We start from the raw sequence: 72,089 nt of genomic DNA on the forward strand, positions 1-72,089 counted from the left end.
CTAATGCAAGTTCGGGAAAGGTTCTGGAGTATAATCCCTGTCTTCAATAGCTCTTTCTAATATGCATTCGTCTCTTTTCAAGCTCCCACAATGTGAAGCTCCACACATCCATAGCTCTTTTTTCCGCCCTAACCATGCTGAGAGTTCGGACCCTGTCAACGTAGCCGAATCAAACTCTTCCACTGGTGTCTGGTTCACATCTTTGTAACTATGGTCTTTTAGGTATATTTTGGTTGTAGTCCCCCCATGCCTGAGGTATATGTGGTCATAACCCCAATCCTGTACCATCTTTAATTGTTTCATGAACGGTCTTCCCAAGATGATCTCGTAATTGTTCTTTTTGCCACAATCAACTATTGCAAATGTATGCTCATACTCGATTCCGCAAGAGGTGACAATTACTTTTTCTAAAAGTCCTAGAGGCTTTTCCATGAACCCATCTGCCAGTTGTAATTTCATTCTGGTTGCTCTCAAAGCCGGTTTTCCCCATTTTTTTCAGATTTCTTTTGTGCGATAGTGACTCCCGCTCCACTGTCGAGAATAGCCTTGGATACTACTCCCTGGAATTCTACTGGTAGTGTGATATTTCCATCTTCTCCCTCACAATATTCTCCAACCTTGTTTAAAGGTACAGACCTAGTGTTCAGTTGAGGCTTGTCTAGTTCTTTGATCCTTTCTTGAATCCTCAAGGTAGAGTCGTTTTTAAGCATTTGCCTACGGTGGTCCACTTTTTTCGTTGTAATCTCAAGAGCCTTTGGCTAATGTGATTGTGCATGCCACCGGGGTGGACAGTAACTCAATCAACCCTTGTGAATCCATTACTCTGTTGGGAGAAAGTCTTTGAGATGGAATTGCTCTCACTTCAGACTTAGCTTCATACTCCCCTAGGTAAGAGGGTAGAGTTTTTAGCGAGTCAGGTTGGCTATGCCCCAAGCTAATTGACCACCGGTCCCCCCCTTGTGAATGCATATCAAAGTTCATTTGTGATCTTGCCTCCCATTCTTCAATGGGAGGTAAGATCTCATTTTTCTCCTTCCCAGCGCGATTTAGTTGGTGGTTCACCCTGTTAGCTTCAGTTGCTTCCCGGATTTTCTTCCACAGGTTATCTAGACTGTCACACTCTTTATCCATCCCTGCTGATGTTTTAGGTTGGAAACCATCAAATGTCTCATCAGTTGTATTTGGCACTATGATAGGTTCCCGCTTAGACTCTGAGGCAGTCATGAGTCCCTCCATTGTGTCCGCTTGTTTCTCTAGATTTGGTGTGATAGGGGTTGGAGCTGTCACCTCATGCCAACTTGCAGGTTCACTAAGTGGGTTTTCTATCAAAGATTGGGTGTTCAATCATCTTCCTACACATTTCCAACCTCTGTTTTCTAGTTTCTCATATGGATAAGTCATCCATCGTTGCTCTTGGTTTTGGTTGTTTTTGAGTCTGGCTTTGTATGCTTTTAAAAGTGCATCAATCTACTCATTTACTTTTTCTACCAGTACTGATCCTTCTGATCCTGCACTTTTGGGTTCCACTATTCCTTGGGTCCTATGGTTGCAGCATTATGTGAACTAAAACTAGTTAGATCCTCTAATCGCTCCAATCTATCCTTTGTGTGTTTTAGCTCCTCGGATAGAGCCGTTTTCTCTCATTCCTTCCTGACTTTCATACGAGCCTTTCTAGCTTTCCAAGTGCTTCGTTGATTTTTCATTTCTGCACTAGGGGCATTGGTCTTTGGCTCTTCAATTATGGGTTCATTTGTTCTTCTTTGAGCTTGTGCCCGTGTGACTACTTGAATAGGTATTACTGTTTTATTTTCTGACCCCCCATTGGATGGCACTGCTTCCAGCATGTTTAAAGTAGTTTTTGCTCCTTTGCTCGGGTTCTTAGGGCAATCAGTAACGGTGCAATACGCATTGACTCTAACGATTTCATCGTGAGGACAGTCCCTTAGCCAGTAATCTCCACCTCACTTGTAGCAGGATCCCTTAGGCTGTTGAGGTGCTCCTTGAGATCCTCTCTGTTGGTAAGCATGCCTCTGTCTGCCCATGCCTCCGTTGGCTATGAACAACAATGTTCGTTCATCCAAGCTGTATCTTCCTTCTCCTACATCTTGGGCAGCTGTTGGTGGTCCCGTACTTCCAATCATGATCCAAGGTTATTGCATCTGAGGTTCTTCATGTGGATAATAGACAGGATTTGCTACATATCCATTGGGATCTTTGTAATATGCATGCATGGGCACCAAAGCCTTCTCTTCTCGTTCGTTTACCATTGGTGTATACCTTATGCCGACCGGTATTGCTCTTGGTAGGGATGGTTGTTGCCCCAATACTGGTTGAGGTATTTCAACTCCTACAGGTCCTGGTAGATTACCCGTTGGATATCTAGGCATCAATGGGATTTGAGAAGATGCTACTCGAGCTTGGGGAGCATAAGGTCGCTCTCTCACATATCCCTTGTTATAATAACATTCCTCCGTTACATGGTTTGTCCATTTTTGTTCAATTGCACAACACTTCGGCTACTTAACCTTGGCATACATATTAATTTATTTTAGCACTTCTTACACCAACTGCTCCTGGCTTACAACTACTTTTCCTTTCCATTAGGGCCAAAAACGACTCAAGAAGGGTTGTGTAAGGAATTGGTTAAATTACTAATTAGCAGAGCCGTTTGTGGTCAAAACGGCTCCAAATTTGTCCGTTTTGGTCATTTAAAGCATATCTACGCAATCTAAAGCATATTTAGGTACATATCTCTAAATATTCAAAAAGATATTGTTTTCTTCACATTCCTTTGTGGCTCACCTCGAAATTTGTTTTCATTTACTTCACTTGACGGAAAATAGTTGTTTCCACTTTTGAATCTCTCTTTTTTCTCTCACCTTTCGCGAGATTTTTCTCTTCTTCTCTAATGCACCTTGTTCTGCTGCTACGTTATTTTCATTATACTTTCTGCTCCTTCATTACTTACAATGACTAATACATCTTCCATTAGTGATAACCGCAAGTTTCACTTGAACATTAAGCTAAGCCAGGAATATGCTACTACGCGGAGTGTCTATCAAAGACCAGTTACAACTGCAAATGAAGCACAACAACTTCGCAATGAGGGAAAGAAACACATTGATATATGGACATATGGGAGCTTGTATCCACCGGATCCTAGCACTGGAAGGTATCCATCTTTTAACACACCTCATGATTTGATGAGATTTGTTGGTGATGGGGTTGATGGCTTACTAGGATATAGTTCTAGGTTATCTCATTTACACATTGATCATACACATTACATTCAATATCTCAAAACTGTTTTGTCTTCAAATGCAGTAAGAATTTTAGAACTTGAAAACCAAATAGCATCTCTAATATAAGAAAATCACCAACTTCTAACTTTAAAAGAAACTCCAATAGGATTAAGAGCTCGAGTAAAACGAATGAGAGATGTAGTAAACTTAACAGAAGGTTCTGGACAAAGAAAAAAAATATTAAAGATTACTAGAGAACATGTGACTAGTCTTTTAGGATTTGATATGTCCAATGGTCAAGAAAGGGTGAGATTTTTTAATGAGGTAATGAACAAAAGTGATATTCTTAAACTTTTGAAACTTCCTGAAAATCAAACTTAAAAAAAAATTGGTATTTCAAAGTTTACTGAAAGATATGGGTTTATTGGTCCAACCTTCTCAAATGCAAGAAGTTTGTGACACAGTGGGGGTGAGTAGAAGGGGTTATAGGGCCATCTCTAAAACCTGGTTTTAGGTTTTAAAGTATTACAAGATTAAAGCTTTTGGGTTGCTTAGGCCTCATAATGTTGGGAAAGTTAGGACTCTATTAAATGAAGAAATACCCGAACATTTTGGAGAGTACTATCATATAGAAGGAACGATGCCATATAAAAAACAGAAAAAAAAATCTTCTTTTGAGTATAATGTTTTTAATAACATTTGGATGAGTATAAAAAATGTTCAATCTGCTATGGTGAGATACTATAATATGCAAGAAGTAGATTGTGAAGGAAAACTTATATTTGTTCTAAAATTGGATGAAGCTCAAATTCAAAAATGTCAAAAAATAGAAAGAGTATCCATATCCCTTATGAATAGAGCATTGGACTATAGCCAGGGTAAGCTTGATTCCCCGTACCACAAAACTCAATCAGAAATGGAACTTTGGTGGATCGGAGCAGCTCAAATACCAGTAGAAAATCACGATACATTGAAATGGTTGTTTTTGCAGACCGATATCCCTTCTGTTATACAGGACCAAAATGCAGGTGAAAAACTCTATGTAGATGGCATGGGTGACTTTTTTGTAGAATGGCACTTGAGTGCCGACCTAAAAGCATTAAAGTGCATGTTTGGTGTATGTGGAGGTGCCAATACCAAGTATCCATGTCTATATTGCATGGCAAGCACTGGAACAAAAGGATGGCTTGTAGAACACGAGGTTGGAAAAGCACCATCGAGTAATAGTGTTAACGTCATCGACTACCCATCGTCTTCTATGATTTGGGATCCAATTCTAACAATAGATTTAAAAAATGTACATATATGCACAATGCATGCAGAGATTAGAATCTTGGACAAATTGCTTCGACTCCATCTTGACTATGCATATTCTATTAAGCCAACTAAACTTGCAGACAAGTGCATAGAAAAATGTGAGGCTTTGCTCTCTGAAATGGGTTTTCATGGTGGTCAAGTGTATCTAAAAAAAGATCCCACTCTTTCAAAAGGAACCGGTGATGTTTTGCAAGATGTTTCAATGGGTGGAGCAAAAGCCAGAAGATTTTTGAGTAACCATGACAACAAACAAGTTGATGCTATGTGGAATTGCTGAAAGGATCTTTGTGTTATAACAACCAATGTCAAAAGTAGACCAGATGTAGCCAACAACGCATGGAAGTGTGGAAGAAGCTCGACAATTTTTTGAAAGTTTTGAGACAACAATTTAGCTCTGCTACTTATGCAAGTGACTTTAAAAAGACAATAAAGCTTTTAATAACTGCTATTACAGATGCTTGGGGAGCAAAAGACATCACATATTACTTGGTGAGTATTCAATTACTTTCTAAAGTCTGGATAGTATTTTACTTTGCATCCTATTGAGTTCAACTAACTTTTTTTATATTTTTAGCATATTCTGTACCTGCATGGACCATATTTTGCAAAACAAGGACCCCTTGCAACATGGAATACTCGGAGAATGGAAAAATCTCACTATCAAGCGAGGACATTTTTTCAAATGTACGAGAAAGGGAGGTGGACAAAGAAGGAGCAATGCACTAAAGGAATTATTCAATTGGTTCTATAGGAGGAAATTACAACGGATGAGATCAAACAACCATGCTGCTCAACCACAGATCTGAGATTAATGCTTCACTTTGAAACTTTGTACTGAATCTTTCTAAAGAGATCCAAATTCAAAAAAGATATTTTGGTGCAAAAAATTGTCAAATTTACATCAGTTTTTGATTATTTTTTTATCTCCAGGCATGTCACCCCTATATCTCAAAAACTTTCTTCTTTTATAGCCCCCAAGAAGGTTGACATTTGTCTCCTCAGCTGCTGCTGCATAGCTAGAGTAGCAAAGAAAGTATCCTGCTCTTGAGGCATTGAATCCTGCAGCATATCCAAACATTCGAAGTGCTGCTGATCTCTCAAGTAGCATAATCTTGTTTGCATTGATTTGAAGGGGAGTGTACCCTAAAAACCGTGACAATATCTTCAGTGCAAACATTGGCAACTCAAGATCTTCAGAATACTGCATGTGGAAAGCACAAAAGGTGGCACTATCCAATGTAGGCATGTAGTGCATGAGAGAGGAGGCATCCCTTCTTGAAGAGCCCTCTATTGCTTTCCCTCTCGAGCCTTTAGCTCTCCCAAGAAAATTGTCTTTGTCAAGGAGTTCAATCTGCAAAACAAGACAATGAGTAATTAAAACTAACTTGAAAAAAAAGAAAGATTTCAGTAGGGAGATCACCTTTTGTAATTCATCTTCGGCAATGACTTTTTCTTGAAGGAGATTGCATGATCCGGTCATCTCTCTTATGTCAACTTCCTTTCCAATTTTTTTCAGCTTAAAGTCTCTGCCAAAAGATTGGATGCCAAGCTCAACAAGCCTCTTCTCAAAATCCTCATCTTTGAGGGAAGGTTTTTCCTCTTCCACTCGTCTCATGCATAGAGCAAGTGCATCAAGAGCAGCTTTATTGGATGTATGAAGATCAAGTGCCAAAAACTCCTCTTTTGACTCTTCTTCTGTTTCAATAGAATCTTTGGCCACCTCAGATGCTTCAGAAATGGTTGCAATACAGTAGTCCTCCCTCATATTAAGCAAACACTGGATATGATGGAGAGGAATATACTCTTTCCCATTATAAAGAAGTAGGGAAGGTTTGGAATAGTAAGGGAAGCTTCAGATACCTCTACCTCATCTGTTGGCTCATCAATGACAGTACTAGCTCTAAATTGAGCAACATCAAAATTTGCACTCTCCTGCTCCTCAGCTGCAACATCAACTTCCTCCTCTTCTAGAATTTCACTTTTCTCAAGCTGCAAAATTGTGGAAACATTTTTATTTGTTGCCTCATCTGTATCTTTCACTTCATCAACTTTGCCTTGCATGTCAACTTTAAGGAACAAAAAGAAAAGAAAAGCAACTTCTTTTGGAACAAGGTTACACGGTTTCAAATGTAATTGACAAGAAATGGTAGGTGGACAAACAAAGGAAGTCTTCTTAGAAAATCTTCCAAACCTGCTTGTTACTTTGCTCTTCTCAAATGAGTTTGTAGTATATTCGGTTAGATGACAATAAGCCTTCCCATCTAAAACCAAACACTTGCCTTCAAGTGCTTCTTCAAACTCTTCTGCCAAGAAGTCTTTCAAATGGTCTAACAAAGCTACAAGATCAAATACAGGATTGAATATTTCATATGCTTTGGTGTACACCTCAATGTCACCACCATCCATCACAGCCACCAATAGTTTCTCACTTGGACTCTCCTCCAAAATCTCCTCCCGGCCTTCAATCATGGTAGAGGAAAAGTCGACAGGTGAAGCTAGGTACAGGGTACGGGAATACGTCCAACGTTTGCAAATGTACTAGTGCCAATGTACCACAACAAAACGAACTTGGACCACGTGATATGCGCTTGACCCAAGCTTTAGAAATGCCTCCTTGCGTGTCGTGCGAGACAAAGCCACACAAACACCAAACGGACCAAACTACGCGATAGACGCTGGACCTAGCATTTGGAATTGCTTCCCTGCGCGTCGTGCGGGACAAAGCCACACAAAACCGTAAAACAACACCAAACGACGCGATAGGCGTTGGACCCAACCTTTGGAACTTCTTCCCTGCGCGTTGTACAAGACAACGCAAACAAGAAGCGATAGGGTCCACCAATGTGCAATTTGCAAAGATGAGATTGTGCGAGGCGAAAGGATTACACAAAAATAGACGATATCTCACGTCGTATGCGACAAGTGAACGTGCAACATTTTTAAAATTTGAGACCAAGATTTATATATATCCGATATATGACCGTTAGTGACATGTGTCAGCCATGCACACATGCCACGTGGCCTACGTACAATGGTCGTCGTATGGACGGCCTTATGTATATAAACCCTTGTCACGTGCTCATTTTGTGCTTTCTTCTATACTCGACATTTGCGTCGTGTCGTCCTCAACTACCCGTACTTCGAGTCATCCTTCCACTAAGCCAAGCTAAGTTTTTTCTCAACGACGCGACCGGAACTGTTGGACATGTGGGCGCACCTTCTACTTTCTACCGCTTCTTATACTCTAAGCGTCCCTTACGACGCGATAGGCGCAAGTTCTAGAGTCTCGGTGAACCTCTCATTGCGTCATGCGGGGGATCGACTCGGCATAAAGATTTGACCTCGTATACGAGGCTCTATACCATGTCCTAAGGTGCTTGTGTGCCTTCTACCGCGTTGTGGAAGTCTCTTTCTTGAAATACTCATGGATTCTCATACGACGCGATAAGCGTATGTTGCAACTGTTAGGTGGGGCTCTCATCGCGTTGTGCGGGGGATTTTCTCGGCTTTAAGATTTCACCTCGCATACGGCGCGATACTGCTATGATCTAAGGTGTGGTTGCGCCCTCTATTGTGTCGTACAGGGAGTTTTTTGAGATTCTTTTTGCATGTTCCGGTGGTCACATACGACGCGATACAGACCTATTCCACAGCTTGGGTCACCCTTCTATCGCGTCGTGTTACCCTTCTCCTCACACACGACGCGATAGAAACATCTTGAAGGTTGTGGCCTACCCCTCTGTCGCTTGGTGTGTTCTTTTACCCAAATGGCCAGGACTAAGCAAACTGCAAGGAAGGTCTACCAAGCCCCAACTGATCCAGAAATAGGTGATGCTGAGAAAGATGCTAAGAAAGCACCCCCTCCACTACCTCGTCAGAGGCCTAATGCCAGAAAAAGATTGAATTATCAGGTGAAGTCCCTAAGAGAAATAAGAAAAGCACAAAAGTCTACTTGTCTACTAATTCCAAAGCTCTCTTTCATGAGGGTTGTGAAAGAGATATCTGATAGACTTGCAAGCATGATGAATATCAAAACTTTTGTCTCGGTAAGGTGGCAGTCTCAAGCTGTGATGTGCCTTCAGGAAGCTGCTGAGGATTTTCTCATAGAATTTATGAATGATAGCTACATTGCAGCTGCATTTTCTCACAGGGTCACACTTATGAGCAAAGATTTTGTGCTTGTGTCAAGGATAAGGTACAAGTTTGATAAGGCTCTTGAGCTCATTCCTAGTGAGGATCTTAGAGCCTTCCAAATTTTAAACATCCCTCCTTCCAGGCAGCAAAAAGATTATGGGGTTGTCATTGAGGATGTTACACATGAGTACGAGACAAGAAAGTCCCAGGATATTAAAGCAGGAAAGGAAGTTGAGAGGGAGCAAGACATGATATCCGAGGATGCTATCCTTAAAGAGCAAGCTGAAATTTTAAGAGCATCCAACTCTCTTCTTTATGAAAAAGTCACAAGCCAAATGGTGGTGGATGTCTCCTTGTTTGGAGATACTGAGGCATATTTGGACATATTCCCTCAAGACACAAGTATGCTTGTAAATCCCAACATTGAGCTTGGTGACACTGTGCTCTATATCTCTCTCAGGTGTGTTGCTTTGCTAATTATTATAATGTGCATGTGCATGGCAGACAGGCACAAGGGGCTCATTGTGGCTTGTGTTTCCTTTTCCAGGTGTCTTATGAGGGATCTTCCAGAGGCTCTAGCTATGCAAATTGCCATACTTGACCCTCTAGTGACACAGTGCCTTTTCAACAAGCAAGGAACCCTTTCAAGTTTTTTTGATGATTTTAACATGCTGACCTGCAATTACATATTATACCCCTATGTTGAAGGGTAATTCTTAACTCCTTACATGTTATTTTTAACATTTTGTGGTATTCTTAGCTAATTTGTTTTTTATTTTGTAGAGGACATTGGAGTCTTATTACCTTCAATCTTTTGGAGAAAGATATTATATTTATGAATTCATTGTCAAGTATCCATGGGAAAAGTAAACTGTAAGTATGACGCATAATCTATGCTTGATGATGGCCCATTGTTTTCTATTAGTAGCTTTTTGATTCAATGTCTTCTTGCAGTGCTGCCAAACTTATTGTTGGTCACCTGAGTACCACAAACAAGGATTACAATATAGAAGATTTCAAGTACTACAATAAAAAAGTGCCTTTACAGACAGACTCAACATCTCGTGGATGGAAGGTGCTTGCAAATGCATGGAGATATCTTGAGTCAAGGTGCCGGATGACTACACTCACTGTAAGTGTGGTTCATGTATTTATTTTGATGTTTTATGTATGTATGTCATGTCCTTTAGTTCCTTTTTCTATTTTTTTCAGTTGCATGACTATCCAGAGTCTTGGGTCACGTGTGTGAGAGAGAAGGTTGTTTCTATGGTTTTGGAAAGATCAATAAATCCAAATGATCCAGATTCTCCTTTGCCACCAAAGAACGGTAGAGCCACCAAAGGTTTGGATGCAAAGAAAATGGATCAAAAGAAGAAAAGTCCTGCAAAGATCCATACAAAGAAAAAGGATCACAAGAAGAGTCCTACCAAGGTGAAGAGTCCTGCCAAGGGGAAGAGTCCCAAGAAGAAGATCCCTGCCAAGGGGAAGAGTCCTACCAAAAAGAAGATCCCTGCCAAGGGGAAGAGTCCCACTAAGAAGATTGCCAAAGGAAAGAGTCCCACTAAGAGCCCTGCAAAAAAAAGAGCAGATACAAAGGGCCATCCATTCCACTCACCATTGAAATTCAAGGTTCAAAAGCGTCGTACACTTAAGAACAATAAGGGGGAGAAACCTAGCTCACCTTTCAAGCTACCATTTATGTTGTCAAAGAAAGCTGCCAAATCACCCAAGACAACCAGTCCTAAGGAGCCCGAAGCACCAACCCCTGCCAAGTTACCACCACCACCCACTCCTGAACTTTCACCCCCTTCTGAACACAAAAGGAAAAGGGTCTCTGAGGATGCAGAATCCTCTCAAGCAAAAAGAAAAGTGGAATTTCATGATTGAATAGTCCACAAAAGCTATGTACACTTTTGTTCATTTTGTCCATATGAACATATATATATACCCTTTGGTGATTCATAATTTTGTACTTCAAATACTTAATGAAACTGTCGATTCTTAAATGTGTATCATGATGTCATGTAAGTTTAAAACAACATAAGTAGAGAAAAGATAAATATATTTGCAAAATGATTATAATATTGAACTTGTTTTTTCAAGTCCTTGCAGTGGCTCAAATACAACTCTTTTTGGGGGAAGGCATGTGATGCAAGAGGTTGAATTCTCCATCCTTGTGCCCCCACAATTTCATCCACTTTGAATCTTTACTCGAGAGATGTTTCATCAATAAACTCAAGAGATTCTCTAACATCATTTAGTCTCCAATTTTTTGTTACTATCAGGCTTCTATACTCGGTGTGTGGATGTACTGTGACCTTTAGTTCAAACTCTGGACAATTTTCCTCAGAGTCGAGAGGAACCCAGCTACCTAATTTTCTTCTCCATCTCCTATAGTCGTAGCCCAGAACTAATGATTGACGACATAGTTGATATGAGATAGACATAGAATTTGGGCTTACTCTACAACTAATATTGTCACCAATATGGAAAGTTTCTTTGGTGCTCCATCCGTCTCCAAGAACATTATCAAGTTCAGTCATAGAAAGTCTTCTATTAAGCCACATCGTCTTTGTCCTCTGCAAATCCATTGTTTTGAAACATGCCACAAAGACATGTATAGGCAAGAACCATTGAACTTTAATCCTTCTTGATATCCTGCCCGGAGACATAGCTTTAAGGATTTCTTCTTTGATCTTGGATTTGAAGCTTGATATAGTACATGCATCAGGAGCTTCCCAATCAAGTGAACTTATGGTGGGAACGGGTAATTGATGTAGTTCTCCATATGCACCTTCTCGTGATGGAACTTTGTATTCTGCAAAATAGACAAACAAATCAATTGTTTTGTAAAAGGAAGGTGGCTTGTCAGCATACATAGCATGTGCAATCCCTTTATGCATTGCTTTGAACGTCCCAATCAGACTCTCCACAAGCTGCCATTCCACAACTGTTGAAGGAAATATATCTGAAATGGAATCAAAAAATGAGAAAAACAATGGGATAATGAAAAAAATTCACTGTATCAAATAGTTTTTTTTTTGTACTTACACTAAGAATGCAGTGTGGGATGTTCTTCCCAGTCTAACACCATATCCTTGGCCATGTACACATGTTGAACCTTAGCTAGCCAGCCATTGTCGGTCACTTTGAAAGCAAGAACACGACCTTTCCAATGACTTTTTACTTTATCGCGTTTAGTTCTCTTCACTCTGTGTACACCTTTGCATGAAGGAAGCATTGTTACCCAGTCATTCACACAAAAAGATATGGACTTCCAAAGACCATCCTCTCTAACGTTATGAAAGTCACAAGAAGTTATGTTATGTGAAGGGCGACGTGCAAAAGACGCCATGGAAACTCAGAGATTAGAGAAGAAAGAAAGTATAGACGGAAACTAGAGAAACTAAAACCTCTCACAAACTAGAGAGCGAGAAAGGTATACGTTTGAAAAAAGTAGGTGATTTGTCATTAATGCTCTTGTTTTGAGAGCCTTCTGACATAGATTTCGTATCTTTTGACAACGCTTTTGTGAAATATAAAATAGAATAAAAGACGAGACTTCATTGCTTTGAGCCGCAAATTTAATGAGCTCTCTCGCCGAAAGCACCTATATATAGTAGTTTCAGCCTTGTGATCAAGACATTTAGCGGTTCTCCGTCAAAATAGGACCACCAAAACCCACAATAGAGGAGACAAGAGTACCATACTTTTGTATACGTGTCAAATAACTATTGGACTATTCCTTAATCCTTAGATTAACAAACAGCCCTTTTGAGTCGTTTTTGGCCCTAATGCTGTGCTGACTTAGTGGACTTGCTTCCACTTTGTTGTGAGGATAAATTGTCATCAAGATCCTTGAATTCACCCTCCTTGTAGACCGCACAATTTTCTATAAGGTAAAGAGCTTCCTTAGTTAACTCATTTGAGGTTATGCTCCTCTTTATATGTAAGTCCTTCTGGAGAACTGCGTTTCTTAGTCCTTGAATAAATATAAGCATAAGTCTGGACTAGTTTGGTAGTTCTTCCACAGGGCCGAAATTCACATATCTCTTTAGTCGTAGGGCTACCTTTCGCACAGATTCTCCTTCCTTCTGTTTGAATTTATGGATTTGTGAGACTGTATTATGAGCTATCCCCCTTTGTGATAATTCCTTAATAAACTCGTCAAAAACCTCCTCCATAGACTCAAAATCTCTACGCTCCACAGAATCAAACCAAGTGGCTGCATCCTCTTCTAGGGTAAGTCCAAATCTCGCAAATTGAGTAGAAAAATCCAAAACTTCTTCAGCTCTAATTACACGCACGAAGGATGCTACATGATCCCTAGGGTCTCTGTTTCCCGAGTATTTCTTGTTTACCCATTTTTGCACCTAAGAAGGTCTAATTCTACGATGGTCTACAAATCTCATCATTGGTTCTCCTTGTCCTCCTCGATATGACTCTTATGGCCTTAGGTAGTGGGAGGGTTCCTCTCCCAGAGGTGCTCCTAAACCATAATTTCTACCAGTTCTTGCAAGAGGTAGTTCATCTATCCAAACTCGTTCTCTTTGTTCTCGTTCTATGGGTTGTCTTCCGGACTCTGCCGACTCTTGAGTTTTTGGCTTACTCTCGCCTTGGTAATGTGAATGGAGTGGTGGTTCTTGTAAATCTCTTAGCCCAAGTGCGGCTGGATAACCACCTCTGTTTAGGTCTTGTTCGGATGTTGCATTTTGTTGAAGCCATGCCTGCAATGATGGTTGGGTTGCCTACTGGTTCTGATAGTTGAAAGTTTGCTGCCAGTTGGAATGTGATGTTGCGTCGTACTCTTCTGAAAATGGATTTGTAGACTTGCTAGGGATATAGGTGGAACTTGGTACCTCTTCGGGGGCATATGTTGATGTTTCTCGAATTGTTGCCTTATCTACCTCCTTTGGTAGAATTCGTTTGTATTCTCGCCTGTACCTGTTAACAAAAGTGATATCCTTCCCCATAGCAATTTCATAGGAGAACAAGTAAAGAACCTTATCATCGCTCAATTCATTTGGGTAGGGTTCTTTGCATTGAAAATAAGAGACTACTCCCTCGCTCTCATGCTTGTAAATTCCCACATTCTCATTATAGGTAGAGACTCTGATTGTTTTTTAATCATACATAAAATGAGCTCCAGGTCGATCAATTTGAGGAGGTGGCTCTTGAGTTTCTGAGACCATTTTTCCTTTTGCCACATTATCTCCATACCTGTTGTAATCCTCAGGGTTTCTAACTATCAGATAGTGGTTCCCCTTTTCATCTCGGAATCTATCTCCATCATCATAGACTTGAATTATCTCCAGTCTATGAGAAGTTCCTCTATACAAATACACTTGCGTCCCCAATAGTCAGAATAAACTAGGGCTCCACGAGAGTTTGTTCCTTCTAAGAAGATTATAGTGAACTTGGTCTTGTTCAAAGGGTTTTGGGAGGTACTTCCTCCTAGCATTGGTCCTTTGCCGATGAAGCCTCCTGGCTTTTGACTACCCATCATGAACAAGGACTTGTCTAATGAAGTGTCAGTATCACTACCTCAATGATTGGGGATAATGGATCTAGCCTTTCCTGAGTTACACTCCCCTCAGTGGATACTAAGCTACCTTGATCATATGCCACTTTTTGGTCTCTTGAAATGTATCTTCCCGATCTTAAATTCATCAAACTGCAATTTATCACAAATCCAACCACTCACCTGGGCAAAGGATCAGTTTCTGCACAACCTCTTGCTTTGCTGCCGAATATACATGTACACAAGCGTTTAATTTCAGCAAAATTGAATAAAAGAATTTAACCGGTAGAGGTGGTCTTATTAATGATTGGTATAACTGGAGTGTTAGTCCCAACCACTAATGTACTCTATACACTTTTGATGTTCTTGATTAGGTCCACTAATCTTGAACTATACACCACCTACATGTTTGTCAGTTTAGAGGTAACGTCTTAATTCTTGTCTTTGCTCCGTAAATAAGTCAAACAAAGTCCAATTTCACTTCTGAAAGAAGTTCTGGAACCCTTAAGTTAATTAGAACCTCCTTGTATGTCCACAGTTTAATATTGCCCTAAAAATGACCCTGTAGTAGACATCCTACACATAGGATGTCTTTTTTGCTCTGTTTCAGATAAAATTTGCAAGGTAGATTTCGCTTGATGTGCTGAGCTCATTGCTGTTCTCACTTTTTGGTTTAGACACTTATAAGTTGGTCAACTGATCAGAAATCTTTTCCAAAAGCCTAATGTCCGTTCTGATGAATGCACCAGTCAAATTAACTCCAAATTGGACCAAACTTGACTAGGAGGTTTGTCCAAGGCTATATCAGAGCTTGGTATGTCTCAAAGATAATTTTGGGTCTTGTAATCATGCATTAGACATACTACGCGTAGTATGTCTTTTGCATCAAAATTTAACCCAACTTGGCCCACAACTTTTCCTTGATGTGCTGAGCTCACAGATGTGTTTAGATTTGTGTTTGAATGTCAAAAGACCCCAAACTTAGCTATTCTCGCCTTTTTTTTTCAAAAATGCTAAAGTCTGCTTAAACCCCAATTTTCTCACCCAATTGAGATGAAACCTTTCACATGCACGTAGATCATGCACATGAAGACATCCTATTGTCTTGGTCTCAAAATTATGCCTTGGCACAATTTGGGTAGGATGTCTGGCAATTCCTATCTTTTGGCCACAATCTGTCAAGATATGGTCAATCTTCCACTTTCTAGGTGAAAATAGGGTAAAACCTACCTTCTAAACACTCTGGTCAACTCAGATTCTCAAAATTCTGCCAGATCACCCTGTAGACATACTACGCGTAGGATGTATACTGTCTTAGAATTCAATTTTTCTCTGCTTGTGGGCTTCCCTATGCTCTATAGATCTCACATCAATAATCACAGAAACTTTTGGACTTTAATTCAGCTTCTAAACACAATTCATTGTCTTTTATAGTTCTTCGATGAGACTAACAACAAATATAACATGCATGAAGTGCTGCAGATCATAAATCATGACGTCCTACTTACCCTACTCCTACTCATCATGTGAGATGGTGATTTTGGTGTCTCGGTTGCTTCCTAGCCTCCCACAGACTCTCAAGCTATCTTCTCACCGCATCTACCACTCCAACTCCTACTCTCCACTCCACAACCTAACTCCTATCTAACACTACCTAAGACGGACAATCCAGGCCAGCCATACGTTCCCTAGACTCCTCCTAAGACCTAGAAAGTCCACCACCCTCTGATCCTATCTAGATGTAAAATAAGACTAGCCAGCCAGAGAATACCTATCGTGAAGGATTAGTCCGGTCACCTACCTAGGGTTTTTGTCCCCAGCAACGGTGCCAATGTTGGTGGATACGCCGCGACGGACGTCAGCACAACCAGAACTCACCTAACAAGAATTATCAACTAAGGACGAAGCTCGACCCGCAGGCGCATGGAAGCAAGCATAGGGTGTCAACCTACACTCGACCGACTATTGACTACTTCCTACAGAGGTCTCTACTCAATGTCTAAGTTACCGTCTATTATAGTGCATAGGAGGAGATTTCTTACAACGCTTCTATGAGCCAAATACCCATTAGACGCTCTCAAAATGCTACGAAACTTGAGGGATATCCTACTAACACCAATAGACCACTCTCCCTAAGGTCCGTGACCCAAAACCCTACCCAAAAACACCTGGTGCAGAATCACGTAGGATGTTTGACAGGTTTTTGCAGGTCGACGTTTCTAAAAACTACGGTGCCTAATGTGTAGCTCTACTCAATATGAACGCGTGGATATGCTGAAATGGGAAAACAGACACCGTTTGCTTACTGAATCCTTAGAAATAGCTCGTAGGTCGATCTCGCGAAACCGGGTCGTACACGTGCAATATTGGTATTGGCACGTAGATCTCTCCGGAGGCAGCACGCGGCACTTCTCCATACTCGATTCTGACCACCAGTGTGCGCGTAGTGTCAAGATAAGATATCTCTCTCTCTCTCTCTCTCTCTCATACACATAATACGCTTCTCAGAGACACTTCATAGAATGAACAAGGTTTTTTTAATTTAGGTTAAAATTTGGTATATATACCTTCCAAATACAAAACCTCATGTTTCAAAGTGAAATCCTACTCAATCTAATGGAAAAAAATAATATACAAAATTGAAAACTTCTGCAAGCCCCAAGTATTTATAAGTAAAATTACAGGTTTTCTTAATCAAAAAATGACTACATAGGATTTCCTTCTTTTCTCATTTCATCAGTCTTCAATTGAGTATGGCTGCCAGTCTTCAGCTAACACGCACACACGTCCTTCCATTTTGGTACTATTCAAAACTGGTGTAACGTGTTAAATAAAAACTGGAGTTTAATATATTTTTAATAGTCTAAAAGTACAAAACCCTAGCTATATTCTAAGTTTGTCTTGAAGTAAACCGTTAAAATTTTTCTAGTGTACATATAAACAATCTCTTAAATCTTTAATTTTAATGGCCATTGGCCTTTGAAAAGAAAAGTTCAACCAAATAAGGAAAAGTAAAGTATCCTTAAAAGAAAAAGTACAATCAATCTTTTTTTTTTTTTTTGAACTTGTGATATTGGAAGGTCTAAAGTTCAAATGGTTCACATGTTTCAAGGTTCACATAAATAAAACATTTTGAAAAGGTTTCTTTGAAGTGAACCTAAGAGTGACACTAGGAGGTCCTCTCCTTCCTCTAAAATTCTAAGCTCCATTATATAAATTGAAAAAAAAATTGAGTTTTAATGATATATTTGGTTTTGTTTTATAAGGGGCTTTTTTTAAGACCAATACTAATATCTTTTATAAATTTGTGTAAGTTTTTATTTTTAAAAACGATTGAGAAAAAAGAGAAGGTTCGCATGTCCGTGCATCAATTTAGGTCAGTCTCGCTTTGAGGGCATGCATTCAAATCAAAGGGTTGTTATCTACATTAGAGAGAGAGAGAGAGACCATGCATTGATTTAGGTCGGTTTCGCTTTGAGGGCATGCATTCAAATGAAGGGATTGTTATCTACATTATTGAGAGAGAGAGAGAGAGAGAGAGAGAGAAATTTTACGATTGAGTTCATGGGGACTCCTACTCACCAGCGACACCCTTGTCCTTCAAATTTCCAAGACTATTATTTTCTTAATATTATCATGTATTTTCAAAAGAATAGCTAATATTTTTTCCATACAAAACAAGAAAAATGATTTGAAATGGGTAATATGTTTGACAAAAAACCAACCCTAACATTGGGATCTCAAATGGGGAGAGAGTTTTCCCAATTGGCAGGCCTTTTATCAATTCAAAGTTTGTAAATCCTTTTTATTCTTCAAAGTTAAACCATGTGCCACCCTAAAAATTATATAAATTTTCTAAATTATGATGGACACACACACACACACACACACTAACTAATGTCAAACATCTATCCCTAGAAAAAAAGGAGAAGGTTTGTCTGTCTGTGAGTCAACTTCATTATGTATCGCTTTGGCGACATGCATGCAAATGATGGGGTTGTTATGCATGTCATTGGCGATATGAGAGAGAGAGAGAGAGAGAGAGAGAGAGAGAGAGAGAGAGAGAGAGAGAGAGATTTTACGATTGATCTCATGGGAAATCCTACTCACCAGGGACACTCTTGCCTTTCAAATTTCCAAGACATTGTTATTCTCTTAATATTATCATCAATTTTCAAAAAGCAGCTAGCATTTTTTCCCATACAAAAGAAGAAAAAAGCTTTGAAATCGATAAAACGTTTTGACAAAAAACCAACCCTAACAGTGGCATCTCAAATGGGGAGAGAGATTCCCTTGATGGGTCAAACATCTATCCCTAGAAAAAAAAGAAGAAGATTGGTCTGTCTGTGAGTCGACTTCATTCTGTATCTCTTTGGGGACATGCATGCAAATGATGGGGTTGTTATACATGTCATTGGCCATGACACACACACACACACACACACACACACACACACACAGAGAGACTCACTACTCGATGCCAGCTTCTAAAGTTTTGAGTTATTATGTGTGTGTGTGTGTGTGTGTGTGTGTGTGAGAGAGAGAGAGAGAGAGAGAGAGAGAGAGAGATCTACAAAAATTGACGCGGGCAAGATCGTGTGTGCGTGTGTTTTCATCCTTCGAGCCAGCAGTGGTGTTTACGAGAGAGAGAGAGAGAGAGAGAGAGAGAGAGAGAGAGGTTGATTCCAAGACGAAGGGTGGAGGAAAGCGTTGAAGGCAAGAAAAATCAAAGTGAAAGACGAGAAAACCCAAGGTGGTGTGTGCCAATCTGAAGAATCCAAAGCAAAGGAACAGGTGGGAAAATGGCAAGCAAACCCACGTCGGTGTGCACAAATCCAAAGTGGAACAAGCAAATCCGAGGTGAAAAGACGGAACGAGGAGAAAAATCTTGACAATATTTGAAGGTTTTTACCGTGAATTTCTCTAGGATTTGTGCTAAGCTTGGGTTTTTTCCTCGCCTTCAAGTTATAAATTATGGCTAAGTTCCAAAATTGATAGGTAGGATTACACTAAACCTAAGTTTACTTCGAGCATTCGCATTGCTTTTTTCACGAAAGTTTAAAAACTGACATATAAGAAAATTTGCGACAAATCATGCGAGCAAAATCGACGTGGAAGACAAGTGTTTTTGCTAGCGAACCCAAGGCGGCATGCACAAATATGACGTGATGAGAAAATTTGAGATGTCAAAAAAGGGGAGAAAAACCAAGGCATCATGCACGAATCTGAAGTGGCACAAGCAAAATTGAGGTGGCAAAGGCTAGAGGCAGATAAAATCTACACTAAATTTCTTTAGGCTTTGTGCTAAACTTGGTTTTTTTTCTTGCCTTCAAGTTAGAATTTTGTTGCTAAATCTATATTAACTTCAAAAGAATACAGCCCCGTCAAGTTAACATAAATTCTCTCACTCACAATTGTGAGTATAGCAAAAAAAAAGAGAATTTACAGTTAAATCTCAAAATTTTTAGGTAAACCTCAGTTTACTTTGAGCATTCGCACACCTTACCAAGCTTTTTTAAAAAACGTTTAAAAACTGACATATTGAAAAATTAAAGGCAATTTGGCTATGTTTCATCAATGATTTTTCCCTAAAGTTTGTAGGTTTCATCTTCAAAACTAGAATTTAGAGGTGGATTTCAAATTTTCATATGTGGGAATACACAAAACTTGTGTTTTCTTTTCAAGCAATCGGATAGCCACTCATATACACAATGCTTCTGCTGAGACACTTGGAAAACATGCATATGAAAAATTTTAGACGCAATCTACTTCTACTATATGAGCATTGGAAGCTTTGTATTTGAAAACAAATCCGAGGTTAACGTTGAGCACAAGCAAAACTAAGGCAAAAGGTGAATAATCCCAAGGCGGCGTGATCGAATCCAAAGCAGCACGCGGAATTCGAGGTGGTAGGGCAGATTTAGATGTGAATTGCAAAATTTGTATATGGAATGCTAGTAAAATCGGGGTTTCTTCTTGCCTTCAATTAGCATTTAGAGGTAAATCTCAAAATTTGTACATAGGATTACACTAAATCTAGATTTTCTTTGAGCATTCACACACAACTTCTATACTATAGTGGAGCTTAAAATTTTGGAGGAAGGCCCAGAGAATCCACATAAACTATTGGGTGACATTATTTTGCTTTCATTTCTATCACCTTTTAAGGTGCCAATGGTGCATAAGTGTACACGAATAAATAGTGTACACATACTAACTTGCTTATGCATCGCTATGATTTGGTGAACACTATTACCATACATGTATACAAAACATAAATAGAGATGGAAGCAAGTGTGGCATCTGTAGAGCAACGTAAACGGAAGGGCCAATCACATTCTTGATATTAAAATCAATTCATCTCTTTGAAACTTGAAGCTCTCTTGCTACATTGGAAACTATGAGCCGTAACAATTTTTTCACAACTCCACTCTTCAACATGAAAAGTTTTATGATTACACAATGTACCAGTTATAGGAACTCATATTTAAAAACTTGCTTACTTACCTAGTTTGTACTTTTGCACTTGGTAGCACTTCTATCAACCCTAGGTAGACCAAGGGAAAAACGTCCTTCCTACTATATAGTAGGTTATGATGTGCACTATTGCCATACCTTGCTCTCACAAGAAGTAAGAGAGTGGAATCAAGACATTGAATCCAATTGTGTTCCCATTGTTGAAACCAATTCTATAGAACCCACTCCATTTTCAAACAAAGTTTTATGATCACATTAAATTCTCTTAGCTTTCAAATCTTTCACACCATGCTAACTTATCTAAGCTATATAATCAAGCTTGGTAGCATTGCTAGACCAAGACACACAAAAAGGAGGACTCTCTCTCTCTCTCTCTCTCTCTCTCCAACCTAATAGAAGTTTATTGAACAAGGGCTAACAACTCACAAAACATAAGTTCTCTGAGCCTAGCTCCCAAGCTTGGTAAAAAAAATGATTTGCAACTACTTACATATATTCAAATATGTTAGAATCTGTCAAGAGGTTGTGTCATGCATCACTTTTAAAAATACAACAGACTATATATGTAGAAAGACAGTAATAATGATGTTCCACTGGGAGGAAAATATAGCCCTATGAGAATAGTGGCCATGTTTCTTTGGTCAAGCAGCAACACGCGGATCACATACTAGTTTACTAGAATCTATGATCTGAGCAATTTTTGTGACTCAAGTCCGTTTCGTAGCTCATTATAAGTTTTTGATCCTAGAGAGAGAAGGGGGGCGGGGGGGGGGCTGTTGAAGTTTAATTTTGTGATGAATTGATATCCAAATCTCAATATATTAAAAAAATAGCATTATGCAACGAACAACGGGATATTATTTTTGCAATAAAGCTTTGCAACTAGTCCCTCTTGCTTTCATGAATGCTAACAAATGCATCACATCCTTCTTGTGTAAATCAGTGTTAGGATTTTACGCCCTTCTTCCCTTCTTTGACTCTCGAGCCCTTCGTATGAAGACCACTTTGAGGCAACACCGGTGTTTTGAAGGGAGAAGGAAAAATATGCCCATCCTCATGGAAGGATGCTAATCCAACTTTCCTGTCATTAGAAGGGCAACCCTTAGGAAAGCCCTTCCTGGACTTGAACTGAGGTCAAGGCCCACCAAAGGTAGGAGTGGAGACATTTGCTTTCACATTCGCATTTTACATATTGACAGGAATTAAAAGTAGATGAGGGGAATGAGGGTGTGTGGTTAAGCCATTCATAATTTGGTAATTTCCTAAATTCTACTGGAAAATGGGCCAGTGGTGGCCACTGCTAAGTTCTAACTTAACCTAATGGGAAATGGGCGACTTAGTGCTCACCCAAAATTTTGAACGAGCCAGACTCCAAAGCTGTGGTGCGAGCACCACGAGTGTAACTCTTGCTCTGAGCCTCTCTGTGTAGGTTCCCATAGGGATTTGGAGAGATATCAAGTGTCGATGGCCACAAGAAACTATAAGAAAAGAGGGGAAAGAAATGTGGGATTTGCTACGTCAACGTATGAGAGAGTTGGAAGGTCTTGTGACAACACGAAGACTCATGAGCGGAGACTTGCGAGCGACCTTCGGACTCTTCTCAGGCTCTCAGTCTGCCCCTGTTAAGCTTCAGTCTCAGATAGTGTAAGAATTGATTAGTTTCTCCAATAGAGTCTACTTGTTTCTTGTATGGAAAATGGATGTCTTGACGCTCAATTTGCATTTGTACAAATGAATGTTGCTACGACTCTTTGTTGGCTCTTTGTTGGCCTTTGTCATGAACAAATATTTGGTAGTGCTGAATAATGCTTGTTCTTTAAGTTTTCTATGCTAAGTAAGGGGACATTTTTTACTCTTTTGTCATTGGAAGGGAAATGTTAAATTTTTCCCTTCTATCCAAAAGAGCATACTTCTTACATACCTCTCTTTCGACATTTTGAGTTGCATGTCAAATCCTAAGAGTGGTGTAAATGTTTGCCTCGTACAAACATAAATGATGGGGTAGACTTTAATCTCCTCTTGGATTCCAATCCCATTTATTTAAGATGGGTTTTAACGAGCATTTGTTTAATTGAAATTTTGGATGCTTTGTCTAAATTTCTGGCCACCCTTTGTACAACCATAAAAACCACCCTTTGTACAACCATAAAAACCAGTACGATTGGTGGTCCTTCCTATATTTAAACCTTAGTAAAGACAACGTGAGTTTACCATTCCCAAAGAATAGTACTTTCACTATGAATCAAGAGACTCTACCGTTCCCAAGAAATAACACTTTCACTTTCAATCAAGAGGCTCTAGCTCATACACATATGTCAACCCCATAAATACTCCACCTAACCATTTTTTCCTCCAAAAGTGCTTCTAAAAGCATAAACCTCAAGAGATATTTTATACATCTATGGAGTACCCGGATGAGACTTTGTAAGTCAAAACTAGTTGCCAAATGCCATGTCTAAATAAATCTCTCTTTGTTTGTCTTTTGTAGCTGCCTTCCCTCAGGACTAAGTGACACGGATCGTTTAAGAAGGGGGGGTGAGGGGATCAATGGACGAGAACTCCACGGGCGATCGTCGAGGTAGTCTGGGCCATAGATGACTTATTAAAATTAAACCCGACCAAAAACTAAATCCGGCCAAGGGGTCCGTTCGGGTTTAGTTCTAGGCCGTCCAAGTTTATCGTTTATATCATTATGTAAAACGGCTTTGGTTTCAAATGTACGCGGGCGGGCGTAGTGGTTAGCCCATGCTTCAAAAAGCATTGAGGGGCGACGTCTCGGGTTCAAACCCTCGCCCCCCAACGGCGGTGCCATTTTTTGGGTGGACTTGCCCGCCTCAAGATCCCCGCCATAGTCCTTCACCGTCGATCCCCTTACCCGTCCCCACGTCCCATCCTGTGTCACTTACTGTCATGGGCTGACTTCCCTTCCATTTGTCTTATGTGAAGTACTCGCTCGCTTTGCTTGTGTAATTAATACAATTTTTCTATGAATACATAAGCATTGCTACTTGCACACCCTTGATCCACTCTTGTATTAGGCCCCTGTCACATATGACTGACGATCATGTGTGAGATGTCACACGTTGTCCACAACGCCCAATTGGATTGCACACTGAGTGTCCGTAGCTTCCTTCACACAAGGTGGCACAAAAGAAGCCATGCGCATGGAGCTACTCCAGTTAGCTTCAAGAGAACATTAGCTGGGCAGAAGGGGGCAAGGGTAATCCCTTGAACGCGAGCGAAGAGGCATCAGCCATGACTTGGGCATCCATGTCTGCACGTCATCAAAGTGACCACTACTCCATGTGACAGTGTCAAAACAACGCAATCAAAGTAATTGGACCGGCTCAGCTTGCATCACGTCCGTCCGGTCTAGTTTGACAGGGGCCTTAATAGCTTTCCATAGCCAAGCGAGAAACCTTTAGGCTAGCTATAGTGCTGCACATTCCTTGATTGTTTCCCTCTCATTCTCCTCTTGCGATTAAATTTTCTCTTTTTAACCTTGATAACCTTCCTAGTCATTCGGGCGGCCGCCCCTCTATTTAGCTTATGAATTTTGTCTCTGGACGTCTAGGCTCAAGTAATCAAGGCCTCTCTCTCTCTCTCTCTCTCTCTCTCTCTCTCTCTCTCTCTGTTACGAGACTGGGCACCCTCATGTTGTAGTGGTTAACTGCAATTGGGATAGCTGGGCGTAATGGTTAATTATGTGCTGTCTATTTATTTTACTAATTGAGTTGATGATGATTTTGTAGAGTGGAATGCGGGGAGTTGATGAAGAGGCGACGGCAATTATTCTTGGCCATTTTATAGTTGCACAATATCTTAGAATCTCATTTCAATAAGCCACTATGGCTCTGTAAATATTTGTAGTGGGAACTCCCCTTATGGGTCATGCAAGAACTAATGAGCTTCACTCATGTACAAAAGTAAAGTGGTTGTAAAAGAGGGGCCTCAATTTTTGGCACCTCATACTCAAAAATAATATATTAAATACCAACTCCACAAGAGAGGTGCAGTGGAGTTTGGGGCTAGATTTAGGCCTTTCTCTTGCAGATTCTCTTCTCTACTCTCTTAAGCTATGGTTATTTTGCTGTGTACTCTCTAATCTAGTCTCCATCTCTTACACATCTCTTACACCTCCTTACAAGCTTGTCTATATCAATTCTCTGTTTACTGTGTGTGTGTGTCATAGTCTAGGTGAGTGTGTGTGCTTGGAAATTGGAAGAAGAGGTGGACAGTTTGATGCTGATGGCTTGAAAGCTTATGTTGAGTACTTTAAGCGGTCAATCTCCCCCTCTTCTCCCAACAGTGGTATCAGAGCCAAGTTTTGTTTTAGGAGGAGTATTTATGTGAGCATGAAGGCTCGATTTTGGCAGTCAAGAAGATATCATCAAGAAAGTCGAGGTAAATTTAAAGTTGTTATGTAAATTTTTTCTATTAAGATCAAGATTGCAGAATAAAAGCAAGATCGAGGAAATTTTTCATGATGATGCTCGCCAAAGAGATTTGCCATAGCCGTTTTCTGCATGCAAAACATGTCTGGTATGATTCTCAAAAGGTAAAATTATGCTTTCGTTATTTATAATGGTACAACCATTGCCTATTTTGACATTTTGAGAAGTAAAATTATCAAAAAAATAAAATAAATAGAGAGCTTATAACCTTGTGAATATATCTTAGCGAACTTGAATCGACGAGAAATTTAAAATAGAGATATTGAAAATACAATTTTGCGAGAAGTTTGCAAGAAAAAAAAATATAGTACTAATATATATATCAAATTAAAATATGGGTTATGCTCTAGCGCATGAAAGGCATTTTAGGGATTCAAGATAGAGTGAGACAAAAAAAAAAGGCTTAAATTTCATTGGTAAAATAATGAAGAAAAAAAATTACGGAGAAAATTGTAGTGCTAAATTGACACATCTCTGATTGAAAAATTGAGAAGAAGACAAATCATGACTCATGGCTATAGGTAGTAAAATAACTAAAGCCCTCTTATTGCTTTTGCTCTCATCATGGCAAGCAAGCCTTGATGGACAGTGCATGACTCTCCTCATAATAGCGGACTAGGTGTCTATGAGAGAGAGAGAGAGAGAGAGAGAGAGAGAGAGAGAGAGAGAGAGAGAGTTTCTTGATGCTGGCTGAGCCTTGAAAATTGGGACTCAAACGCCACCTTGGGCTTTGTGCCAACCCCTCATGGCACCATGAGCCATCCACAGTTCCCTGGACGCTGGTTCCTGAGCCGGATATGCACAACAAACAAGGCTTTCTAGCCTTGCCTTGCCCACGCTGTCTCCCTCCGTCCTTGTTCAGCTATCGGCATCGCCAACCTGCTCTGAGCTACAGTACTTTGGTCGCCCAAGCCTCGTAAGGTGTCTGTTTTCGGCCATCATTCGCGTACGGCCCTGCTGGCGCATCATCTCCCTCAATCCGACTTTGCTGCAGCGTTTTACTGCTCGCTGTCGACACGCATGCATTCCTTTCTTTTTTTAACTTCAAAAAACAATGTGTGCATTGTGTGGCTTCAAGTTAACTGACCGCTCAATGGGCTTTTAGTCCTCAAGGTGCAGTCACCCCCCTCGAGATCATGGTCGGTTGCATGCCCAAAACCTTGGGCATCCCTTCATTTCCAAAGCCTCTAAGTCTGCAGTCACCCCTCCTCGAATTCATGGTAGTGTTCGAGATAAATGTGGTCCTAATATCATTTCGTTTTTTAATTTTGAAAATGTCGATTGAGGACAAGGGAAGAAGGAGAAATTCCGCCCCAAAATAGAGAAAAATAGTCTATAAACCCAAAAAAGAAACTATAAACCCTAATTTTCTAAAATTTCCTCTTGAAAAATTCAAGAAAAGAAATTTTGTATGTTTACAAAAATGATATTTTTGAACACTGTTGACCACCCACTTGGTACTCAAGGCTCAAATCCGACAACCTGACCACCAACAATCAAATCTCTGTATTGAAGTCAATTCATGAACGAAGAGCTTGAAATAACGTGAATTATTTTATTTTTAGTTTTGATGTCAATTTTAAACAGGTATCCTAAAAGTCTATGCCGATTTTTGGTAATGTATCTCTTCTTTTATTAACCATTGTTACTTCACTCTATACTTGTTTGTATCTCATGCATTTATAAGCTGATGCAATATATTCATTGATTCCTATATTCACGATTTTATGAGTTTTCTCTTCGCATGTCTATGGAAGCTATCCAAGACAAGGGATAAGAAATTAGATTGTGGTGAAACTAATCACGTTCCATGACGGATGTACGTCGGTGAATATAATTTGTAAGTTCTCTCCCTTCTATCTTTTTAGAACAAATTTGCAAATATTAATTCATGGTAATAATCAGTTTGCTATCATTTATGTATTTTGGCAACTGTGATCTATCATGATAATTCCATATTATATGTTTTTCAATCTTCATGCTACTAATCATGGCACAAAGGCCATTTTTTAGTTCTAATGTTGACAGATCACAAATACAATCACCTGTAAGTACAAAATTCTCTCGAGAATTGTGAGCTTCAAACACCAGATTTACTATGGTTTACATTCTTTTCAAAAAAATTGAATGCCAACTCATTAAGTTGCTAAAATGACATCATCACTTTATTTACTACTAGTATGCTAACTCTATTTCTCTATAGAAACATGTTTGTATAACAAAATACACCACTTTCTTCATAATAGCATTTACTTATTTGATAGAAAAGTGAAGTTTAACAAGTTGCTATGGTATTGCATATCTTCTAGCTTGAGGCTTACTGGCCCTAGCAGGTACTGAATCCTTGGTAAAGTTTTCTTAAGATAATCACACTTGTGGCCACCTTCTGCGCCACCTTCTATGGTTGTAATGCAGGATATGTTGTGCATGAGGACTCTTAAGATCTTGTGCATTCTTCGTGTCCTCAGCTCATGCTTGGATACTCACTATATTTTGGATCATGGTGTTTATTTCAACAAGAAGCCTAACCTTGTAATGTATTTTAATAGTTAATTACCTTCACACATGCACATTCACAATGCATTTCACATTAGTCTCTTACGACCATTTCAGAGGACCCCTACCTACACACCACATTTATGAAGACCCACCTTCACTTCTATACCAAGAAGAGCACCTTATCCCTGACCAAATAGTTCAACATGAGACCACCACTACACGTACTGGAATGGTTTATAACCATTATCTTTTAACTTTCAAGGGCCACCCTAGAGAGGATGCCAAATGGATGCCTGAAAAGTTTTTTCGCAACTTTCCCAACCTTCTCCACACTTTCCATCACTCACGGTCCTGTTGATTTCTCTATTGAGCAACTGAGGACAGTTGCTATCCATGGTGGGAGGGATGTTACGAGACTGGGCACCCTCCTGTTGTAGTGGTTAACGGCAATTGGGATAGCTGGGCGTAATGGTTAATTATGTGCTGTCTATTTATTTTACTAATTGAGTTAATGATGATTTTGTAGAGTGGAATGCGGGGAGTTGATGAAGAGGCGACGACAATTATTCTTGGCCATTTTATAGTTGCACAATATCTTAGAATCTCATTTCAATAAGCCACTATGGCTCTATAAATATTTGTAGTGGGAACTCCCCTTATGGGTCATACAAGAACTAATGAGCTTCACTCATTTACAAAAGTGAAGTGGTTGTAAAAGAGGGGCCTCAATTTTTGGCACCTCAAACTCAAAAATAATATATTAAATACCAACTCCACAAGAGAGGTGCCGTGGAGTTTGGGGCTAGATTTAGGCCTTTCTCTTGCAGATTCTCTTCTCTACTCTCTTAAGCTATGGTTATTTTGCTGTGTACTCTCTAATCTAGTCTCCATCTCTTACACATCTCTTACACCTCCTTACAAGCTTGTCTATATCAATTCTCTGTTTACTGTGTGTGTGTGTCATAGTCTAGGTGAGTGTGTGTGCTTGGAAATTGGAAGAAAAGGTGGACAGTTTGATGCTGATGGCTTGAAAGCTTATGTTGAGTACTTTAAGCGGTCGATCTCCCCCTCTTCTCCCAACACACACACTCTCTCTCTCTCTCTCTCTCTCTCTCTCTCTCTCTCTCTCTCTCTCTCTCTCTCCCCCCCCCCCCCCCCCCCACGCGTGTGCTCTCTATCTTGCTATGCGAACGTCACCAACCCATATTCAAGGTGGGTTCAGACGAGCCGGAGGTAGAGAAAGCAGCAGGGCTATGCATCCTTCGTGGACTGCATCGATTGGCTGAAGGTATCGATCTTGTCTACCGGACCCACCATGAGTTGGGCGAGCATCCCCCTTTCGGAAATTGCAAACTTCCACCCTCCTTTTCACAGCGGGTTTGCGGGCTGTGCAGAAACAGTGAGCGCGCTAGCCCTCCATTCGCTCAAATGCCTGGTCTTCAAGCTGTTCACCCATTACCGCCGGGTGTCTTGTGAACTTGGGAGACGGAGGCAGGATAGGAAGCTTGCTTTGCCGCGCCTTCGCTTGAACCCACCCTCATTCCCTCTTGCTACTGCTGCACCATCAATGAAGCTTTCGACAAAAGAGCTCAAAAGAGGCATATTTTTTGATTCGGAGACAGGGTACCAAATCTTATGCTACGCCTGTCTTGTTGAAGGTCGTTCCCTCTCCAAACTTCTCTCAAAGATGATGCCCTACAAACCATGTGCTCGAGCTCAAGGTCCACCATGGCGCCGTCTCAACATCTTTGGTAAATCCGAGCCCTGGACGTCATTGTTTCCCTCGAGCGGCTAGCTGTCTTACCTTGCCTCAACACTATCTCACACGGGCATGGGTTGGATGGGATCAATGGCCCACAACCGTTTCTTGGAGCGGGTGCATCGTGGGCCGTCCGATGTTGCGGCGCACCCGAATTTACCAATTTGCCCGAATTTGCTAAACTGCCGAATTTACACAGCGGCGATTTCATCATAAGAGAATCCCTTCTCCCTATGCTTTCAACAAGCACGCGCAGGTGAGGTGGTTAAGGTGATAGGCTTGCAAAGGTGATGTTCTAGATTCGATTCCGGAGGGGGAGAGTGGGGGAGGGAGGGGGCGCCCGAATTTACAAGTTTTGCTCCACCCGAATTTACACAAACCGCATCAGACGACTTAGATCGTATCCGCTCCGGGAAATAGGCGTGGGCCATTGATCCCATCCAGCCCATGCCCATGTGAGATAGTGAGGAGGCTTACCTTGTGCCATCCACCTCTTGTGGAGTCTTGTGAATGAACAACTCGAATCACAGTCTCGGGTATTCTCTGGGCTTCATTTTAGGCTCGGTGATTGTGCATATGGTTGCATATTGTGGGCTTCATCTCAGGCTTGATGCTCATCTTATCCTTCCTGTGGAAGATCCCTTCAACAAGATGCATGCAAGATTCAAAGCTACCTCACTACACAAACCCTAATATCTATCTAGCCGGTGCATTTGGCAACATATCCTCTCAACCTACTCTTTATCATCACCATCTTACTTTACCCATACATACATTTTGGCACAGAGAATACACACTATGGACTTACCATACTTTGCACCACAAACCCCCATCCTCAACCTTGCCTTTTTCTGGCGCAATGCTGCTAACCAACATACTTCATGTTTCATGCCTACATAGAGGCTGCGAAATTGGAATCTTTTCGCAGCCTGAATATTATTAGTCCCAACACAAATATCAAGCACTCCATATTTCATGCCTACCTACAGGCTATGGAACTTGAACCTATTCGCAGTCTGGCTCTCTACCTTTCTACTGCCTCTAATCCCTTGGAGCCAACACTATAAAGGCCTCGGAGCACATACTCAACTGGAACTGAGGGTATAATGGCTTGCAACATATTCCTTTCCCATCCTCTGATCCTAAGCCCTGAGAAAGGCCAAGGTTAAAGTGTTTGGTTATGATCAGTCCCAAGGCATATCTTGCTTGTATTACTATTTCAGAAGTTACATGCCTAGTTTGAATGAGAAGGCAATTATAAACAATCCTTCCTCAACAACGTCCTACTCAGGACGCCCCAATTTTTGAAACCAATTGTTTAGGTAGAATCCAGGGAGATACTTTTGTTTAAAAGAATGTAAAAGTGAAGTGTTTTAGTTTCAATAGGAAAGTGTTTTAGTAAGGAGGACCCATTATTTTTGAAGGCAAAATAGTGGTTGTTCCGTGGCTTTCAAGGGAAAAGGGTAACGATAGGCACGTGTGTGATGCCGACAGGCGAGATAGAGCTCATTACACGCAGTGGTGTCTACACTGAAATTGGCCCTCCCCTTGGCGTTTCCACTTGCAGACTCGTTGTATCGTGAGAGGCGCAAGGCCTGGCGCAGATGGGCCCAGAGGAAATAGTAGTTGTTCGGTGTAGGCAAGACCACGTAGCCAAATAGGGCTGGAGTGAAACGGTTGCAGGGCTGCGTAGGCAGGCAACGGCAAGCCGAATAGGACTGTGCAGGAGAATTTGATGAGAAAAAGAGAGGTGAAGGCACATGGATGTGCGACCTCGAAGCCTCGAAGGTTGTAGAAGAGCAAGTGGAGGAGAGAGAAGGGGGATGACAGCACGTGAATGTGACAGGGTAAGGTGGAACGAGAGTCAGATGTCGTGCGCTATCACGAGCGAGAGAGAGGAGTAACAGAGTCTATCTCTCTTGTTTGTTTGCAGGTGTGGCCATTTCGTGGATACGCATAAAATCTCTCTCTCTCTCTCTCTCTCTCTCTCTCTCTCTCTCTGGGTTTTCTGAGAGTAGTGTGTACCACAGGTCGTCGCGATAAGAGTAGAAGCGGGTAAGTTGTGGCCTTTGGTAGACGCAGACACAGCAGGACACTGTGGAGCTCATGAGGAAGTACTTGCAGAGTAACGACTTGCTATCGGGCAGACCCGAGCATGAGAAAGTGCTCATGGAGCAGAGGCTTCCTTGAAGATGAAGGGATGGCTAGGGATGGAAAGGGGGGGCGTGCGCGTGGGAACATGGGGGAGAGAGAAGTTCATGGTCATGGCGAGGTTAAACTCTTCTTCTTCTATGTGTGTGTCTTGTGCGTCTTGGTTTGCACAGCGACTTCGGGTGCTGATGAACTGACAAGGAGACCAGGGGCAGGCGATGCCTGCGTGCCATTTGGGTCTTCGTCTTCCTGGCACGCGGGGCACAGAGAGCGCCGATGGCGGAGTGTGCGGGAAAGAGAGAGGAGAGAGAGGGACAGGGGGAATCTGGAGAGATTCCCATTTGTATCTCGCTTGGAAATCACACCCTTATGATTTACCCTTTCCCATTACTTTGCCAATTGCCATTGCACTTAGATTGACCCTTGGTTTGTCCCCTTTTTCTTTCCCCATTGTTCGCTAGGGGCTTATTCGAAGCCATATTACCTAATGTATATTACACATTAGGTAATATGGCGTTTTTTAATGTTTAGAACCTACTCGTCCCTACTTTTATTTTTCATTACATAGAATCTTCCCAAGATGCCTTAACATCTCCAATTAGCACGTCCATGCAAGTCACCATTTAAAACCAATCTTAATGAGAAAGATTTGAACTCATCACGTGCATAGTATGAAACTCAACCTTAACCACCAAGCTATATGCATGCGTTAGTCTCTAGGGTCTTTTTAACATTAAAAAAAAACAATAAACCCCTCCCCCCCCCTAACCCTACCCCTAGCACCCCCCCCCCCCCCCTCTTTCTCCTTTCCCTTTTTTTCTCCCACCCTTCCCTTTTCCTTCCCCCGCCCCCCCTCCCCAAAAACTAATTAATGAGTTTCTAAAAAAGTCATTTTGGGCACCTACTGGCTCTACTACTTTTGTTTTTCATTACATAGAATCTCCCCAAGATCCTTTAGCATCTCCAATTAGCATGTCCATGCACATCACCATTCAAAACCACTTTTGTTTTTCATCACATAGAATCTCCCAAGATCCTTTAGCATCTCCAATTAGCATGTCCATGTACGTCACCATTTAAAACCAATGTTAATGAGTAGCATTTGAACTCATCACGTACATAGTATGAAACTCAACCTGAACCACTAGGCTATATGCATGCGCTTGTCCTTGAGTTCCCTTTGAGCCATAAAAAAAAGGATACACCTTCCTCCCCCCCCCCCCCCCCCCCCCCCCTCTTCTCCTTTCGCTTTTTTTCCCCCACCCTTCCCTTTTCCTTTTCTTCCCTCCCCCCCAAAATAATTAATTAATGACTTCTGAAAAAGTAGTTTTGGCTCCCTACTCGAAGCCATATTACCTAAGTCATAAATTTCTTTTCCACTTGCTACTCAAAGCTAAGCTGGTGTTACCATCAAACCTATATTAATAGAGATATCTCATTGGCCTGACTACAAGCATTCCTTTTTTATCTTGAACATATCTCTTTCTCCCCTTAACAATTGATGCGCAAAACATGTTAGCTTGCCACAACCAGATCCCCCTCAAACACACGTCGGTTCCTTGTTTGCCAAATATGGTGAAAGAAGTAGTATCTGATTATTTGAGTGCAAACAAGAAGAGTAGGACTTCCCATCTTGTTACTACCAAAGAGCAGATCAGTCTTGAAGAACTTAATTTGCCATGTCCTTTGAATCCACGTGCATATTTTCCCAGCCATGCCATTGATAGCCTGGAATCCCATGAAAAGGTGGGCTAGGTCTTCACTAGCTATTCAGCACCCCGAGCAACGATTGGACCCGATTTCTCTTTCTTGTATCTTTACGCCCGTCGACAGAGCACCCCACATCACTTTCCACAGAAATACCTTCATATATTGAGGCCACCTTGGCTTCCAGATGTTCACCATGACTCCCTCCCACCGTTTTCCCATCCAGTGCCTCTTCCATAATTCGTTGAGGGGGCTACACCAGATAGCCTTGTGCATTAATGCATGGTAAATGCCTTTAGAATGTGGTTTCCAAAAGAGGCTACTCCCGGGCCATCTGCGAGCGTCCCATTCAAAATTGGATTCACAGATTGGCATCACCATCTTATCAATCTCTTTTAACACCCTGTATACTAGTAAGATCTCAAAGCCATTCAGTTGAAATTGGATTGCTATAGAGCCAGCAGTTTTCCAGCACTTACTGTTCTCATCCTAGAATTGCTCTAGTCGAACGAGCCCCTTATTATTCACAATCCTGGCCATTTCAATCAAAATAGGGGCTTTGCAGCAGCCCCAATATTTTAGAGAGCCAAGGGGACCAGTGCAAAATGGAGTTCTTAAAGTATCTGGTTTCTTCCCCCCATTCCGAAACCTCGGCTGCTCTTTTGCACTTCCTCATCAGTTCCTCTGAGAGTCCACCAGATCTAAGATAAGACCACTTCGGGGTGAGAAGTTTGTCGTGTATCACAACCCCCTTCCATTTTCCCCCTTTTGATCTCAGTTTTACTACATCAAGCATTTCCTTGGTCATGATAGTCCAAGCTTGGTTCTGTTTAGCCAATGAGACCATAAATTTGGCACACGTGGCCTCAGCATGGGATACAGGGTTAAGAATGCTGAGCCCTCCTTGGTCTACCGGGCGAGCAACCACCTCCCATCTAGCCCACTGCCATGGCCGGGAGGTTTTGTGTTTTTTTTCCACAGAGACCTTTTAACTGGTTTTAAGGATTCTTTCCAATGACACTTGGCTATCTTGAGCACGGGGCTGAGGAGAGCAATATACGGGATCATATAAGAGTTAGTCACTCTAATCCGGCTTCGAAAGGGGAGGAGAACAAACTCCCATCTTCTCATTTTTGAGCTTATTTTTTCAAGGACCCATTGAAATCTTTGCCTGTGGGTTATGTCCACCCCTACGGGGGCTCCAAGGTGTCTGAAAACACTCCCTTTTGAGATAATCTCTCCTGTCCAGACTGAAGGGTCAAAAGAGTCATTCTCCGATAGGGAGATAAGCCTTGACTTCTCTATATTGCACTTGGATCCCGAGGCCATGGAAAATGTTTGCACAATCCCCAGAGCTCTCCTAACCACTTGAGGGAACGCCCTCAAGAATAGGAGCGAATCATCTGCGAACATTTTGGCCAATAGCTGGTCGTTGCCTGGTAATGCCAAGCCTTGAATCTCTCCCCACGCAGCACTGGCTTTGAGCATCGTAATGAGAGGATGCGACCCGATGGCGAACAGTAAGGGGGCCAGGGGATATCCTTGCTTAATAGACCTTTTAGCCTCAAAAAGCCCACAATTCTATCAATGAATAAGAGCTCTGATTGGATGCCAACGCCTAGTGTGCGTATGAGGCGACAAAGGTGAGGCCCAAAGCCCAGAGCTCCCATGATTTCTTCTATATAGGACTATTCTATCGTAGGCTTTGTCACGGTCCAGCTGCATCAAGATGCACTCTTGCTTGGAGAAGGATGCATACTCAATTCCTACCATTGCTGCCAAGATATTTTCATATATAGATCTCCCTTTAATGAACCCGTGTTGATGGAGAGAGATTATCTGATTCAGGAGGGGGACAAGTCTGAGAGCTACCACCTTGGCAATAATTTTGTATGCTACTGACATCATCGTAATGGAACGCCAATGTTTAAGTTGAGAGCAACAAATCTGTTTGGGGATGGGCTTGATAAGCCCTCTCTTAACATTTGCATCCAACGACTCTTCGAAAATCGCTTGATTGGCCATCCGTGTGACTAGACCCTTGAGATCATCCCATAATTCCCTGAAGAATTCAGCCGACAGTCCATCCCAACCGGGAGACTTTTCATTACCAAGAGCTTTAAGTGCCGTTGAGCGTCCCTCTTCAGAGAAGGCCCATGCGGTTGGCTTCCTCTGGGGAACCTTCTTTTCAACACTCCCAAGTAAAGACGCTCGGGCTTCTTTCACTTCCTAAGATTGGATCTCTGGCTAACCGATAATCTATCTGAGATAATTGAGCATAAGTCCAACCATCTCATCTTGGTTTTGAATTGTATTCTCTTTCTCATCATCGAACACTTGCACGCGACCTCGACTCTTCCTCACAGCAATATAAGCATAATCTTATATATCTTGAACAAAAGCACAATCTTATATACGTCATATTTAAACCTTCTTGAAGCTTAATACCCTTGAGAAACAACCTTGTACACTTATCACATTGTTTACCTTGTTTCAAACCCCAAACTTAACCTTTGCTAACATTATATACTTAGCAATATAAGCATAATCTTATATATCTTGAACAAAAGCACAATCTTATATACGTCATATTTAAACCTCTTGAAGCTTAATACCCTTGAGAAACAACCTTGTACACTTATCACATTGTTTACCTCGTTTCAAACCCCAAACTTAACCTTTGCTAACATTATATACTTGCACTCTTTGCCTAATGCAAACCTTGTCCTAATAAAGATCCCCACATTAAACAAATCTAACCACATACGTCCAACACACTCTTTGTTCTAGAACTGACCTTGTTGTCATGAATACTTAAACGCTGGCCTATACTAAACTTGTATAGCCACCTCACATTTTGCATCGTAAAGGAACCCAACTTGAATTGCATGGGTACTTTAAACTTAACCTCTGCTACTTTTGTACATGCATCTCACTTTTTTTCTCATAATAACCCTAGCATTAAGCCACGATTTGTACTGTATTGATGAAAACACCAAATATTATTAGCCTAAACTAACCCTACTTACACACCACTGGTTGCACCCCAACCTTAACCTAAGCAAGCCTTGTACATCCATTGCACCTTTTTCCTCCTGGATGGCATAATCATCACCTTTTAGCCGTTGGGTCCTTGGTGAGTCCAATGCCAAAAGAGTGGCGATTGTGTCGCCCCGGTCCGACGAGAGGAGAAGCACACTAATCCCCACCCATGCAAAGTTTCATGGCCATCAAAATCCGTGTTGACAATCCAGGGTGGCACAATCTCTAACTTTTGCCCACTGGACCTTAAGCACGCCCAAAGCCAATAGATTGGCAATTGTGTCGTCCTTGACCGACAAGACGAGAGCGGATGGACATGAAACTTTACAAGGGTGGGGGAAGCACACTAATCTACACCTGTGCAAATTTTCATGGCCATTGTAATCCGTCTCGACGATCCACGACGGCGAAATTGCCACTTCTTGACCATTGGGCTCTTGGCGAGCCCAAACAAAAAAATTGGTAATTGTGCCGCTCTGAACCGACGAGACAAGAATGGTTGGCCATGACACTTCACAAAGGAAAGGGAGCACACTAATCCTGACCTTTAAAAAGTTTCATGGCCATTGCAATCCGTCGACAGTCTAGGGCGGCACAATCATCACCTTTTAGTCGTTGGGCCCTTGGCAAGCCCAATGCCAAAAGATTGGCGATTGTGCCACCATAGTCCCGCGAGAGGGGAATGGATGGCCACGAAACTTTGCAAGGGTAGGGAATTCACACTAAAATTTTCCCTCGCAAAGTTTCATGGCCATCGTAAGTTGTCTCAGGCAGCACAATCACCAACTTTTGTGTAGCTTCGATCGAGGAGTTGTGGACGAAAGCATGTATTAGTGGTACCAAAAAGGGTTGTCTTGGATAGTCCTTTGGTAGCGCCTTACAAGCCCCATCTTCATGTGTTACATGTAGATTAACTAGCATGTTATAGGGTAGAGGAGCCGGTTTAGAGACACCAAAATTTTGATGCATCTAGCAAGAGCTTCGATTAGCCATTTTGAACCATGAGAGCGCACATCTGCAAAAAAATTCAGTAGCTCGAATGGTTCTAGCTACCTCACATGCGACGTAGAAATACAATGTAACAAAAATGGGGGTGAGTTGCAAACCCATCAAGGGGGTAATTAGGTACAAAGCTGCCAACAAGGCTTGAACACATATTCCAACGGCCAAGATCCTCTAAAAGCTATACTAACCACAAAAGCATTCAAGCTTTCTTGTCTCTAATCTGGTGCATTTTGGTGATATTTTTTTGGGGTATGACAGGTCCTAAAGAGGGCCCCATACTTTTACTGGCACCTCAACCCTATATCAATGGATATATATTTTTCATGTAGAATCTAAAACTATAAAGTTGGACAAGTTTTGAATTTGTTTGCAAAAATTTTATCGGTCCCCACTTTTTTAAAAGGATACCACTAAAACTCTCGGGATCGACGAGATAGTAACGGATGGCCATGAAGTTTTGCAGGACTGGGGGAAGCACACTAATCCCTAGTTTTATGGCCATCGTAATTTGTCTCGATGATCCAGCACGTCACAATCACCAACTTTTGACAGTTGGGTCATGTTAGGTAAAGGTGGTGTGTCTCATTGTGCTTTGCCCGTGTCCGTCGGCCAGTGTCCTGCTGCCCACATTTATCTCCTTATTCTTTATACATACAAAGAATAAGGAGCTCTCACTCATTCTCACATTGCGCTCATACAGTGAAATTTGGGAGCTCCACCCCACATCACTGTGTCATGCTCTCTCTCTTCTTGTCTCTCCTTCTCACTCTCTGTACACGCACTGCATTCGAGCACTTACAATTGGTATCAGAGCTATGGCTTGGCGATGGCGGGGAGCACGACCGCTTTGAGATCTTTGAGGTGATAACTCGCTTGCTCTTGATGATAGAGAGATCAAGAAATCTTGGAAGCTTTGTGAGAATGCAATGGGAGCCTGTGAACTCAGTTTGAGAGTGATGTATGCTCATGGAAACTCCGAAAGGAGTGTGGAAGATTGTGTATAAGTGAAGGTGCTACCCTAAAAACTGTGTGCGCGGCATCACTGTTTTCATATTCGTTTTTCTCCTTACAGAGTGCAGATTTGAGAATTCTGCTCCTCATCCCTATTCGTTTCGACGTGGTCTACAACTTTGCAGAATAAACTTTTTGCAAATTCCTCACCGTTTTGCTGATATTCAGATCAGACTGACTATATACAGAAATTGTAGGTTTTCTGTTTTCACATAGTGTTCGAGTTTTGATGCACTTTTAAAGCACGACAAGTGCTCAAAGTTAGGTACATAAATGTTGAGCTGAAGATACAATTTTAGCTTTTGCAAAGCTTGTGGTTTGAGGGTTTTTGGTAGATTGGGGCAAAGAGTCATGGAGGCGTTTACACACCATTGAAGCTGTCTCTTGAGAGACAAGGTTTTTGGAGCACGATAGGTGCTCAAAGCTAGGTGCATAAATGTTGAGCTGAAGATGCAATTTTAGCTTGTGCAAAGCTTGTGGTTTGAGGGTTTTTGGTAGATTTGGGCAAAGAGTCACGAAGGCGTTTACACCCCATTGAAGCTGTCTCTTGAGAGACAAGGCTTTTGGAGCTTCTTTCACAGGTTTCCACGGGATACTTTGGCAACAATTTTGTGCTTGGATTCATGGTCTTTACAAATCGATTTGCATATGGTGATGGCACATGGTTGATGCCCATTGTACATGCATTTTGGCGAGCACTTTCAAGTGCCAATGAGCTCTCTTGAGAGCATTGTTTTTGCACTGATCAAGTTTCCGGATTGCAACTCTTTTGGCGCTCTTATGTACGGTCACTCCATTGATGTACGTTAAGTGCCGATTTCCATTGTATGTGAAAATGTGGAGCCATTTTGGCATTTCTACTCATTGACATCAAGTAGTGTTATGGTTTATGGTAGAGATTTTGTACTTGAGTTTTTGCTCAGTTTTCAGGGGAAACTCTACCGGATTTTTCCCAGGTTCTCACCATGGTTTATGCGTATTTGTAGTTTTCTCTCTGATGGTATAGTGATCGATATATTTTCACTTTGACAGTGATCAAGTGTTTACTCTCACTTTGACAGGTTTTGTCAGTCTGGACACGGTTTGGTATTCTTGTACCCACTCTCGCAGGAGTGAGGAGCTGTGTATGCTACAATTTTTTGGTACATTGTTCATTCATTGATACATTTTGGCAGCACGTTTTTAGTCACATATGTATGTCATTTGTGGCACCGTTGAGTGATACTCCGGTTAGAGCGGTTTGGCTCTGTGTATGACTTTGTGAGGTGATTCCAGACGAGTACATTCCCTGATTGGCCATTTGGACATTTTTGTTGTCTCCATTGCGATTTACTGTTGATTTTTTTGCTCCAGTTAGAGAGGAGACTCTACCAAAATTTTGCGAGATATGTATGACTATTGTAGAGGCTAGTGAGCTTGACCATTTGCTCACCCTATTTGCTTGAGACAGTGGTTTGCTCTTGGGTGGGAGAGTCTTGTGATCTTGAGCATTGTTTGCCATAGTATTGGCATGGATATGGAGATGCTTCAGGTTAGAGGCGGTTCTCGCTCACGATCACGACTAACATGTTGGCATTGCGGCCACGATGGGCATATTAGGCACTGTTGCTTTAGTCATATGAGGAAATGAACGATACGGATGCATGGTGCTACTACAAGGACAGATTTTAGAGAGTAAGCATGTGATGGGCATGTCACTTTTGAGTCTAGCTTTCATTCATACTACTTTGTGTCTTGGGATAGCACATTGTCTACGCGTTTTCTACTAGATGAGCATGTATTTTTTCACTTCGTGATTTATTTTTCTCTTTCTCTAGTAGGAGACTTGGTTCTATGTAGTTTGCTGATGGTTCAGCATATGACATAAAGGGTATTGAAGATGTATGCATGTCTTTACCTAGTGGTACATTGCTTACACTACGAGATGTACATTATGTACCAGGACTCAATCAGAGTCTCATTTCAGTGCGTCAGTTTTGCAGAGTAGTGGACATTGTTTATTGCTTAGAGAGTGGTCATTTCAAATACATAGGGGATCACTAGCCAGAGGTTCTAGGAGTGGTCTGGTATACCCTTTGCATATTTTTGACACACGAGGCAGTGTAGTCTCTATGTATTTGCAGCCATATTTGGAGCTAGAGACGAGGCGTGTCCCTTTTGTGGATATGCTGCATGGAGAGCAGGTTGTGCATTTGTCTTGTGGTGACGTTCACGCAGACAGTGGTATCTCTCGGGATGCACAACTTGGTCAGTTATCAGTTGAGGTGGCTTCAATAGAGCCAGAGATTGATGCATTGTTCTATGATGCGTCTGATACATTCGAGGGCAACAACGTCCTTCAGACAACTGTCTATGATTCTAGTGGTGCTGATTTGTTGGTTTTGCAGTCATTCTCATTAGATATTCCTTTGCCAGGCGATGCTGAAATGGTGATGCATAATCAGGTGGTTCCTGATGAGGATGCATTTGGCACTGAGGTTGCTGACAAGGATAGGTTGGCACACATAGTGCATGTTTTGTTGGATTTTGGGTCTCTCATGTCTAACCTTTTGGTCTCAAGACTTGATCTTGCTTATGCGGTTGGTGCATTTGCAGTGAGAGTTGTCAGTGTGCGATGAGACTGACATTGGCATTGTGCATTGTGGAGCCATGCAGGTTGTCACTTGATATTTACATCAGGAGTGTCAATGTGGATCTAGCCCTAGTGGTATGCATGTTGCATTTCCAGTAAAGCGGTTACAGATGCACTCACGTGTTTGGAGTGAACCAGTGGGTATAGGTTGAGAGCCGTCTTCTCTCACCTCTTGTATATACTAGTTGTAGGCTAGTCTTCTTGGCACTTATCAGCACATAGCCTTTATTAGGGGAGAATGTTAGGTAAAGGCAGTGTGCCTCACCATGCTCTACTGTGTCTGTCAGCCAATGTCCGGTCGCCCACATTTATCTCCTTATTCTTTATACATACAAAGAATAAGGAGATCTCACTTAGTCTCACATTGTGTTCATATAATGAGATTTGGGAGCTCCACCTCACATCACTGTGTCGTGATCTCTCTCTCTCTCTCTCTCTCTCTCTCTCTCTCTCTCTCTCTCTCTCTCTCTCTCTCTCTCTCTCTCCTTCTCCTTCTCACTCTTCGCACACGCTCGCATTCGAGCACTTACAGGTCCTTGGCGAGCCCCAAAGCCAAAAAAATGATGATTGTGCCACCCTGCATCAAAAACGAATCGTCATAAAAATTGGCAGAGGTATGGTAAGCACACTAGCCCCTACCCTGCAAAGTTTCATGGCCATCTCAATCCGTCTTGATGGTCAAGCATGACACAATCACCAACTATTGGCCGTTGGGCCTTAGCGAGTCGAAAGACAAAAAATTGGAGATTGTACCGCCTTGAGCCAACGAGACAGGAACAAATGTCCATAAAACTTTGCAGGGGCAGGGTAAGCATACTAACACCTACCGCTACAAAGTTTCATGGCCATTGAAACGGTCTCAACAGTCGAGCACGGAAAAATCGGAACCTTTTGGCTGTTGGGCCCTTGGCGAGTCCAAAGACAACAAAGTGGCGATTTGTGCCGCCCTGGATGGACGAGGCAGGAACAAATGGCCATGCAACATTGCAGGGGTAGGGAAAGAACACTAATCATTGTCGTCGCAAAGTTTCATGGCCATCGCAGTCCGTCTTATTGGTCAAGGGCAGCACAATCGCAAACTTTTTCTCGTTGGGTCCTTCACGAGCCCAAAGCCAAAAGATTGGCGATTGTGCCACATTGCACCGATAAGATGGGAACGGATGGCCATGAAAATTTGCAAGGGTAAGGCAACCATATTAATGTCCATCCAAACAAAGTTTTATGGCCATCAAAATCCTTTTCGATGGTCCGGGGTGGCACAATCGTTACCTTTTAGCCGTTGGGCCCTTGGCGCCAAAAAATTGGCGATTGTGCCGTCTTGGTTCAACAAGATGGGAATGGATGGCTTTGAAACTTTGCAAGGGTAGGGAATGCACACGTATATTTGCCCTTGCAAAGTTTCATGGCCATTGAAAATCGTCTTGACTCTCGAGGGCAGCACAATCACTAACTTTTGTGCGCTTTGAATCGAAGAGTTGTAGATTGTGCTGCATTGTACCAACTGTTGTGCCCAAAGCAAAAAAATTGGCGATTATGCCGCCCTAGAAGAACAAGATGGGAACAGATGTCCATGAAACTTTACAGATATGGGGAAAGCACACTAATCTCTACCCTTGCAAAGTTTTATGGCCGTCCCAATTTGGCGAACCCAAAGCCAAAAAATTGGCGATTGTGCCACCCTGCACCAATGAAACGGGAACAAATGGACATGAAACTTTGTAGGGGTAAGGGAAGCACACTAATCTCCACCCCTGCAAAGTTTCATGGCTATCAGAATCCTTCTAGATGGTCCAGGGCAGCACAACACCAACTTTTGGCCGTTGGGCCCTTGGCAAGCCTGAAGCCAAATAAGTGGTGGTTGTGTTTCCGTGGATGGACAAGACAAGAATGGATGGCCATGGAACCTTTAAGGTAGGAGGAGCACACTAATCCCCACCTTGCCAAATTGTTGCATCCTTGGAGAGCCCAAAAACAAAATTGACGGATGTGTCGTCCTGCACCAACAAGATAGGAATGGATGACCATGAAACTTTGCACAAGTAGGGAAGAACACTTATACGCGCCCCTCCAAATTTTCATGGCCATTGAAAATTTTCTCATCGATTTAGGGCAGCACAAGTGCCAACATTTGGCCTTTGGACCCTTTGCGAGCCCAAAGCCAAAAAAATTGGCGATTGTGCCGCCCTGCACTTACGTGATGAGAATGGATGACCATGAAACTTTGCATGGGAAGGGGAAGCACACTAATCCCTACCCTTGTAATGTATCATGTCCATCAAAATTTATCCCGACGGTCCAAAGCAGCACAATCACTAACTTCTAAAAATTGGTTCTTCAGGATAGTGAAGGCGAACAGGCAGTTGTTTGAAAGATTGTAGCTAAAATTTTGGAATCCAAACAAAATTCTTGTGAATGTGTGGGGTTCCTTTTGGTATCTAAAGTTTACTTATAGGATCTGTCTGTTAGCAACAAGCTAACCCATGTAACATTTTTTGGGAGCTTTATTGTAAAAACACTTATTCTTTGATAAATGGGGAATATTGTAACTCCTATTTTTCAAGTGGATATTGTAATCGATGAGCTAGAGCTATAAGCTTCCAGATTGTATCAATTTATCCTTAGTTAAAGCTCCCAAATGATTAGTTTTTTACCAAAGAAACCTTGGCTAAGAGGGCCTTTACATAGACCCGATAGCGGTGTTTTTAGAAGGCCTTCCAAGTTAAGAAATACAATCACATAGGCCTCCACCACCACATTAAATACTGTGCACATCTTGGCATCACCTCTATCATAGAGGGTCTTTGAACCACCCTTTACATTTTGGAAGGCCTTCTAAATTGGCAATGACCTACTAGAGCAAGTCAAATAGATCGTTTTACCTCCTACCAAAAGGTTTCTTTTTGTCCTCATTTGGCAGCTCCAACGGGACCCACCTATCTACTTGCTACGAGATCACCTATGGGAATGCACAACCTTCAAAAAGTGAGCCTTCCAATTTGGAAGGCCCTCTATTTTTAAAGGCCTATGTGCAAGCACTCTAAGGTATAAAATCCAATTTTGTAAAGTTATTTTTAAGTTTTTGGATAAGAAATACACAACGTGAGCTAATGACACTCACGTCTCTCCTTCTCATGCTTCCTACTCCCTTGTCGTTTGTCACATTGCAGGGCCATCTGTTGCGTTGCAACCGTAGGTAAGAACTCTACGCATTGACGTAAACATATCATGGTAAAATTGTAGCTTTTGGCATCACAAACCTGTGGCCTAATTTCATCATAAGTAGAAATTTAGGCACAATCGCCAATGTTTTGGCTTTGGGCTGGCCAAGGGTCGAACTACCAAAAGTTGGTGATTGTGTCTCCTTGTACCATCGAGCTGGATTTCAATGCCCATGAACGTTTACAAGGGTAAGGATTAGTATGATTCTTCTGCACGTGAAAAGTTTCATGGCCATCCGTTCCTATATCATTGGTCCAAGGTGGTACAATCGCCAATTTTTTTGGCTTCAGGCTCGCCAAGGACCCAATGGTTAAAAGTTTGCGATTGTGCCACCCTAAACTGTCAAAACGGATTTTGACTGCCATGAAACTTAGCAAGGGTGGGGATTATTGTTTTTCCCTTGTGCGTGTAAAGTTTCATGGCCATTCGTTCTCTTATCGTAGGTTGAGAGTGGAACAATCACCAATGTTTTGGCTTTGGACTCACCAAGAGCCCAATGGCCAAAAGTTGGCGATTGTGTCGCACTTGACCATCGATACGGATTGCAATGTCCATGAAAATTTTAAAGGATAGGGATTAGTGTGCTTCCCCTCCCCCTGCAAACTTTCTTGACCATCCATTCCCGTCTCATTGGTCCATGGTAGCACAATCGCCAAATTTTTTAGCTTTGGGCTCCTTAAGCGCCCAACGGCCAAAAGCTGGCAATTGTGCCACCCTCCATCAACATGGATTGCGATGGACATGAAGATTTTCACGATAGTGATAAGTGTGCTTTACCTATCATTCAAAGTTTCATGGCCATCCGTTCCTGCTCGTCAATCTAGGGCGGCATAATCACCAATTTCTTGGCTTTGGACTCGCCAAAAACGCAACGACCAAAAGTTGGCAATTGTGCCTTGGACTGTTAAGATGAATTTTGATGGCCATGAAACTTCACAGGGGTAGGGATTAGTGTCCTTTCCCTTCCCCTGCAGAGTTGCGTGGCCATGTATTCTCATCTCGTCGGTCCAGGGCGGCACAATCGCCAATTTTTTGGCTTTGGACGATTGTGCCACCTTGGACCATCTAGACCAATTTTTATGGCCTTGAAACTTTGCAAGGGTAGGGATTAGTATTCTTTCCTTACCTGTGCAAAGATTCATGGCCATCCGTTTTCATCTCATTGGCCCAAAGTGATACAATTACCATTTTTTTGGCTTTGGGCTTGCCAAGGGCCCAACGGACAAAGTTGGCGATTGTACCGCCCTGGACGATCGAGATGGATTGTGACAACCATGAAAATTTATAATGGCAAGGATGAATATGATTCCCTATCCTTGAAAAGTCTCATGGAATCCATTCGCATCTCGTTTGTCGAGGGCAGCACAATCACCAATGTTTTAGCCTTGGGCTCGCCAAGGGCCACCAAAAGTTGGCGATTGTGCCACATTGGACCATCGAGCCAGATTTTGATGGCCATGAAGCTTTGCAAGGGTAGGGAATAGTATGGTTCCCCTACCCGTGCAAAGTTTCATGGCCATCCTTTCCTGTCTCATCGGTCCAAGGTTGTATAATCACCAATTTTTTTGGCTTTAGGCTCACCAAGGACTCAACGGCCAAAATTTGGCGATTGTGCTGCTTTGGACCATTGAGACGGATTTTGATGGCCATGAAACTTTACACGGTGGGGATTAGTGTTTCTCCCTTGCCCGGGCAAAGTTTCATGGCCATTCATTCTTGTATCGTCGGTCAAGGGGGGCGGCACAATCACCAATTTTTTGGCTTTGGACTTGCCAAGAGCCCAATGGCCAAAAATTGGCGATTGTGCCGCACCACACTATTGATACAGTTTGCGATGGCCATGAAACTTTTCAAGGGTAGGGAATTGTGTACTTCCCCTCCCTGTCGGCCGATTGTTAAGCCTCACCATATTGATGCTAGCAAAGCAAGAACCGTATACATAAAATGTCAATCCGTGGGACGTAGTCAACCTGACTAGTGCATGGAGGCTATAAGAGATAGCTAATCTCTTGGAAAACCCAAGTCCAAATGTGCTCTTCCTAAATCGATCTCAGATGTGTGTCAGCATCAAAAGCTACTTTCCTTAGCGCAAGCTTCACTTGATGATTTTGTATAGCTACAATGCTTCAAATGCAATGAAACTTACTACCTAGAATGTGCAGAGTATCCTCAACATCCCCATATGCTCAAAAGTCAATTTTGAAACTAAAAAGAAAATCACGCCTAAGATAAACAACCTATTTTGAGTAGGTCAATTCCAGCCTCTAAAGCACTCTATAGCTTCCTTAAGATGTGCTCTATCTATTCCTATGGTCGAAAATCAGTGTAGATGCATGTATTGTGCATAGAAAATGAAAATAGCTCGTGGATGGGCATGCCTAAAAACACTTCATCGCAAGAAACTTAAGTAGAAAGAGAGAGATTTCACCTGCAAGCGCGTTGGTATGCTCGGATTTTCAATGCAACACCATAGGAGGGAGACACAAGCAATCAAAAGAAACAAAGAACTCACAATACTCAGCTGTAGCGTATGCTCACTTATATTATCAAAAAACTTAGGTCAAAAGTTACAAACATGGGCTTTTATACCTTAGCCAAGGTTTTAAAAATGGATTCCTAGCTAATTGGGCTCAATGATAAGGCTCAAACATTGCATATAATTACAAATTTGGAAGCCCTTAGCCCCTTTACACTCTTTGAGAGTCAATGATAATAGAGCGGCTTTAGACTTTTACATGATTTCTCATCAATACATGAAGTTGTGATACAATCAATGAGGATAAAAATAAAAATGATGTCCTTTTGTTAGCTAAGCCGCTAACATTCCCCCCCTCCTTGACTGTGTCATCCATGACATAGCTACTTAGGGTGATAAGTAGTGGTCAGTCTTTTTGGCTTCAGTCCGCTTTGCATGCTATTCCAGAACTTGTTGATACTTTAGGCAAAGCTTTTTATCTGCGGTGGACATGAATTGGATGGTGATTTTGTTCCTCTACTTGATTGTTGAGTAGCTTACAAACCGTGCTCAGAGATTAGTGATGACGGGGTCAAAAATCTTGGATCTGTAAGTGAAGCAGCCAGTGTATAATTCCTCTTAAAAGTTTGCATACAGTAGGATGGCAAGAACATCACCTGGGCATAAAAGCCATGGAGCACTTCCTCCGGAGGTTGTCCTGATAGATCATAGCATAATCCTTTGTTACCTTCAAGGAAGGACATCCATGATGTATTTGTTTTCTCACGTGGTGGAAGGTTTGTAAGCAGGTAGGAATCATTTTAGAGATCTTGACCAACATGATGCAGGCCAAATTTGGTATCCCATGGAATAGCTGAATAGTTGAGGAAAGGTTGTCTACCATATAGTCTTCAGTGGGTGTACTAGTCAGTGGTGGTGGAAGCCTGGGATAATTCAACCAAGTTGGCCGCTTTTGCTGGATGATAAAGTGTTGTTGACAAATTTGGACTCTTGGTACCGGAAACTCCACATGATCTTGCTTGATAATTGTTGGTGCACTTGTGTACATGATGAGATACTTGGGGTGTCGATTTAACCACAACTCCCACCATTTTGGACGTACCATTGAAAATTTGTCTTGGAATTCCTTGAGCAATTTTCTTGATTTGTAGCACTTCAAACTTGATTAGTGGGAAGGGGAGAGTCTGCTGATGCCCTTATCCCTCTTCCACTTGCTTCTTAAGTGCAGGTTCTTCCTCTACAGTAAGGCTTTTGGACGGAGCGGAGGGTCCAACTTCTCTTGGGGAATCACTAGCTCTGGGAGATTGCCTTCTTGAGTTGTCTCTTCTTCAAAATTCATGAATTGCAAGGCATATGTATCTCCCATTGCCGTGTATGTTTTCTCTTCCCCTGAAGTGGATGCATGTGACTTAGCTGCCTCTTGAGATTTGCTAAGTTCTTAGTTGTGCAATCTCCTTCTGATATCCTTCCCCCCGCTGCATAAATTCAATGAAATGCTGCATCCATTTCAGCTTTGTCTCCATCTCAAGGTCTCTAACCTTTTGCTCTAGGGCTTTGTAAGCCTTGTAGTGTGGTCATGGTGGGGTTATCTTTAATCTTATTTAGTAGTGTGTTTTGTTCTTGGTATGAGGTTGCTTCATTAAGGGAGTTTTCCATGTTGAGCTTTTCATTTGAGTACTCGAGTCACGGATACAGGTTGTGAAGTTGTTGATGGCGAGCATTAATCTCTTCTTTTATTCTATCCACAACTTCATGCGCATATTGGGCATACTCGTCAATATCTTCCTAGCTTTCTAACTTTCTAGAAGTGCCCACTTTAGGCTAATCCGGTTGTGCATCTTGAGATTTTGTTGGGAGTTCTTCATCTGGCTTGTCAGCTTGTTCTTCCTTAGGTTTCTCGAGAGGTTCTGTCTGTTCTTCTAAATTTTCTACATTTGGAGCACTTACGTCTTGTTGGGGTTGCTCACTTGGAGGAGTTGAGTGTGGAGATTCTTCATTGTGTACTTGTTCCTATTTGGGTGGTTCCATAGTGGGTGGTTTTGACTCTTCTTCTTGTGCCTTTGCCTATTATCTTTGACGCTTCTCTTTTTGATAGAGATATTCCAATACTGCCATAGGATCATCATGAAAATTGTACATGGGATTTATGATTCAAGCTTTGAATCTCTTGGGTGAGGGTTTCCATTTTCATTTCAAATCGCCTTTGAGTCCTCTTTCAAGCTCAAATTTGGTAGCTTCTCTCTCTACCCTTGCCGCTTTCTGAATAGGCTCCTCTATCGGTGTTGTAGGACATGGCCTTTTCTTGGGCTCCTCTTCATCCATTTTAGTGCATTGGTCAAACCAAAAGGCATAACCCGATAAGGAAAATTCCCCATTTCGTGGCGAAAGCCATCATATGTTGATTTTTAGAATCTAAGGTCAGTTGGTTGTAACCTGAGAACCCATCCAAGAAACTATAAGCTTCCTTGCTAGCTAGCCATTCTAGCACATGGTCTATGATAGGAAGAGGATAGTTATCTTGTATAGTGGCGGAATTCACCTTCTTGAGATTTAGAAACACGCAGAGTTTACCATTCCTTTTAGGCACCATGACAATAGGTAATACCCTATCATTTTGTTCCATTTCGTAGATGAATCTGGCCTCCCTGAGTTTCTCATCTCTTCCTTTATCTTTTTGGCAAATGTCCCATTATAAGTATATGGCCTTTGTTTGATCGGCTTAACATCATCTCTCACAGGTATAGTGTGATGGCAGATGGCAAGATCCACCCCCTTGAGATCTTTGTGAGAGCATGCAAAGAAATCCCTATACTCCTATAAAGTACTAATGAGAATCTCTTCTTCTTCTTACAACAATCCATAGCTATGTATGCAGGTCTTGACTCTTCTTTAGAATTTGCAAGGTCAATTCATTTGTCACTCTCTAGCCCTTCATAGTATTTCCCTATTTCTTTTGGTTGTTGCAATGGTTGCACAACAATGACCCTTTCATCTTGCAAAGTGTATTTTTGATAATGGTATGGAACACTGATTGCTCATGGTTTGTCACTGTGCGAATCCATCTCCATGGTCAAGACTTCTTTCAAAGTCCGTTTTAGCTCCTTGTATTTGGATTTGGATTTGGCTTTTGTCATTGGAGTCTTGTCTTTTATGCAATATGTCGCATCTACTTTCATCAATAATTGACTTTTGTTTTTTATTGTATTTTTTGGTGCTTTCCTTTTCATGTTATTGTCTCATTTCCTGCATACCTTTGTTGGAATCTTCAATGTTGGTTTGGAAATTCAAAAAATCTTTCTTCTCCTCCCTTGAGTATAAGTCTAAGGTTTCTATTTTTCTAGCATGGTTTGAGTGATTTGCACCAAGTTTTTATATGATTGTAATCTAGATGCTTCCATATTAGGTGTTGGATAATTTTCCCATTTGGTTTTCAATGTTTGGCTTTCAATCCAACTTGGAAAGCTTCTAAGGTTGCATTGATTGGTTTGTAAAATTTTTCGACCAATATCGATCCTGCCGATTTTGGTTCCGATTCCTTAAAGTTTTATGACAAGGTTTGCATCTTTTCCTCTTCCTCCTTTTGTATCTTTTCTTTAATCCCCTTTCATAATTTCTATCTCTTGAATTCGTATCATTTGCGTTGTTCTATTTTGGAGTTTTTGGAGAAATTAATGGGTATGACTGATCCACTTCTATTTTTCTCTTTATTCCCCTTGGCATGTGCTCTCGTCATCACTACTCCAACTAGAATTATGGGTTCTCCTTTTGATGAATTGTACCTAAACTATGTTCATGGAAATTTTCCCTTTGTTCATTGGATTCCTAGGACATTCTTAAAGAAAGTGTCCACCCTCATGACCACATACTTCACAATATGCATTTATAGGTTCTGCATTCTACCCCTAGCTGTGCTTCCTCTTCGATTGGCCATTCTATCATAGGATCTATCATTTGAACCTACATTATGTTATAACAATCCCTAAAGAGATGGGCAAGAAGTTTCGCTAAATCCTTCTCCTTGATCTTGAAATATACACTATCTCCTGGCTTGGTATGGGTAGTCCATATCAGATGCATGACATTGTTGGATTCCCAACAATAGACTCCAAGCCTAGGATTGTTAGTGGGTATGCGCTTCAAAGGTTCGGTATTTATCAAGTCACATCCTTCTAATTGTAGCACAGGAGGTCCTGCTTTCACAGCCTTATTAGGAATTAGAGTATCAACCTTCGATCTCCATTTGACTACTGAATCAGGATCCCATATCTTGAGGCATTGCACCCCATAGAAGTTATCTTGTTTGTTCACCCTAACTTCCTCCTTAGACTCAATAGTATGGTCATCAATCTTACAATAAACTTCTCATTTGGATCCAAGTAAATCTAGGCTTTATACTTGTTAGTTTTGAAGAAGGTCAAGATATGCTTGAACTTGAGAGAGGTCCCAGTTCTTGATTGAGTTGAGAAAGAAGACATCTTGGAGCTTGAGTCAGAATAAATGTCTGACACTTCTTTCGCAATAGTTTCTAATGGTCTCTCTTGGTTTACACCCTCTTCTATGGATGCTCTACTCCTACTCTCCCATAGGGTACCCAAGTTTCCCAAAACTCTACCAGATCTTAAGTTCATATATGGGCTCACACAACCTAATTGAACAAATACTTTGAACCTAGAAAGCTGCCCTTGGTTTTAGATACAATGCTTTTGCTCCTTGTCTCATCCTTTTTCATAGAGTCAAGATTCCCTACACACTAGCACTTCAAACCATATGTGATTCCACAATTGTTAATCTGAAGTCACAAAACATCTAACAATTACTTTCTCTAAGCACTAGATACATCCAGTATGCCCCAACTCCAAAATTTTTCGTAGGCTATCTTAGCCGTGCCTAAGATGACTGCACCTATCTATGGGGGTAAATTCAACTTTTATCACTTGGATGGGGTCCCCACAGCTTGACAAAGATATCCTATTCTCAATTTTACAAATTGACCTCCTATTGAGAGATTTATCTTTGGTGCACGTAAGATAAATCTTCTTTATTTCAGTATGATTTTGTCCAATGTCACTTGCATAGGTTTCTATAGGTGATTTCAAGCTTTTCTAATGAGTTTCACACTATTTGGATAGTTTACCAATGTTTTTCCACCCTTTTTGATCTCGTGGCCAAGGTTTCCAATATTTTTGGTGTTTTTTACCCTTTCAAAGCTCCAAACTTGGTCAAACTTGCTCAAGAGCTGTATTATGGTCTAAAAAAACCTTGTGAGTTGAAAGTTTGGCAAAATACTCCCTCTAGATGGAATTCTATCTTCGACATGCCCAAGATAAAACTCCACTAGAATTTGAAATTTTGCAATTTTTTTATTTCACAAATTGATTTTCCCACAAGTTTTAGAATTTATCCACACCCCGGTTTCAAGTTTTAGCAAGCATTGAGTATATTTTTGTTGATTTTCTCAAAAGTCAATGATTTTTTCAATTTTGGGCTTGACCAAGCCTTTTAGTGATCCAAATGTTTTCAAAATCAATGGGAATGGTCTAATCAAGTTTCTCCATCACCTTGAAAGTTCAATTTCTCAATGTAGTCCCAACAATCCTTATTCTATCTGAGGTGCACCTAAGATAAATTTGACAATGCACCTCAGATCAGATGCAATACTAATGGTTTGCTACTTACCCTACTCCTACTGAACATGAAAAAGAGTGCAAAAAGTGGAAAGTTAAACTTTTAGTCTCAAATCTCTACTTTCTACTTAGGTGATACCCTTATCGACCACTAGCTAGTCTCAAGGATCCTTCACCTACTCCGTCCTACTAAACTAATGCTCCTTAGTTCCTTACGGAGTATCCCTACTCTTAAGCACCTCTCAGTTGTGATAAAGTCAAATAATATATTACTCTAGATGATTTGAGAGTGTTGACAATCCTTTAGCAAGAAAATTCTATTTTTCTACCAATTCTCCTTTCATCCTTTTCAGTTTGAGGTTCATTCACGGATGCAAGTGAGAGTAGGTGTGATGGCTAGGTTGGAGAAAATTCTGCGACTGGATAGGAAGATGATGATGATGATGACGATGACACTTTATTCTTTGCTGATAGGGACCGTCAAGCTCTTGGTAACTTAGATGTGGAGGTGGCTGTTGCTAAGCAGTTGGATCTCTGCTTGTATAAGATAGTTATGGATCAACTCGAGGCAAACCCTTACAACTTATACACCTCTTTCCTTTTCTCCTTTACCAGACATGAGGCCCAACTTTTTAAAATATAATTCTGATGGGGTTTACCTCAAATGGATGTAGAGGTGGTTACTACCAAGCAGTTGCATCCCTACTTGTAAAAGATGCTCATGGATCAACCCGAGGCAAACCCCGACTATAGGCCTATCACCTTGTTGGGGGGGGGGGGGGGGGCTTTCACAAGAGATAGTGGGTCTGGAAAGAGACGACTTCTATTTTACCCAATCATTATGTGCCATCATGCAACTTGCACACATCACGCACCTTCCTTCCTCCCTGTTATCAGATCATTTGAACCCAACCCTACAAATTCCTGACAAATTTAGTGTACTTCACCATTCAAATTAGTCTATTTACCTCTATATATTTCTCACATTTAGGTTTGTGGGAAAATGTTTCTTTCGAGCACTCATAGTAATTGAAGTTGAAGCATATAATATCATTTTATAAGTATGATTTTTATGAAACAAGCATATAAATGCAACCCAAATTTATACCACCTGATTTCATGATTGATGGTCAATTGGGACACCTCAATGCTTTTTGATTGTGAAATGTTCATCAATTATGTATGCAACAATTAGGTGTAAGCCTATTTGCATTGCCAATTATTGATCCAAATTGAACTTCTACGCTTACTCTTGAAGGGTTGCTGCAAAAGGCAAGCATAAGGTGGGTGCGTGTATTGTCTGATTAGGTCAAATTAGGATTATTTTTTGAGAAACTAAACATGCATATATGCTTGATCAATTGAGATATTGATATAATGCAAGGATGAATTGTTTGATTTCTTGCATCAATTTTTGGCCTAAATTGGGTGTATATGCCACTCAATGGCATTTGATATCCAATATGTGAATGAATAGTTAGTACATCCATAACTAATCACGGTGATTAATTTTTCCCAATAATTGGTGTGTAAACCATAAAATTATCACAAGAGTTGAGTTGGATTACTCAATTGGTGAACTGCGTTGCATTTATGTGACCGAATAATGCAATTTATATCAAATAACGTGTCGACAACCCTTAGTGGTTCCACATGGGGCTTACTAACCCCAACAAGTTTGTTAATGTTCCCCAAAAGAGAGGAGATTGCACAAGGACACACATTTTTGAGCTGCTTCGTGATGGCTTGGATACTTGCTGAGCCAAGCTTTCCAATGGTGATCTGCAACATTTTTTGTAAGATCTACTCGCACTTCAATGAGATTATTCAAAACATAGTATGATGTAGCAAAGCGTGTGGCACAAAAAATTTGAAGTGCTTTTTTTGGAGACTTGGAGCGAAATAAAGCATATGTAAACTGGTATTCCCATGTAAACTTGACTATGTGATTAGTGTTAATAAGAACCTGTTTTATGAATGATAATGTGCCCATATCCTTTAGGAGTAAATTCAAGGTGTGAGCTACACATCCAATCCATGTAATTTTTGAGTACTTTTCCATAATGGCTAAACCCGCTCCTTTGTAGTTTGAAGCATTATCTATAACAATAGCTGTCACATTCTTCGGTCCACCCAGTCGAGCAATAGCTCGCTCATATACCTTTGTCAAGTGTAGAGATGTCTGAGGTATCAATGGCCTCCAAAAACATTGCACCTTTGGGACAAATTACCATGACATTAATCAATGGTTTTTTTGACAGCTGGTCCAACCGTTGAGGGCTATGGTACAGCCAAACACTGGAACAAATTCAAGCACTGTTTGCTTGAGGATTGCTTCTGTACTACTCTTGACTTTGTCAACATACTTTGTTTGCATTTTATTATAATCAAGATAGATGAATCCTTTTTTGGTAGTTCACATTAGGGCATCTTTGAAAATAGGATTTTTTATGACATTAAATGGGATTCCACAAGCCATGAAGGCTTGTGTCCACTTTAGATGCAATTCGAGCATGTCCTGTTGAGTGAATGCTACCTAGTGAATTCTAAAGGTAATCCACCATATTCACTTAGAGGTAAGAGCATAAGCTTGATAACAACCAAGTGAATCCTAATTCATACCTTAAACCTCACTTGGAAGTAAGAGAATCATCTCATAACAACCAAGAGGCACTAAGTGGATCTATTCTATGTTTATATGGAGGTAAGAACATTTGTTCATGACAACCAAAAGACCCTACATGTATGTGTATATAATTTATTTAATCTTAGCAACAATAGAGTTGAAGAATAACTTCTATTGTTAAGAATTATAGGTGATCCAAATCTATATGGTTATTTTATTTTTAATGTATAAACATAATTTTTTAAATAAAAAAAACCTTTCTACGCCGGAGGTATAAATTTGGGCTTTATATACTACTACTATATCGATCAAAAACATATAGATCGATTTAAACTATCGATCAAAATCCTATTGATTGATTGAGTATCGATCGATAGTTTATCAATTGATATGTAAGCAATAAAAACGTTTTTTTATCAATTGATATGTAAGCAATAAAAACGTTTTTTTGAAAAAAGCTGACATGACAACAAATAATACGCACAAATAAATCTTTAGAACGTATCAATTGACCATTATTCACGAATAAAATGAATGTCAAACAATGAATCATGCAACCTAGTTGGTGAAGTACTTTAGTCCTATTGCCATGATAATGATTGATGCAAAATTTTTGATAATTTATGTGTATTTCCATGATAATGACTGATAATTTGATGAACATGGCAATGTTGGATTCATGTGTGCTTAACTATACCAAACCTTTGTATGTGTGTATCTTCACAAACCAAAGTGACAAATCTAATTAGGTTTGGATGATTTTGCATAATGAAAATAAGCAACTTAGATTGCAACGATTATGAATTGGTAATTGAGAAAAAAATTTATGCATTATTGAAGCATCTCCAAATTAAAATTGGTTTGATACAATTTTGAATTGAAATTTGGATTTTGATGCATGGATGAATTTTAATTACATGTGCATTCAACAAAGCACAAAATTGGAGTAAGAGAAAGAAAAATTGAGTGGCATTGTGATTGAGGTTCGCTTATCTTTTGGTATATGCCCAAGTTGGAAGCATGTTTGCGTTACCAAATCCACTTGTATACAAGTGCATCCATGCTAAAACCAAAAGGGATTGCATTTTACCAGCATGAATTTTTGGCCAATTGGGTAGCATTTTCATGAAGGAAATGGTCAATTATTTTGTGTGAGTGCATATGTGCATTCAAGATCCATGAGTGGATGTTTAAGAGACATGCACAATTTTGTGATAATTTGAACAATAGTTAACATACAGTCATATTTTGGACAACTATTTTGCTTTGATGGGCCTAATTACGTGTGCAATAAGAGTGGAGCGTGTGTTAATGTAATTATTGAATGTATGGGCTTCAAAGATCCTTTGTGTTTGCCTTGTCAAGTTTCTCTTGTGAAAACACCCGCTTGCATCAGAACAATCACACACTCAAACACAAATTTGAGGCACACCCAGAGTCACACTCAACTCTCTCTCTTTCCTCGTGTCGGTCTCCACTATCCTCTCTCTAGCTAGCCCATCACCCACGCATACAAATTGCACCTTTATGCCACGTGAAATTCCCTTAGGGGAATAAATGAAAAAAATAAAAATGACACACACAACACACACAGAGGCTACCAATATGGCATTGTCATCATGTGCAAGACACCCACATCAACCACACCACACATCACACACACATACACACACATGTGCAAGACACCCACATCAACCACACCACACATCACACACACATACACACACACACGTGTGCGTGCGCGCACACACACACACAAGTGTTCGGAACCCCTGCCTACCATTGACGTGCTACCAATTTTTCAACATCAATGCTAGAAGACTTGTCCACTTGCTCTTGGATCTACAGGCATTGGGTGCCTTCTCAACCACACACAAAAACACATGCTCTTTTCTTCAATTATCTTTTGGGTCGCTTACGCAACCGTTTCCCTTGCAAGGTAAACCGACAATACACAACACCCATTTTTAGACTTCTTGTTGCCTAGGCACCTTGACCCCACCACAACACATGCAATCCTTGCCTGCATGCTTGCAACTTCACCCTCACACAACATGCACCTCATCAACCCAATTGCTACTAGCTAAAGCATGATCAGGGCCTCAGGCTACTTTTACTTTGTCAGCACACAAACAAGTTGCACCACACACACCCACAAAGATGACCAGAGGCCTAGACTAGAAAAAAATAAACTCACTCAGAATCGCTCCCACTTGTTGGCCCGCCATCATACATAGCTTCTTGTTCTTGCTAGCCAATAGATCAACAATGCACGCCTTGCTAATTGCTGATGGGTGTCACACATACACTCTCCTTTCTCTTTTGCTATAGCCTTTGGTGAACAGATGGCATGCCAACCCAGCTCGCCCACCCATTTGCCTTGATGCTCTCACCTTTGGCCACCCTAATCACACTCATACACACTTGTACACACACAACAATACCCAAACTCCCCTTCTTCTTGCCCCATTCTTTGTCTTGATTCTACAAAATAGGTTATCAATATTTAGGAAAAAAATATTAAACAATAAAATATGGGACACTTTTTGAAAAAGGCACTTCCCACCCCTCCATGAAATTCAAGCTAAAAAATGTCGCTTGGAGCCCATAATTGTTTGAAACATAATATATCTCAACGTCATGCTCAAAACAAATAGATGAGAAAAAAACAAATAATTGTTTAATTTATGAAATATTTTCACTTTAAAAGTGAGTACAAGGAACTTGGATCTCCGAGCTATCATGGTTTCAATGTTTTTGGCCGTTTTTAATAATTGCTTGAAGTTTTCATTGGAAAATCTCAAACATTTTTTTGGGAGACCAAATCAAGTGTTGAGTTAAAATCTTGTTGCTCATGTATCATTCAAGAGCGTATGGATTCTTAATTGGTAAAAAAGAGTCCAAAAGTTTACAAAAATTATTTTATAGCGACATTTTCTCTCTCTTATCACTTTGTATGCTCAATTCTACTAATGAGAGCAAGCAAAAATCACATTTATGCATTTCATCATGATGATTTAAACATTTTTTCATGGAATGGATAAAAATTGCAAGAATTGTGATGGTTGTGCTTGGTTCAGATGAAAATTTCTTCTTTGGCACAAAAAATTGATCATTATGACCGCTTGGGAGTTGCAGTCCACTTCATCATAAGCTTTCTCTTTCTTATTGTTATGAATGTCATATTTGCTATATGAGTGCAAACATGCAAGCGTTGACTGGTGTGTTATGATTGTGTATCGATTTTCATGATGAACGTCATTGCACAATATGTTTGTCTTAAATGTAAGTTTTGTTTGCAATACAAGAAATATTCTTTCTGGCATGCAGTTTGAGCTTCATTTTGATAATTCCATTGGACAACAAAATGGTGCTTGGTCGGTTGAGAAATTTAGCGCATTCTAAGTGCTTGATTTGAATATAAATATCCTTTAGAACACTAATGATTGACCTTTGTTTTTGGTTGGCACAATGAGGGGTCAACATTTCTTTAACTTGAAATATTTGGCTAAGAGCCATTCAGTTTCATTTCATCATCCAGTTTCATTTCATCAAAAGCTGCAATCATCTCTAGCTCATTCAATTGACCTAATTTTGTAAATTTTCATTTGAGCTAGTTTTAGCCAACAGTTATGGCTAACTAAATCCATATCATTTCATCAAAAGTTGAAATATTCCTAGTTTAATAATAGCTTGAATAGAATTGCACATTTCATTTGAGCTAGCAATTAATCACCTTTTGGCCATGCATGACAAACCTTAACATTGCAAAAATTGCTTATTTACATCTCTCTCATTTTTTGATGTGTATGCATACATTTACTACACTAGAACGGTCGGTAATGGAGACCTTATCTTTAGGCTTTTAATAAAGTTTTTTGAGTGTTTTGCTTTTCAATAAATGTTTTTTTGAGCTTTTTTCACTAACACTTTCTTCAAGAATCTTGGCTTTTGATAAACAAATCAAGGGGGATGAGAATGGAGAAAGATTTTTCTAAGCCTTTTACTGGTGTAGTATTTGGAGAGAAAAAGATTTCCGCGCCTAGTCGGAGAGAGCTTTTTGGAGAAAGCTTTTTTTGTTATTTCACAATCCAATAGAACATTCAAAGTAGCATGTGCATTGTAGAAAATTATGCTTCGAACATAGGAGAAGGACAAGAAGACACAAGCCACCATCTCAAATCATGAATTCCAACAAAAATAATTACAATATTAAATTAGCTATTGCAGTTTGTGCCATACAATTACATATGGGCACTAGGAAATGTGAGTGAATTAATTTAATTACAATACCTTTTTATGTTGTATGATGACATTTGAGCACATGAAGTAGATTCTCATTTGTTAGCTTGATCTGATGGATCAACGTATTGTGGTTTAGGTACAAGACAAAGTAGCAAAGGAAGATGAAGTAAATATGCTTGCAGGCCATGTAGGGTTTGCATATACTTAGCTTTTTATTTTAAATCTTAAATTCCTACTTATGATTGAATTAGACCGCGGGTCGGTGATGCAAAAAGCTACAAGATACCACAAAATGCTTACGTCAATGTGTAGAGCTCTTACCTGCGGTTGCAACGCAACAGACACGACTGCAATGTGACAACTGGAAAGGGAGTAGGAAGCACGAGAAGGAGAGAAGTGAGCGCCGTTAGCTCATGTTGTGTTTCTATTATCCAAAACTTATAAAAAATTGGCTTTTATACCTTAGCCAAGGTTTTTGGTAGTTAGAACTAATAATCTGGGAGCTCTAACTAAAGACAATTTGATACAATCTGGAAGCTTGTAGCCTCGGCTCATCAATCAATCTTTATCCAGAAAGTAGGAGTTACAATATTCTAGATTCATCAAAATAATAAGTGTTTTTACAATGAAAGCTCCGAAATATGATATCCGAGTTAGCTTGCTGCTCACATCTACCACCATTTACCATACTGCTTATTACTCCATGTGGATCCAATATCCTCAAAAATGTCCATCAAGTTTTAAATTTCTATCAGATAATTCCACTTTGTTTTCTCTGAACTTAATATCACCTGTCCTTTATTAGACCACTTGTCAATAAAAATTTTGATCATATTGAAGTCACATGCTATCAGAATAGGGTTAGATAGATTGGCAAGTTGTTATCAACAAAAGATTCTCTTTGTACTTGAATTGGGAGTATACAAATTGACTAGAGTATAATTAGAGGACTTGATGAGGATGACAACTATCCATAACCTTTTTGAGATTTCTAAACTAAAGTAATCAAATTGTTGTACTCTTGAGTGATGCCTAAAGTGGCTCCTCCTTTACGTACATTATGATCATAGAAAACCATTACGTAAATTCCGTCCTGAAATGCCCTTCAGCTTGAATTGCTGACAAATTGAGTCCAATATGCTTCAAATCAATTTTGGAACATGCATAGATGCATAAAAACATGTAAAGATCAGAACCATAAAGTTCAAGCAAAATATTGCAACAAAAGTACAGCTGGGGATTTTTCCAACTTTTTGCATTTTTGCCATCATAGGCTTGAAATATATATCATTTTGGTGCTCTGAGTGAAGTGTGAGCTCATTTGAGTGCACAGGGTGGAAATGGTGCCAGATTTAGGCTTTCCGTCTCTGAAACAGTAGATATAAAGGGATTTTGAGATTTTGAGATCCAAATTTGCTCAAACTTTGTTAGTGGGCTTGGGACATCATGTGCTTTGTTCCCATAAGGTCAAAGTTGCAATTTTCCCCCATTTGACATACGAAGTGAGAGAACACACACACACTCAAGGCAAACCAAGCCTTAAGAGGCAGCAAGGACACATGTCAAGATCCTATCCATGTTACCTCCATGAGGTTCTTGAATCCTTGGCCAGGCTTAAAAGGAGTCCAATGATAGATTACTTGAATTATCTAATTGTTTTTGCATTTATCAAGTCCTCTCTCTCAAAGGGGAAAGGGGGACACTTGTCCCAAGACTACCCCTATTGCTAGAATGACCTAGGCTTGTGATTGGCTAGGCTTGGCGTGATCCAATGAGCTTAAAGCATGAGCTAGAAGAGGGGTCTACCAAAGCAAGAAGAGGAATTTCTTGCAGGGTATACTCACCCACACGCACTTGCACACACTCTCATGATGCAATGTGCAAAGTGCAATAGCTCCCTCTCCTTCTCCAAGAAAGTAGAGGTTGAGAGCCTACACCAAAACTCTTGGCTATGGAGTGTAAATCCAACCAAGAGCCATGCTTCAATGCTTAAGCTTGCCATCTTCTCCATCTTCATTACTATGCTATTATGTATACTAGCAAGAAGAGTTATGATAAGTGAGGAACTAATCCTTTCTCCTATGAAATGTTTCTTCTTCCTCTTCCTTACCCTCATTCCCTGCTAGCTCTCTCCACCTTCGAAGGTGTTTGAGGTCTTGAGACTGAGGCTTGGGATAGTTAAAGCTTTCTTCAATGTTTATGTTATGCTTGTGATGAATGAAGCTTTCCATCTTCATTGCATCACCTAGGTCACAAGGAACACAAAGATTGTATTGTAACAAGTCTCTCTTAATGTAATAGAAATGCCTATTGGTGGAGGGGGGACCGGATCCACATAAATCCGATCCTCAACTGTTGTCATGTTCTCTAAATTCTCTCTCTTGCAAAAGTATTGTTCATGCCAAGTTAACTAATTGCTATGTTTTATGTTGTTATCTTCAACTATGTTCACCTGCTATGCTCACAAAGTTATTTTCTTAAAAGTATTCTCAATAATTTCTGCTATCTCAAGTTAATAGGCCATTCCATTACATTGGTATCATAGCATTTGGTTTCTCTTTTCTTGCTTAAGAAGAGAGGTCCTTACGTAGCCCATAAATGGTTGATGTTGTTAATTATATTAGGGTAAGTGGAGCTGGGATCTATTATCGGTTTTGTTGATCCCCCTATGTGGGATATGGTGCACACCTTGGGATCTTTGGACTTAATAATGGAGTCTTTTTAGACTTGCCTATGGCTTTACCATTATTGAGCCATAAGAAGTTCAAAAGAAGCTAGCCCTCGGCAACTCTGCTATGTTAGACCTACTCCACTGCTCTCTATATCTAACCACTTCGAGCCGTGGGTGTAGATACTCAAGAGCCAATTTTCAAAGGCTAAGAGGAGTGGCAACTAAAGTTTTGAATTGCCAAAGCATACACTAAGTACATACATAAACTCTGTTAACATGGCTGACAATAATCAAGAGAGTAGAATGAACATTGATAGCTTTGATTTTGCACATGAAAGTGCTAATGATGATGCTCCCATGTTTGTGAACTATCTCGTAACTAGGTTGTAGCAAGCTATGGGCAACCCTGCTTTGCAAGCCAAAGTTGCTCAACCACTTCGTGCTTATGGAATTTCCTTTCCTCTCCAGGAGGAGAGAGAGCTTAGGAGGCCTCTTGAAGAGAACCCCAAAACAAGACTCTCTCCCATTAGAGAGGAGGAATCCAAAGAGCAAGAAAGCAATGAAACTTTAAGCTCCTCTGAAGATGTGGCTCCACGAAGATGGCGGTCTAGACGATCACTCACTCCTCCCAAGAGAAAAAGATCAACACACAGTCCTTCTCCTTGTCATTCCGAAAGGGAAGCGAGTAAACAAAGGGAAAAAAAGGGCTAGAAAGAGGTCACCCTCTTCTCCTTCTTCTTCACCTTCCTCCTCTTCCTACGACAGCTATGGCTATTCTTCTAGAGAATACAAGAGGGGAGGACATCACAAATAATTCCCTGCATGGCGAAGGTCACAAAAGCTAAATAAGTTCAAGGAGGGAGGAAAGAGTATCTCTTTTCTCACCTATGATGGCACCTTTGGTGCTACCGACAAAGTATTGGACTTCATCCGACAATTTGATGCGGCCTTTGGAGACGAGGGCTTTACGGAGTCCTCCAAGATATGCCATGTAGCTATGAACTTTTAAAAATTATCTCGTCAATGGTGGGATAGCCTTCATGGCAATGGTGAAGCCCCAAAGACATGGAAAACTATGAGTTTCCATCCTGAAGCAATTCCCTGCAAGCAATGCAAAGGACAAAGTGCTTACCAAATGGTGCAGGTTGAAGCTTCTTCTCATGTATCTATCCACAAGTATGTAGAAAAGTTTTGGGATTTACATCTCAAGGCCATTTTCTTTCAAAAGATATACTTTGTTGAGCAAAGGATTACCTAAAGAGATGGCCAAATGGCTTGGTACTATTAGCGAAGTAATCCATCACACCATGGTTGCTTCACGCATCAATTTTCATCAAGGGGCTAGACGTAATTTCAAGCCCATGGAAACAAAGACAAAGGTGATGCAAAGGGGAAAACCAATGTTCAGAATTCTTTCCAAGGCACTTCCAACAACAACAACAATTGGTCCAAGGAGAAGGGAGTTTACAAAGGCAAAAACAAACTCTCTCTTGAAGAGCTTGAAGCTTTCGCAAGGACCATAAGTGCTTCAAGTGTGGGGAGCAAGAACACGGCTATTGTTCTTGCCCCAAAAAGAATGCTTACAATGAGACTCCTAGGGCTTCCACCATCAAAGCTCCAAAAGAGGATGCTCATTGCAAAGGATCATCACTTTCCTACGCTTGGGGAAAGGTAAGATAGCATGATGCCTTCATCTTGTTTGACCCTAGCTCTACTCACAAGTTCATATCAATGGAGTTGACCACCAAGTTGGGCATTCAAGCTTTTGAGATGGGAGATATGGTAATGGCTAACACAACTTTCAAGGGACAAAAAGCCTCCGTTACTCCCTTGATTGGGAAGTTGAGGCTTCATGTCCAAAGCTATGTCGACTAAGAAGACTTTTTCATCTCTCCTCTCCAACATGAGGATGCTATCCTAGGGGTGCATAGTTTGGTCGCATGGTTGTCAATATGAAGTTCCCTAAAAGGAGAATCTACTTTACCTACAGGGGAAATAACATGTATATAGATGCTAGTGAGCGTGGTCCCACTATTCCACTTGTAAATCTTCCTGCTTTTGATAAGTCAATGAAGAGCTCAGTTTTTGGGTACATGATTTTTGTCAAAAAGATCCTAATGTTTCATCAAATGTAAATGGTAGGAATCAAGAAGAGTTAGACTTGTCTAATTTTCTAAAAGGATTCCAAGATGTGTTCATCAATGATATACCTATGTACTTACCTTCAAAACGAGGGGATGATGACCATCGCATTGAGCTCCTCCCAAGAAGCTCACCGCCGAAACAAGCCTCCTTATCGAGTCTCACAAGCTCAACAAGAGGAGATCATGAGGCAAGTATAAGAATTGGTAGACAAGGGGATGGTGAGGCCTAGCTCCTCTCCCTTTGGTTCTCTAGTCCTTTTAGTGCAAAAGAAAGATGGTACATACCGTATGTGTATGGACTATCAAGCACTAAACCATATCACTATCAAAAAAAAAAAATCCCGTGCCTCGGGTAGAAGATTTGTTTGATAAGCTACAAGGCTCTACCTACTGAGTAGGATCGACCTTAAAAGTGGCTATCATCAAATAAGGATAGTGGATGAAGATATCCTAAAGATCGTGTTTCGCACAACGTTTGGTCCTTATGAATATCTAGTCATGCCTTTTGGATTGACTAATGCACCAACTACGTTCAATCATCTAATGGAGAATTTTTTTAGACCTTATCATAAATTCAATGGAGTGTTCTTTGATGATATCATCATCTACTCCAAGTCTTTGGAGGAACATAAGCAGTATCTCCAAGTGTTTTTTCAAGCATTGAGGGAGAATAAGCTTTTTATCAACCAAAAGAAAAGTGAATTTTTCCTTCAATAGATTCAATACTTAGGTCATATTATCTCAAGATGGCACCCGTATGGATCCATCAAAGTTAGAGGTTATAACAGCATGGCCTGATCCAAGGAATCTACATGAGCTAAGAAGATTTATTGGTATGTGCGCATACTATAGATGCTTCATAGAAAAATTATCTCAAATGGCAAGACCACTATATGAATTAACTAAGAAGAACGTTAAGTATGTGTGGTCTGCTAAGAAGCAAAATGCTTTTGATAAGCTCAAGGAGAATCTTACCTCCCAAGTAGTGCTCATGCTTCCGGATCTTTCAAAGCCATTTGAGGTCCAATGTGATGCTTGTGGTGATTGGCTTGGAGCAGTTTTTCTTGAAGAAGGGCATGCCATAGCATATGAGAGCCGAAGGCTCAATACCGATGAACGAGTATTGGGCATTTGTGAGAAAGAGCTTTTAGTTGTTCTACATGCCCTAGACACATGGAAGCACTACTTATTGGGGACTCCATTTATTCTACAAACTGACCACCAAAATCTCAAGTATTTTATGACGCAAACCAAGATTTCCGACAAACAAATGAGGTGGGTAAATTTTCTTTCACAATTTAATTTCCAGATTGCTCACATAGCTGGTAAACACAATCAAGTGGCCAATGCACTTTCACGACCACCAAAAGTTAATATGGTGTCTATAGCTACTCACAATGATCTATCCTCTATGATAGATGAGTATGCTATTGAACCTGAATTTAGAGACATAATGCCAGTCCTTGCTTTGGGGAAGAAAGGGGAGCCATTCACCTTGTAGGATGGTTATCTTCTCCACGGAAATAGGCTATGTGTTATGCATTCCCTTTGTGAGAAAGTTATGTATGAATCCCATGCTCCTCCTTACGCGGGGCATAGATGTATTCAACCTACTCTTTGAGGAGTAGGGACGTATTTCTATTGGCCTACCATGAAAGTAGACATACAAGAGTATGTTTCAAAATGTGTAGTATGCCACAAGACCAAATATGATAGAGGGAAGCAACCTGGATTAATCCAGCCATTGCATATCCCAAATTCACCATGGGAGAGTATCATAGATTGCTTCATCGGATTGCCCAAGTCTATCCATGGGAATACGGGAATATGGACAATAGTCGACAGGTTTAGTAAGCAAGCACTTTTTATTCCTATCAAAAAGAGTATTAAGACACACCAAATGGAAACTCTCTTCATATCACAGATTTTCAAACACCATGGATTACCAACATCCATCGTGTCAGATAGAGATCCTAGAATGACCTGAGAGATACCCCTCCCCAGGGGTCTATGCACAAAGTATACAATTTACACTTTTATACAATTTTCAATATAAATCAGAGTTGTGGAAGCATTTGCATAGGGAAGGAGTTCTCAGCGCCCGACCAATCATGGACTTTAGACCATTAGCCGGACTACATCCAGAGGTACCAGTCGACTAGTGCTACCCCTAAATGGGTGTTATGAATGAAAACGTACTCAAGAAAAATATAACATTGTGGAAGGTGAATATATGTGTACACGGCGTTGCAGGAAGAGAGAGAGAGAGAGAGAGAGAGAGAGAGAGAGAGAGAGAGAGAGAGAGAGAGAGAGAGAGAGAGAGAGAGAGAGAGAGAGAGAGAGAGAATATGGTGGAGGGTGAAATAGAGTGCATAGAGACATGAGAAAATGACAAGAGAGCATCTTTAAATGCCCATCTAAATGGAACAGGAAACCATGTATTAATGCAATGACACAATTTGGGTATACCATAACATCAAAAATTTTATGACAAAACAGCTAGCAGAGCACCGGACCCTATGTAGGGATCGACCGGTCTACCCATCCACTTCCGCTCTACTACGAACAGAGAGAATTTCACTTCTCTGAGAGCGAGCCAAAACACCTCCTTCCTACTTAAGCCAGATATAGGTGAGGCCGCTTCGCCTCCCTCCATGAACCCGAGCTCTAAAAGGATCCCAAATACCAGCAGGTGGTAGGGTATCAACACCAACCCTACGAGTTTAGGCACCACGCCTCTTCGATGCCAAGCACCGAGTGTTTAGGCCAAGCCAAGGAAAGATCCCTGACACGTTGTTGGGAAACAAGCAAACTGAAACACCTCTATAGTGATGTCACCCAAGAGCGTTGAAAGAGAACTACAAGATGCAAAAAGCTTTGCCAAATACTTGTGAAACACCACAAGTCCAATAGGAGTAGACCCTTGGGAATTTACTAGCCGTCGCCCACCCAAGAGACTATGTCACATAGGAGCAAAACCCTGCCAAATCATGGATTTATAGCACACGCCGACCAATGCATATGAAGACAAGAGCCTCTTCTTTCAAAATCAAACATCACAAACCCACAACTTCAACATCAATTCCACAATTCATAGATACATGCCCTCCGAATCTGTATACACACAATTTGCCACTAGGCTGCCATAGCCATAACCCTGCAGAGAACTAGTCGTAACCTGATGAGCACAACTCCAATTGGGGCACTTTAAAGCTTGAGAGAAAGCTTGAAAAATGACTGGCAAGAAAGATGAAGATGAGTAAAATTGATTCCATACGCTCCCATGAGCAAAATTGACGCGAACAGAGAGCTGTCCCAGCACGACTACACGTAGAGAAGGCTAGTCGGGGCAAAAAACTGCATCCAAGAGCACCAAGGAGACAGAACGAGCTAAAAAATGCAAATTTCTGATGTTTGGATGAACTTTTTTTAGTTTTTACATGAGTTTTAGTTATATACAAGGCTCACTTCAAAAAACCCACTCACGGGCACTTACAGTAGCCCGACAGCTGTCATTAGACTAGCGACTTGCAGTGCATGTACATGTGCTTGCTAAAGCAAGCTAAAAAACCCACAAAAAGAAAGCCCACACGCCTTTTTGACATCGGGCGTCATGTCCATATGTACAAATTTACAAAAAACGGGGTGTCAGAAATGCGCCTAACATAGTTTGCCACACCCCAACCTATGTTAGGCGCATTTCTGACACCCCGTTTTTTGTAAATTTGTACATATGGACATGACGCCCGATGTCAAAAAGGCGTGTGGGCTTTCTTTTTGTGGGTTTTTTAGCTTGCTTTAGCAAGCACATGTACATGCACATAACATAGATCATTCATGATCAGCAGCACAAAAGAGATCCTGTAAACCACATGAGGGAGTCTTCACCTCATCTTCATCATTAACCACATGATCAGAAAATTCTTCAAAAGAAGGCTCATCCTCAATCACAGTCATCAACCTTGCAATATATTTCTTCAGCCTGTAGCCATTCACATGTGCTTTATGTGGGGTATCATCCAAGTCAGCAAGCTGATATGTGCCATTTGGAAACCTGTTTAAGACCAAGAAAGGACCTTGCCACTTGATTTAAAATTTCTTTTGAAAAGTGCTATCAAGCTTACTATTTTAACGAAGCACCATGTCACCCTTCTTGATATCCTTGTTCTTTACCTTCTCATTTGCCTTTGCGTGATTCTTCTTCAAGACCTGCTCATAATGCTCAAAAGCTAACACCCTATCCAATTGTACACATTGCAAATATAAAAGTCTTTCCTTGAATGCATCCTTGGGCTCTTCTTCAAGCTTTAGCATCATCTTCAAGGATGGTATCTCCACCTCAATAGGGAGTAAAGCCTCTTTGCCAAAAACTAGATGGAAGGGAGAAAAACCAGTACCTGATTTGATGGCAGTCCTATAAGCCCATAGAGCACAAGGTAGTTCTAAATCCCAAGTCTTCACATTGTTTCTTGTCATCTTTGTAAGCATCCTTATGATCTCTCCATTAAACCTTTCATTCATGCCATTGCATTGGGGATAATATGGAGTAGTAAACCTGCGATGCACATGAAGCTTTTCACATAGATAATCCACCAACTCTCCCCTGAAACCTGGATCCTTGTCAGAAGGTAACTCCAATGGCATGCCAAATTTGTAGCAAATATCTTCATATATAAATAAGGAAACATCTTTACTCGTGATGTGCTTAACAGCTTTGGCTTCGGCCCACCTGGATAGATAGTCAACAACAGTAAGTATGTAACATTTGCCTCTAGCTGTCATAGGTAGAGGACCTATTGCATCAATACCCCACTTCTCAAACACATCATAAGCCACAATGGTGCCTCTAATTTCTGATTTGAGAACCCTATTTGCCATGCTTTGACACTCTTTACAAGACTTGCACCAATGATGAACATCACGTTGAACACTTGGCCACACGTAACCCTCCTGCAAGACTTTATGCAAAGTGATCTTTGCAGCAAAGTGACCACCACAAGAACACTCATGATTCTCCTCTAAAATTTTGTAAATTTCCTCTTTCCAAGGCACTTTTCTCATCACAAGATCAGCCCCCTTCATATACAAGGCATCACCAAGTAGCACATACCTTTTGGCACGACGTAGGAAGGCGTACTTTGTTGGCTTTTCCAACTCTGATGGAAGCATACCTATTTGTAGAAACTCTTCCTCCTTCTCTAAAGCTTCCCTTCCCAAATAAAGAGGAGAATCAGCCCTTATCACATACAATTGCCCAATTGAAGCTTGCGCTGCACCATGTGCTTCTTCATTTTGAGACCTGTCCACATGCCTTAAACTCCAAGCTTCAAAATGCTTAAGCAGATTCTTCACTTGAAAACACATATTTTTCAGCCTTGGATTCTTACTTTGCCACACCCCAAGTACTTGCTTCACTACCAAAAGAGCATCACCTCTTACCCTCACACGACGGATGCCAAGCTCAAAGCAAAGGTTGAGACCTTTCTCCAAAGTAGCATACTCAGCTTCATTGTTGCTTTGTGCTGTAAGCTTCAAACTCCTTTTTCATTACCAAAGCACCTTGAGGATCATAAACTACCACACCTCCTGAAGCTTCACCATGCGCTTTCCTGTAAGAGCCATCAAAAAACAATAGATAGGCATTGTCTATGTTAGGAGCTTCCATGTGTTGCTTCTTCACTGCATCCTCCTTAAGAAGAAGAGGGCTTTCCTTATAGGTAAGAAAATCAGCCAATGTAGCCCTTGTACTCTCCTCAATAAGAAAAGAGAATTGGAATTCCTGTAGCTCCACAATCCACTTCATGAGCCTCTTTGACAAAGTAGGGCTATTCACCAATTGAGGTAGAAGAGTGTAGCTAGTGAGGAATGTGAATGGTTTAGGGAGAAGGTAGTGCCTTAACCTTCTACATGCATAAATCATACTCACCATAATGAGCTCCACCTCAGTATAGCCTCTCTCCACCTCTAGCTTCACCCTGCTAGCACAATAGATAGGCTTCATGTAGTGGGAATTGTTACCTCGTTGAAGAAGCATAGCTCCCATAGCATCCTCACCTACTGATGGATTCACATAAAACTCCTTATCCCAATTAGGAGCTTGCATAGCAGGAAGAGAACCAAGAACCTCTTTGATACCTTGAAAAACCTCTTCACATTCATTTGTCCATTGTAGAGGATCCAACCTTGCTACTTGTTGTAGAGGATAAAGAAGTTGAGAGGACAAAGGAATGAGCCTTGCCATATACTTCACCTTTTGAATAAAAGTAGAAAGTTGCTTTGTATCTTTAGGTGATGGGAGGAGCACCAAAGCCTTCACTTTGTCAGGATCCGCTTCAATCCCATTCTCTGAGATCATATGCCCCAAAAACTTCACTCTTGGTTGAGAAAGATGAAATTTCTTTGGGTTGAGTTGACCTCCACTTTCATCATATTGCTTCAATGCCATCCCAAGCTTTGCACAATGATCCTTTCTAGAGCTATAAACACAAAAGTCATCAATAAGATCCTTCACAAACTTGCCAAGAAAGGGAGAGAACACCTTGTTGATGCGCTTTTGATACCACACACAACCATTCATAAGACCAAAAGGAAGTACACAATAACAAAAGCATCCCCATGGCGTGATAAATGTGGTCTTCTTTCAATCTTCCAAAGCCAAGGTGAGCTGAAAATATCCAGAGGATCCATCACATACGCTATACCTCTCATGCCCTGCAATAGAATCAAGTATGTCATCTATGAAAGGAAGAGGGTATGGATCCCTCTTCATGGATGCGTTTAGAGGCTTAAAATCAACACATATCCTCCACTTTCCATCCTTCTTGGGTGTGACAACAACAGGACTCACCCATTCTGCAGTGCTCACAGGACATATAAACCTACTTCAAGAAGCTTGTCTACCTCTTCCTTTAAATCATTAAGTTGTACCTGTCCCATTCTCCTTAGCTTTTGGCGTACGGGCTGAGCTCCTTACTTGATTGGAATGTGGATTTACTCTCCCTTAAAGCCTCTTATTTCCTCATAATAAGTGATGAATAAATGGGGAAATTGTTGTATCATATGTAGGTACTCACTCTTCTCATGACTAGTCAAGTCGGGAGACAACATACCTTGTACCAGCTCCTGTTTGACATTAGGTTGAACTTTGGGTTGCATCAGCTCTTCAATTTTCTCATAAGGACCAGAGATATCCTCATTCTCCATAAGGCCAAGAAATCTTTGTTTCTCATCATGCTCTTCTTCAAGAAACAAGGAGGAAACATCTAGATCACTATCGCTGCTATCTTCCACTTCACTGCCCTCATCCCCATTGTCTTCTTCTTCACTTGAGTACTCTTATTCATCACTTTTCTCATCAAAATCAGCATCCAAATATTTCTTTCTAGCCATGTCAAACCTCTTCTTATCACCCCTTCTATTGTAGAGAGTGATGGTACCATGTCCCCAATCCTGTATAGCTTTGGTTGCCTGTAACCATGGTCTTCCAAGGATGAGAGGGAAAGCACCAATACCCGCGGGCATAACATGGAAATTGACCAGCACTTTAACATCAAATACATCCATCCCCAAGTCCTTTACAACTCCCAAGCACCTCACCCTTGATTGGTTGGCAAGCTTAATGCGAAAATCTGAATTCTTCACCATGTTGAGTCCCAACTTTGATACACAAGCTTGAGTAATAACACATACCTGTGCACCTCCATCAATATAAGCCTCTCCAATGCACTTCCTCTTATTCCATGCATCCATAGTAGGGCATATATCAGGTAGCTCATTCAAAGATAGGACTCTCACTGACCCCCTTGTAGGCTCCTTCTTGATGGGATTGACTACGTGCTTCCATTGCCTCTTTAACTTGGGACACATCTCCATGAGTTTCCCAAAGGTAACATCAGCCTTTCTACCCACCAAATCAGCCCTTAAACTATAATTTGGTTGCCCTTCTCCCAATGGAAAGTCGGATGCATTGTAGTGTTTCCTGGGCTTTCTCTTCTTCTTCTCTTTACCTGTACCTGTTTCAACCTGTTTCCCTCTTTTATGGCTGGGACTTGCATCACTCATGTCATGATCTCTTGTAACCCTCTTACCTACAGGCATGACCATAGCTCCCAAATCATCCTCTTTCTTCTCCAA

The sequence above is a fragment of the Adiantum capillus-veneris genome, chromosome 25 (assembly GCF_014529385.1).
Source record: "Adiantum capillus-veneris isolate H3 chromosome 25, ASM1452938v2, whole genome shotgun sequence".
Lineage (NCBI taxonomy): Eukaryota > Viridiplantae > Streptophyta > Polypodiopsida > Polypodiales > Pteridaceae > Adiantum > Adiantum capillus-veneris.